The following is a 72,089-nucleotide window of genomic DNA, read 5'->3' as shown; positions in this document are numbered from 1 at the left end:
CTTTGATTCCTCGCGTCCTTCTAAAAGTTCGCTACGACAAGGCCAGGGTCTTGGCCATCCTTCCGTACTGGAGTTGGTTTGTCCTCCTCAAGAAGTTGACCATCACCTATTGGGAGCTGCCAATTTCACCACAGCTACTGGAGAACGTCAACCTTCGCCTGGAACTTCTTCAGGTGTTCCGTCTGACAGCCTGGCTGTTGCAAGGCTGATATTGAGTAACCAAGGTTTGGACGACGACATCTCAGACTTTTTGTTGACATCGGTCAGAAGTTCAACGTCCAGGATTTATTTTCGGGTGTGGACCAAGTTCCTCCTGTGGTGCTCCACCAGGCACCTTACGATTTTTCCACCGTCCATCAACTCCGTCATTCGTTTTTTACAGGAGGGTCTGTCTTTGGGCCTTAGTGTCTCGACCCTTAAAGGGCAAATCTCGGCCCTTAGTCATTTTTTTCTTTCTGATCTGGCCTCTCACATTCTTATTCGGCGCTTCTTTAAGGCCGCCACTATTCGACGTCCTCCTAGGAGGTCTTTGTTTCCATCATGGGATCTTTCCGTTGTGCTTCGGGCTTTATGTTCAGCGCCCTTCGAACCTCTGGAGGAAGTATCCATTTTCTTGTGGCTATTACCTCGGCTAGGAGAGTTGGGGAGATCCAGGCTCTGTCTTCCTCTCCGGAGTTCACAGTTTTTCATGATGATAAAGTTGTTCTGCATGTTAAACCTTCGTTTCTCCCTAAAGTCATTTCCAGGACCAGTATTAGTCAGCACTTGGTTCTTCCTACTTTTTTTCCGTGTCCTTCCTCTCCTGAGGAATTGGTTTGGCACACGTTAGACGTCAAAAGGGCTTTGGAGATTTATATTGCTCGGACCTCCTCCATCCGTTCCTCAGACCATCTTTTTGTCAATTTTTTTGGGCGGTCTGCCGGTAGAGCGGCCTCCAAATCTTCTATTTCCAGATGGCTGGTGGACGCCATCCGTATGGCCTACCACTCCTCTGGTCTCACTCTACAATGGCCCATTAGGGCCCAATCCACAAGGGCCATGGCGGCCTCCTGGGCAGAAAAGGCTGCAGCTTCGCCTGAGGACATTTGTAAGGCTGCTACCTGGTCCTCATTCTCCACCTTCATTCACCATTATCGGCTAGACATCTTCTCCTCCTCTGCGGCGGATTTTGGGCGTAAGGTGCTCCAGGCGGTGGTCTCCTGATATGTGCCCCCCCAGTTCTGGGATCTTGCTACATCCCACTCGTACTGCCACTGTATGCCAGGAAAAACGGAAATTTTTTACTCACCGTAAATTCCTTTTTCCTTAATACAGTGGCAGTACTGGTTTCCCTCCCTTCTTATGATAGAATAAATTATTTTTTGGCAAGCAATATTGTGTCTGTCTTGTTACTTACTGGCTTCCTCCGGTCGGCCCCGGCTTTATGGGTAAGGAGGAGGGGCTCCGGGGCATTTAATTGTTTTTATTTCTTTAGATTCAGCTTGTCCCTAAGGAAAGGACATTACCCACTCGTACTGCCACTGTATTAAGGAAAAAGGAATTTACGGTGAGTAAAAAATTTCCGTTTTTTTTTTAAACGCGGCCTTCAAGGGAAGACGCAGTTTGCCAACGCCGGTCCTGAAGAGGTTAATGTTTGCACTCAAAGCTTCCACTTCACACCAAATTAAGCAGAATATATTAAAAACAATAACATGATATCCAAGAGTCTATAATGCTGGTTATAATGAAATCATGATTACTGCATCATTTCAAAATATAAAAGAACATAAATTACACTAGAATTCCAAAAAAACCCCTAACCTTCCATATATATTTATATACAACTCCTATTTACACATATTGAACATGCATGCTCATATCTACCTGGCTTGAGAATGCCAGGTGTGTGATGTTTTGCTTCTCCTACATTCTCTGAAGATTACTCTTCTTTTTCTAACCCAGCAGCAGAAAGGATACCGGCAAGACTTGTAGCCATGATGATAACCCTTTAATGCTTGTCTAAACCTAACCTTCTTAGTAAGGTCTTCAAAACCATGATATCTAAAGAGGAAGGCCACAGCAGTGATCCTTTAAATGGTTGCACCCAAAAAAACACCCTCAGCATATGACCTAAATACTAACGTATCCGAAGATATCCTCCTCAGTTTCTACCTCCACCGACTTATCAACATCGCTTAAAAATCTCTCCCAATTCCGCCACATATAGTACGCAGGCCAGGTGCCTGGAGCTACAGAGCCTTGAATTAGTTAACCCGCCTGCAATTCGCCAGCTGCCATATCTGTGTCGGAAAGGAGGTCCCCTGACTTTCTGCTGTTGGAGCCAATGTCCAGAAGCGATTCCACTGAAACCAAGAGAGAGAGTCAGCCACCTCACTAGTCACCCCCGGCACATCACGTGAAGCAAAAAAAACAAATGACAGGAGGATAATAGGTTTGATGTCTAGTAACCTGCAACATCACCATATTATTGCAATGAAACAGCATTTAAACTATAGAGGACAACTCCAGAAGGGTAATATTTTGCAGGATCTAAAAACAAAAAGACAATTAGCTCAGAAGCAAGACATAGGAGCACATCACGGTATATTTGAAACATATATATGTTCTGCTAAGATCCAGGTGCTACCCAGCATTTGAATTAATGTGTCAAAACATTCCAAAAGCAAGGCTCCACTGACTCAATTCTATCCCACTTGTTAGCAGTTTGTCAACTTTCTAGGTTATGTTTCAGGAGCATATCCCATATTTGGCACCCATGGTGAATCCTATATTTAGTATCCATCCCCCACCCACTTTAAAATGTAAAATCTCCCCCACTCTCACTCACTATCTCACGCTCTCTCTCAATGTCTCCCTATCTTCTCCACCAACAACTTCCGTGTCCCTGTGTCCTTTCCCGGAGCTCCATTTCTTCTATTGGCTCTTCTTCTGTCTTCTTCCTTTTCACTGGCTGCCTGTGTGCTTCAGGTTCATTTCAAAAGACTCTTACTTTAAAAGCTTTTCATCTCAGTTCCCCTACTTATATCTCCTCACTCACCTCTGAATACACTTCTAACCGGTCTCTCCACTCATCCAATAATCTTCTTCTGTCCTGTCCTCGATTTCTAGTTCTCATGGTTTCACAGCCACACTTGAGATTTCTCTAGTGTTGTGAGCTCTATGGCTTCTACGGTTCTTTGTAACTCCACCTTGCTCTGGTCTATATAATCCTGCAGGATTCCATTCCCATTGTGTTTTTACTCTGGGTACCTGATTTTCCTGTGTATGACCTGGCTTGGTGTGACTACCCTTCCGGCTCTTGAATCCTGGCTATTGCAACCCGACATCGATGGATTCCATATTCCTGACTCTCGCTCGTCTGACTCATTCCTGATCCCGGGTTGTTTATAGGACTACCGTTTTGCATTCCATTTTTGCCAATTTATTGTTTATTGACATCACTCCCTCACATCAATCACATATCACTCTCATCACACATAACACCTCACTCCCTCACACCTATCACACATCATTCCCATCACACAAAACATGTAATTTCCCCACACCTATCACACATCACTTCCTCCCACTTCCCTACCTTGCACGGAGACCTTCTTTACAGATGTTTGCACGGTGTGTGAGCAGCCGTAATATTACAGCAGGGTCAAGTGTGCAGTTCACAAAAACAATGTCTGAACAATGTCAAGAGCACTGGTGTATTAGACACCCTGCACTGTAGGGAGCTGTCCAGGGGGGTCCCCCAACACCAGCTCCTGTAGGTCCTTTAGTGAGTGAGTGTGTGTTGTAGTGCGTATATTGGCTTTTGTTTTATGCCACTGCTCAGATGTTATTGGTAATAAAAATGTCTTGTTACCTTAATACTGTTTAAGAGGTTTGTGGGATGATAATAAAATGTAGCTATATATTTATGTATAGTTATTTTTTCTTTATCTGCAATTGGTTGATAACACTCCAAAAAAGAGTCATGAACAGACTTGATTGCCAAAGGCATCATGGAAATCAATGATCAAACTTTTGTTCCATGTGAGTACAAACAAAATGGGAACTACTAAGCAACCATGCTATAGGAGCATACAGTAGCTGTCCCTTGTGGGATAATTAAGATGGCTTTGATAATATAGGAGGGTGACATTTGGAAGAATCTGTATGAGATGTCTCAGTTCTTCTTTCATGTAAACAAGAGTATTTAACCCCTTAACGACAATTGCCGGTCCTGGCACGACACGGAAAAGCATGTGCTTTACGACAATTGACGTGCCAGGACCGGCACGTCTTTAAACGGGTGCAGAAACCGATCTGTTTTCGCTTTCTGCACCCAAAAAACGTTGCTGAATGCCTCGACCACGAGGCATTCAGCAACGCCGCGATCGGAACGAAGGGGCCATCTCTGGCCCCTCCACGGGGCGTCAACATCCGCCATACTTTGTATGGCGGCGGACGCCCGTTTTAAAAGCGTTTAGGAGGCGATCGACGATCGCCTCTTAAACTTAAATGGTGTCGCTGGAATGCCTCGATCAGGAGGCATCCAGCGACACCAAACACTTACCTTTCGATGGGCTGTGACCTCTCCGGAGAGCGGTCACAGCCGCAGCTGCCGATGATCTTCGCCATCAAGCAAGATGGCCGCTGCCCTGTAACAGGAACCAACAAATTTTAAAAGTTCGCTAGATGGTCCAGACCATCTAGAGAACTTTGGCTCCACTTGCAGGTTGAATACAGGTACTGCATTCACCATGCAAGTCAATGGAACCCAGCTTTCTAATCACAGTGTGATTAGTAAAAATAAATTAAAAAATAAAATAAAATTAATAATAATTAGAAAATAAAATAGTAAAAAACTAGTAAAATGTAAAAATCATTTCCCACTGATGTCACTATCAGGGGAACCTCCAAGTTGAAAAAAAATGTTAAATTTTTTTTTTAAAAAGACAAAAAAAAAAATATATATATATATAAAAAATATATTTTTGTGAGCAAGTCCTAAAATTAGCATATTAGCTTAAAACAATTCTCGCATGGAAAGAGTTAAAATACTGGCATATTAAATGCCCATGGGGTGTCTACTTTTAAAAAAGGTATGATTTGATGGGGTAAATTGAATTGGCCAGGTTCAACAACGTCCCAATTAACACCGGGGGAAGGATGGCCACACACCTAATTTCCAATTAGAAAAATGCACACGTACCAAATGTGGCCTTTTAGTTCCCACAAAAATGACACACCCATGCATGTGGGATATCACTGCACTCAGGAGATGTTGCTGAACACATTATGGGGTGTCGTGTGATAGCGGCATATACCAGGAGCTGTAAATTCATACATAAAGTAGGTGTGTGTGGGAAAAATACACACACAAAAATACTACTGCAAACTTTGAAAACATGCTGGTGGTAAAATGTGTGCATGCAAAGAGTTAAAATACCAGCATTTAAAATACCCTGTGGTGTCTAGTTTTGAAAAATATATGGTTTTGTTGGGCACACTGAAATGGCCCGGCTCAAAGATGTACCAAATAGGGCATGGGCAGTGGATCCCCAAATGCCAAAGTTCAACATTGAAAAATGCGCATGCCCCAAATGTGGCCCTTTTGCCCCCAAACGGCCAGGCAAAATCATTCATGTGAGGTATCGCTGTACTCAGGAGATGTTGCTGAACACATATTGGGGTGTTTTGTGATAGTGACATATACGAGAACTTTTTAATTCATACCTGAAGTAAAATGTGTGTGGAAAACCAAATGCAAAAAAATGACTACCACAAAGTTTGACAAAGACTGGTGGTAGATATGGTGCATGGAAAGAGTTAAAATACTAGCATTTGAAATACCCTGGGGTGTCTAGTTTTCAAAAATATATGGGTTTATTGGGCACACTGAAATGGCCCGACTCAAAGATGTACCAAATAGGGCATGGGCAGTGGATCCCCAAATGCCAAAGTTCAACATTGAAAAATGCGCATGCCCCAAATGTGGCCCTTTTGCCCCCAAACAGCCAGGCAAAATCATTCATGTGAGGTATTGCTGTACTCAGGAGATGTTGCTGAACACATATTGGGGTGTTTTGTGATAGTGACATAAACCAGAACCTGTTTATTCATACCTGAAGTAAAATGTGTGTGACAAAACAAATGCAAAAAAATGACTACCACAAAGTTTGACAAAAACTGGTGGTAGATATGGTGCATGGAAATAGTTAAAATACTAGCATTTGGAATACCCTTAGCTGTCTAGTTTTCAAAAATACATGATTTGATGGGGTAAATTGCATTGGCCGGGTTCAAAGATACCCGAAATGGCACATGGGGGGAAGAATTACCAGATTTGGAAAAAATGGCTTTGAAATAGCAAAACGCTACCTGTACTTATTGCCCCATAATGGGTAGAAAAAAGCAAAAACACATTGGGTATTTCTAAACTCAGGACAAATAGTAGAATCCATTTAGCAGGTTTTTTCATTACCTTTTATAGATGAGTAAAAGATTTTTCAACTAAAAGTTAGAAACAGTCATTTTTTTCTAAATTTTTCACCATATTTTAGTAGTAAATAATATGATACAATCAAAACAATGTCATCTAAAGAAAGCCCTTCTTGTCCTGAAAAAAACAATATCTAATGTGTGTGGGTTCAGTAAACGGGAAAGAAGAAAATTACAGCTAAACACAAGCAGCGCAGAAATGTTAAAAAGGCCATTGTCACAAAGGGTACAAAAAGTAAAATCAGCCTTTGTCACGAAGGGGTTAACTTAATTCTGTCCTTTGCTCATACACACTGCAACACATCGTCCCCTAGATGCTTGCCTGGACATTCATTATTTTGTTTTTATTTATTTCATTTTTTTAAGTGAACATTGTTTACAGTATCGGATAGAAAATATTATATCATTAAAATATATTTGCAGACCATATTGTATGGTCTTTGTCTGGGAATAACATCAGTAATAGCAGATTACAATGCTATTTCCAGACAAAGAGCGTATACTTGGGGTTGTCACATCAGAAACATGCCCAGGGAAATGGGTAGTGCTGTGGGTGGGGTGAGTGGGTCAGGAGAGGAGTGGGGCTAGTCCTTTTCCTCTAGGGCAGACCTGGGCAAAGCACGGCCCGCGGGCCACATCCGGCCCGCTGAATAGCTCGGACCGGCCCGCAAAGAGTGTCCTGGTGACTCACCAATGAGTCCGGTGTCCCCCCCCGCCCCGGTCACTTACCTTAAACTCCTGTGTTGGAAGCGTTTGTCTCGGGTGCCGGCGCTTTACGCTGGGCGCCGGCATATGACGTCAGACGCCGGCGATCAGCAGTGAAGCGCCGGCACCCGAGACAAACGCCTCACGCTTCCAACACAGGAGTTTAAGGTAAGTGACCGGGGCGGGGGGGGGGATCCTGAGAAGGGGGGGTTAGGGAGTTAGAGGGGAGATACTGAGAAGGGGGGGTTAGGGAGTTAGAGGGGAGATACTGAGAAGGGGGGGTTAGGGAGTTAGAGGGGAGATACTGAGAAGGGGGGTTAGGGAGGGAGGTCTTACTGTGTGTGTGTGTCTTACTGTGTGTGTGTGTCTTACTGTGTCTGTGTGTGTCTCACTGTGTCTGTGTGTGTCTTACTGTGTCTGTGTGTGTCTCACTGTGTCTGTGTGTGTCTCACTGTGTCTGTGTGTGTCTCACTGTGTCTGTGTGTGTCTTACTGTGTCTGTGTGTGTCTCACTGTGTCTGTGTGTGTCTTACTGTGTCTGTGTGTGTCTTACTGTGTCTGTGTGTGTCTCACTGTGTCTGTGTGTATCTTACTGTGTCTGTGTGTGTCTCACTGTGTCTGTGTGTGTCTTACTGTGTCTGTGTGTGTCTCACTGTGTCTGTGTGTGTCTCACTGTGTCTGTGTGTGTCTTACTGTGTCTGTGTGTGTCTTACTGTGTCTGTGTGTGTCTTACTGTGTCTGTGTGTGTCTTACTGCGTGTGTCTTACTGTGTTCATAGCTTATTCAGTTATTGTAATAAATATTTTAGCCCATTTTTTAGCTCAAAATATTTTTTCCTTTTTTTTCTCCTCTAAAATCTAGGTGCGTCTTATCAGCAGGTGCGTCTTATAGAGCGAAAAATACGGTATGCACTCCGAAGCCTTGTTCATTTTGTTCACTTCTGTGCTGTGCTAATAGTTATTCAGGCCTTACTTATTCAAGCACCTCTACCAATGACGTAGGCTTGAATAACTTTATTAAACAGCACATAAGTTAACAAAATGGACAAGGCTTCGGAGTTTGTAGTTTGTAGAGGTCTGGCCCTCTAAAACCATTCCAATTTCTCATGTGGCCCCATGGGAAAATTAATTGCCCACCCCTGCTCTAGGGTGTCCATAATCCTTCTCAGAATGAAACCTGCTCCCTCCTCAACACCAGGTGGTTCCTTGCCAAACCATAAAGCATCCTTTACACAGCACATTAGGTACCCATCATCCTCGATGCTGTCCTCCATGTCTGTTCCTGTAAAGAGATTGTAAAGTACAGAGGGGTAAGACAGGTGCTTTATCTCAGCAGAGTCATTGAGCAAAGACATTCCTTTCTCACCAAGTCCACATCTTGAAGAGCCAAGCCCTGGCCATAAGCTCAACTCATACAATGCAACTGACTGGCTTGCCCACCATTACTGGGCAGCCGTAGTAAATTACAGTTACAAAACTGTTGTTTTAATGCTGCTGTAATATAAAGCCCACACTAACCCTCTGTTCACCCGTTCGGTTCGGACCGCATTGCTTGTACTTCAAGAAGCAATGTTATCGCCGGAAGTGGTGAGGTTAACAAAAAGAAGGAAAAAGCCCTGCAATTGAACACATCAGCTGAATCAAGACAATGAAGAAGAATTGCCAAGAAAAGCACTGACTACAATGATGACAGAAATAGGATCTTAAGGATCAAGCCTGTGCTAGAGAAAAGATCCTTCTTTGGGGTCTCATCCAGAACAATATCGTGACTTAATTTTTTTTTTTTCTCTCGATGTAATTGATTAGTTTGATCTTTGCTTGATTTACTTATACAATGGACATTAATGTTACTCTAATATATATTGAAACTATTAATACTATTAACATATTTGCTATATACATATTTTTTCTTACTTACTCACTTTTTATACATTTACTAATTTTCTTTTTTTTATTTTTTATTTTATCTATTTACTTATTTATCTTTGTTAATTTTTTTTCATTTTTTTTCTTCTTCAATTTTTTCTTTCTATTAACACTTAATCCACAGGTAAAAATTTTCAACCAACACCTTAGCACGCATACTCAAAATATTTGTAGTAGGATAATCAATAATTTGCTTGACACGTATAAATTCTCACACACGACACAAAAAAAAAAAAGAAGAAAAATCTGCACATATTAATTCTTTAATAGGGGAACATTCAATATACATCTTACACTTTTTATAACTGACAAGATAAATTGATTTCTTGACATTATTAATCCTTATACACAATACACTTAAGGCACTTTATCTATTTAATTAATTAATTTTTTTTTTCTCTTTCTCTCTCTCCCCCACACTATTATTCTTGATTAGGGGTGCAGCTTTCACATGACCACGAATTCTCTACAAATCCACATTTTATTAATATATTCACCTCACTCATACACTTTTTCTTCACGTTGTTTACTTCACTTTTTTATTTCTAATTTATTTTACTCTACCCTTTTTTTTTTTTTTCTCTCTCCCCTCTCTTTGACTAGGAATTAATTACTTATGATAAGATACAGCAGGAGAAGCACTTGATTATTTACTTTTCGACTCCTCTATTTTATTACTCAGTAAGCTTGGGTTTATATTGTATAACTTTTACTCTCTTTCGTTTTCCTCCTCCCCCACGCAGCTCCTGTGGTGGTTACAGGAATTGTTGGAGTTAGTATTATGAGAGAAAATGATCTAATTCTAACAGTGTGGATGTTATGGTATGCTTGTTGGGTTAGAATGGGTTCAGTGACTGGGAGGTCTAAGGATTTCGGGGCACAACAACGGTTAATTAAGTGGGATGTCCCTTAAACTCTGTACTCTTAATGCCCAGGGTTTAAATTCTCCTCAGAAAAGGGGTAGACTCTATAAAATGTTACAGGATAATAATATAGACATAGCATTTGTCCAAAAAACCCACTGGACCAAACCACACTCATGTTTATGGAAATACAGTAAATACCCATTGGTGCACTCAGCTAATTTAGCTGGTAAGAAGAAGAAGAGGAGTAGCATTCATTTTCTCATATAAATTGAAGATAGAAACAATCTTTGAAGAGGTAGATATTGGAGGACGGTTTTTGATAAGCATAGTTAAAATTAATGATATCATGTATACTTTAGTTTATCTTTATGCCCCTAACCGAAAATCATCTCGATTTATTGAGACACTAATTAACAAAATTGAAAAGGTCCAAACGGGCATTCTTTTGATTGGGGGGGACTTTAATCAAGTCCAGGACTCTAAGATTGACCGTACATATCCAAAATCAGACTCTAAAGTACGAATGAGACCCTATCCTGGAATTCAAGATCTTCTGATAAAAAATCTTCTTTTTGATTGTTGGAGAACTCTTCATCCGACCGAAAAAGACTACACCTTTTATTCAAATAGGCATCATACATACTCACGTATAGATTATTTTCTGATTAAGTCTAGACATCTGGATTTATTGAAGAACTCCAGGACAGGGAACATTAAGTGGTCTGATCATGCTCCAGTATTCTTGGAGATTGTTAACAACCCAGCTTATAACATCAGAAGAAACTGGAGACTCAATGAATCTATATTAAAAAACCCATTATATATACAAGAATTGACCAATGAGGCCCAATACTTTCTGAAGGAAAATTATAATGGAGAAGTCTCAGACACTATTTTATGGTGCACATTCAAGGCTTATATCAGAGGAATTCTCATTAAGATCGGATCTAGAGAGAAAAAACATCGGGGTCTTTCTTTGTCAGAATTATATATTAAATTAGCCAAACTAGAAAGATCTAATAAAAATAATATAGCCTCCTCTACACTTATCAAGATAAAAAATGTTAGGAAAGAAATAGATATTAAGGAATTGGATAAAGTCAATTGGACGCTTTTACAGCTAAAACAAAAATGGTACTATTCTAGTAATAGAATCGGGAAATTACTCTCAAATAGATTGAAATCCAAATGTAAATCGGAAATCATCAAGAAGATCATAGTGGATAACTCTCAGTATCTAACTCCAAAAGATATTTCGAACTCATTTGCTAATTATTACGAATCATTATACAATCTACCAGAGATTACTCATTCTAAGCAGGAAATAGACCTATATTTACAAAATTTAAATCTCCCTGAGATTACGAGTCTTCAAAGGGAATATTTAAACCAACCCTTTGCATTAACAGAATAATAATAATAACGATTAAGGATATAAAACCAGGCAAAGCCCCAGGCCCAGATGATTTTTCTTCTCCTTTCTATGTCCTCCTACAGAAGACCATAGCTCCACTACTTTTGAGATTATTTACTTCATTATCTTTAAAAGAGGAGCTTCCCTCAGAACTCCTGCAAACCGAAATAATACCGATCCTGAAAGAGGGTAAGGACCCCAACCCTAACGCAGAACTACCGGCCTATTTCTTTAATAAATCTTGATATCAAAATCTATTCTAAAATTTTAGCCCAAAGATTGAATAAAGTCATCTCGCATATCATTCATAAGGACCAGACGGGCTTTGTGGAGGGTAGAAGCGCGTCGGACAACACCCGAAAAATCTTAAACCTTATTCATAAGGCCAATCTCCACCAACAAAAAACGCCTTTATGGCACTTGACACCGAAAAGGCGTTTGATCGGGTTAATTAGAGATTCTTAGAGGCTGCATTAAGAAATTTCGGTATTGAGGGATTCTTCTTGGACTGCGTGATGTCATTGTATTCAAACCCTACCACCAAAGTGGTGGGCCATATGTTGGACTCTGTCTGGTTTCATATTAAAAATGGAACCAGACAGGGTTGTCCACTTGCCCCCCTTCTATACACCATAAGCATTGAACCCTTAGCAGAAATAATAAGGCAAACGCCTCATATCTTTGGCATAGAAATTGATTCGGAACCATACAAAATCTCCCTATATGCGGACAATGTCCTTTTGTCTATGACAAATTTGCCTTCCTCTATTCCTTTACTTTTTAATTTAATTGATCAATACAGCTCATATTCTAACTATAAAATCAACCTTGGAAAGACACATACAATTACGATAGGCCTTTCTCAGGATGAACTAAAAGAACTCAGAGCTAGGCACAATCTAGATTGGCAAGGGCAAATAATTGACTACTTAGGAATAAAGATAACAAAAGACCTCCCTTCATTTATAAACTACAATTACACAATCTTAACCCCTTGATGACAATTGCCGGTCCAGGCACGTCACGGAAAAACAAGTCGTTTATGACAAATGACGTGTCAGGACCGTCATTTGTTAAAACGGGTGAAAAAAATCGATCTGTGATCGATTTTTTCACCCAAACGGCGTTGCTGTAATGCCTCGACCTCGAGGCATTCAGAAACGCCACGATCGGACCAGGGGCCATGTCTGGCCCCTCCCCGGGGCATCAACATCCGCCATACATTGTATGGCGGCCGACGCCTGGCGTTTAGGAGGCAATCAACGATCACCTCCTAAACTTAAAAGCTGTCGCTGGAATGCCTCGATCAGGAGGCATCCAGCGACACCAAATACTTACCTCTGGATGGACTGTGACCGCTCCAGAGAAAAAAAAAAAATAAAGATGAAAAAGTTCGCTAGACGGTCTCGAGACCCTCTAGAGAACTCTGGCTCCACTTGCAGGTTGACTACAGGTACTGCATTCAACCATGCAAGTCAATGGAGCCCAGCTTTCTAATCACAGTGTGATTAGTAAAAATAAATAAAAAAATTAAATTAATAATAATTAGAAAAAATAGTAAAAAAAAAACAGTAAAATGTAAAAATAATTTCCCACTGGTGTGACTATCAGGGGAACCTTCAAGTTGAAAAAAATTGTTTAACATTTTTTAAAAAAAGGCAAAAAAAATAAAATATATATATATAAAATATATATTTTTGTGAGCAAGTCCTAAAATTAGCACGTTAGCTTAAAACAATTCTCGCATGGAAAGAGTTAAAATACTGGCATATTAAATGCCCATGGGGTGTCTACTTTTAAAAAATGTATGATTTGATGGGGTAAATTGAATTGGCCGGGTTCAACAATGTCCCAATTAACATGGGGGGAAGGATGGCCACACATCTAATTTCCAATTAGAAAAATGCACACGTACCAAATGTGGCCTTTTAGTTCCCCCAAAAAATGACAAACCCATGCATGTGGGTATCACTGTACTCAGGAGATGTTGCTGAACACATATTGGGGTGTCGTGTGACAGCGGCATATACCAGGAGCTGTAAATTCATACATAACATAGGTGTGTGGGGGAAAAATACACACAAAAGAATACTACTGCAAACTACTGAAAAAATTCTGGTGGTAAAATGTGTGCATGCAAAGAGTTAAAATCCCAGCATTTAAAATACCCTGGGGTGTCTAGTTTTCAAAAATATATGGTTTTGTTGGGCACACTGAAATGGCCCGACTCAAAGATGTACCAAATAGGGCATGGGCAGTGGATCCCCAAATGCCAAAGTTCAAGATTGAAAAATGTGCATGTCCCAAATGTGGCCCTTTTGCCCCCAAACAGCCAGGCAAAATCATTCATGTGAGGTATCGCTGTACTCAGGAGATGTTGCCGAACACATATTGGGGTGTTTTGTGATAGTGACATATACGAGAACCTTTTAATACATACCTGAAGTAAAATGTGTGTGACAAAACAAATGCAAAAAAATGACTACCACAAAGTTTGACAAAGACTGGTGGTAGATATGGTGCATGGAAAGAGTTAAAATACTAGCATTTGAAATACCCTGGGGTGTCTAGTTTTCAAAAATATATGGTTTTGTTGGGCACACTGAAATGGCCCGGCTCAAAGATGTACCAAATAGTTCAACATTGAAAATGTGCATGCCCCAAATGTGGCCCTTTTGCCCCCAAACAGCCAGGCAAAATCATTCATGTGAGATATCGCTGTACTCAGGAGATGTTGCTAAACACATATTGGGGTGTTTTATGATAGTGACATATACCAGAACCTGTTTATTCATACCTGAAGTAAAATGTGTGTGAAAAAACAAATGCAAAAAAAATTACTACCATAAAGTTTGACAAAGGCTGATGGTAGAATTAGTGCTTGGAAAGGGTTAAAATACTAGCATTTGGAATACCCTGGGCTGTCTAGTTTTCAAAAATATATGACTTGATGGGGTAAATTGCATTGGCCGGCTTCAAAGATACCCGAAATGGCACATGGGGGGAAGAATTACCAGATTTGGAAAAAATGGCTTTGAAATAGCAAAACGCTACCTGTACTTATTGCCCCATAATGTGTAGAAAAAAGCAAAAAAAAACATAAAAACATTGGGTATTTCTAAACTCAGGACAAATAGTAGAATCTATTTAGCAGGTTTTTTCATGACCTTTTATAGATGAGTAAAAGATTTTTCAACTAAAAGTTATATTTTTCTAAATTTTTCACCATATTTTTTACTTTTTTTTAAATAGTAAATAATATGATACAATCAAAACAATGTCATCTAAAGAAAGCCCTTCTTGTCCTGAAAAAAACAATATCTAATGTGTGTGGGTTCAGTAAACGGGAAACAAGAAAATTACAGCTAAACACGAGCAGCGCAGAAATGTTAAAACAGCCATTGTCACGAAGGGTACAAAAAGTAAAATCAGCCTGTCACGAAGGGGTTAAAGGAAAAATCTAAGGCAAAATTTTCTGCATGGAAAAATCTTAAAATTTCATGGTACGGATGAGTAAATCTAATTAATGGATATTTTCTTCCCAAATTAATATACCTCTTTAGAACAATTCCTTTGAGAGTATATCCAATTATCTTAAAACAATTTCAACAATCTATCGACCAATTTATCTGGCAAAAAAAAAGACCAAGAATAGCCCATAGTATCTTAATTAAAAAAACAAATTTCCTACCCAAATGTTATTAACCTCCATGAGGTTACCATGCTGACACACTATCTTGCATGGGATAACAGTTCAAACAACCTACCTAGATGGATACAAATTGAGCAAGCTGACATCAGGACATTCTGGGCTGACATTCCCAATTTAAAGGGGGTAATGAAATTGAACCCCATAATTTACGATACACTAAAATCGATTGATAGATTTAAAAAGAAAGTAAAATTAAACTCTTCTCTTTAATTCTCCACCCCTATAGAAATTTTACAACTTTACATTCGGGATATTGACTTAACCAACTGGCTCAATAGCGGTATTCGATGTTTGGAAAATATCTTTAACCAAGAGTCACTTATGTCCTTCCCTCAGATTAGAGACTGCTACTCCTTAACAACCTCTGAATTTTTCTCCTATATCAGAATTAAGAACTTTTTGAAGCGGGTAAAAATAGAAACAAATCTTGATATAGACCACTGGCTGGTTTCACATAAAAAAACAAAAACAAATCTCAAGTACAAATAAATTAATGCAAGGACTCTCCATTGATGAGAAAGACCTACCAATATTCAATATTGAGATCGGGTTGGAACAATGGCAACAAGCATTTAAGCTGGTGAAAAAATATGTTCACTCCATAAGCTTGACAGAGCTCTATATTAAGATAGTATATCACTGGTACTTAGTCCCAAGCATACTTAAGAAAATTAGTAATAGAAATTCAGATAAGTGCTGGCAATGCTCGGTACATATTGGAAGCTTTTTCCATATATGGTGGGAGTGCCCCCAACTATTTCATCTTAAGGAAAAAATAACATCTGTAATTGGCTCCCTTTTTCACTCTCAGATCCAATTGACTCCCCAGATGTTTTTGTTTCATCTAGATCTAGATAAATTCTCATTAAATCAAAAGATCTTAGTTATTCATGTCTTCTTAGCGGCCAAAATCAGTATGGCCAGGCAGTGGAGAAAAGAAGATATAATTTGCTGGAACGCAGTCTCTAATCAAATACATTATCAATACTCAATGGAAAGAGGTTATTCCACTAAAACCAATAATATCAGTAAATTTGATAAAGTATGGGAACCATGGAAAGCAGCTCTGGTAGCAGGACTAGATGAAACTGTAAATTAAAAGGGGTTTAAAACACAAAAATGCGCTAATTCTTCGCCCTCTAGATTTCTTTTTTTTCCCCCGGGCGACATAGACCATCTTACGGCGGACAGATAACTCGCCCTGATAGAAAGTCCTAGGCCCCTCCTTGTGGATGTTTGATGGATGAATGGGTCAGAATGAATGTTTAAATGTTGGTTTTTATACTTGTTTAAAATAGCAGGAATAATTAACAAATATTTAAGATGATAGAATAGCATTAGATATCTACTTTACACTCTTACTTTTTTCTTCTTACTATAACTAAAAATTGGTGTACAATGGTTATTATCTTCTGTATCGCATAAGAAATGGTTTACCTTTTGATACAATAAAATATTAAAAAAAAAAAAAAAAAGAAATAAGAAAAAAGCCAAGAGACGGATGCCAAGGGAGTAAAGAATTTGAGGAGACGTTTTACATGCACTACAGAGCTACAGATAGCACCAAAGCACTGCTTTCCTTTCAAGTCTTTGGCTGGGAGGATTGCTTGGAAATGTATAAAGGGAACATATTTGCAATTATAAAGTAACACTTTATTAAAACAATATATTTTAATTCTGGATGCAGGGCATCGAAAACAAACGCATGCAGAGTGAGATTATCACAAAGTACTAGAATGTTAAGAAAAATGTAATGTTTTTCTACAGTGCTTACATATTACATACATACTGGTGCTTTTAACAAAAATAATCTAGATGACGCTAAACAGGGTAAGAATTACTTTATGACCAAGGGGTTCGGATGCAGTCCAAGGTCATGACTTTTATTGAGCCAACGGTACAGAGTCTCCCATTACAATGACTCCTCCGTGGAACGCAGTATTCCAGCTGATTCCCGGTGTTCTTATTTTGCCTCTTCCTTCTACACCAGGAATAACGTTCCTTCAAACCAGAAGATCTTCCATTCTCAGAGTGGAAATTTAGTCTATTTTTCTGATTTCTACTAAACAGGTAGCTAGGAATTGACTATCTACAATAATTTTCTAATAATTCAATAGAGTTACGGAAGGCAACAGGATTATGGAACAAACGGCCCATAAGCATAATAGGTGTGTATGACAAAGTATAGTCCCTTTGGTTGATCCATCATACTAGACATGGACGTTAAGCCTATGAGTCAGGCTCATAGGGTGACTTCCCATATACTCGATTGTGGGTTTAACCAGGTTTAGGTGATCTGTTAAATAAAGTACGGCAAATATTCTGGATATCAGGTGCACATTGACCATTTCAACCTGTTCCTATTTTTTATTTACCATACTTTTATTAATTTCATGTTAATATTACCTATTAATGCGTTTGTCTATTTATTATGTTCATCTTATATCGGGGCATATGCGATAGTGGGGCTACCAACATTAATACTGATTTATTTCCATGATGTACCCCCTATTTTTTCCTACTCCCTGTATGCTGTGTCATGATTTCCACTTAGGATGTATTCACTAAAGGGAGAGTTTCGTCTCCTATACATTATAAATGTCCTACCCCGGTACAGAGCTTGGCTGGCTCTGTGTAAGGCATAGTTAAATCAGTAAAACTTCCTCAAATTCTCTTCAGCCATTAAATTATGCATTATGCAGGGCCAGCTCAGGCATTGTCGCTGGAGATCCTCACTAATGAATTCCGAGCAAACAAACCGCCGTGCTGTAAAAAAAATATTTGCCCCCTTCCCAATTTCTTCTATTTTTGCTTATTTGTCACATTTAAAAGTTTCAGATCATCCAGCTAATTTTAATATAAGAAAAAGACAACATGAGTAAACGCAAAATGCAGTCTTTAAACGATTGTTTCACTTATTGAAGGTATAGAGATATAAAAACCCATGTGAGGAAGCAGTGGCGTCGCTACAGGGGGGCAATTGCCCCCCCTAGGTTATTCCTTGCCCCCCCTGTTGCCCCCCCGCCGAATTTGTAACCACCCAGGACAGTCCCAGTCAGGTGCTAACGACGGCACCTTGCCGTCAGTAGCACTACCTTACCTTGATGGAGGTCTGTGGAACTACACCACCTACCCCGGTGATCTGCCCCTCAAGCTTAAGGGCATCACCGGGGCCACCCGATCCGCCCGGTGCCGTCTCGCGCAATGACGCGATGATGTCACCGCGCAACTTTATTAATAACTGACAATTGTCAGTTAAAGAGGTATGGGGGCATGCTGCTTAGATGAACACAAAAAAAACAACAAAGGGATCGATCCAGCATTTGAAAAAAAAACCTGTATCTCAGGCATCTAAGCAGCTACATACCCCCAACATATACCGTTGGAAATGTAATCGCCTCACCTTTCCAACGGTATATAGATTGTAAAGAAAAGAATAACAAATATTAAGTTAAAAAAATAAAAATGTAAAAAAAATGGATTTGGGGGTCTCTAAAGGCAGATAAAAAAAGATCAAAATTGCCTAGAGACCCCCAAATTAAATTATTTAAATATAAAGTAGTTTAACTTTAAAAAAAAAAGTTTAAGTATTCTAGCTAAATGATCACTGTGGTAGCCAATGTTACCACAGTGATCATATAGCTATAAAAAGTTACATTCCCTTTTTAAAAATGGCTGATACTAATTTTAAATCCTATTATGCCTTTGATCATGGGGTTAAATTTAGCCAACGGTAGAGGGAGGCAATTTTTGAAATCCTGATGAATGGCAAATATTATTAAAATCAGCCATTTAGCCCGTGCGATACGTGAGTAACCATCTCATCCCTGGAGCGCCTTGCATTTTTACTGCAAAACTTATTTTTGCTGTAAAAGTGATTTTTTTTTCTCCCTTTACCATCATTTCTTTGGGATTGTAACGGGAAAGAATGGTGTGTGCTTCTGCGAGTGAATGGAGATATGAAAGGCGTGTGAATGGTCAGTAATTAGGGTTGAAGCCTTGACGTGGCATTACTGCTCACGTAGGAAGTTAAATTATGGCACAAAAAGTACACATTTGCAAAAACGACATCCCTTGGCGCATCAAATGAGGGGCTGCATGTGTTTCTAGTACAAACCTGGAGTGCGCAAGACACAAATGAACATGTCGTTATGGTTAGAAAAAACATATTTTCTAGCCAAAGCGACATATTCCATCATTATTTGTGCACTCAACTTTTGTCCTAGAAATACGTGTAACCCCTCATTTGAAGCTCCAAGGGGTGTAGTTTCTTAAAATGGATGAATTGCCTGAATGAGGGAGAACATGAGTTAATATGTGGATGAATTGTCTGAATGAGGGAGAGCATGAGTTAATATGTGGATGATTTGTCTGAATGAGGGAGAGCATGAGTTAATATGTGGATGAATTGTCTGAATGAGGGAGAGCATGAGTTAATATGTGGATGAGTTGTCTGAATGAGGGAGAGCATGAGTTAATGTGTTTGTGTGTATCATAGATGTATAATTGTGGAAGGGCAAAGATGGCACTAGCAGGATGTTTGAGCCTTGGGGACCAAGATGGCACAGGAAGGGTGTATATGGGACAAAGATCGCAAATCTTATGTGTGTTATCTGGGTGCTGACCAGGTTCTATGTGGGCCGCGTGGTTGGGGTGTGCAACCTGTGATCTATCCCTGTAATTTAGGGGTTTTAAATATACCTTTAATGCTGTGTTTTTATGTGAATTCCAATTGATCTGTACCTGCAAAGCTTGGTTTGTGTGTTCTTCTGTAGATCCATATCTGCTATGCTATGTTTCCATACATTATTTATGTATACCTGCAAATACAGGGTTTGTATGTCTTGTTCAGTTGATTAATACCTGCAATGCTGTTTCCATGTATTGATTTGATCTATACCTGCAATGCTACATTTCATATATTATTATTGTATACCTGCAAATACAGGATTTGTATGTCGGATTCAGTTTATTTGATATATACCTTCAGTGCTGAGATCACAAGTGAATTTCAATTGATCTATACATGCAAAGCTGGGTTTGTGTGTTAATGTGTTGATCTATACCTGCTATCGGCAGCAGGGTCTAATATTTATATATATATTTATATATATATCGGCAGCAGGGACTAATATTAATATATATATTGGCAACTGGGGCTAATATTAATATATATGGGCAGCAGGGGCTAATATATATATATATCAGCAGCAGGATCTAATATTAGGCCCTGAAATAATTTAGTGCAAAAGTTAAGGTATTGTGTTGTTTAAAGGATTTCAAGGATTAGTCGTACTAAATTGTGGCTTCAGGCTTCCCATGTTGAATGTACAAGTATTGTATTGGCCAATAACAAAAGTATCATTCCATAGCACATTACTTTTGGCAATATATATATATATATATATATATATATATATATATATATATATATATATATATATATATATATATATATATATATATATATATATATGTGTTTTTTCAGTGGTATGATTTAATGGTGGACATTATTAATGCCCCCCCCAGTTTGACTGTGGTATCTTGTGTACCCCCCCCCTATATATTGTTTCTAGAGTCGCCACTGGATACTGTTTGTATATAGATGTGTATATATACATATACACATCTATATATATATATATATATATATATATATATATATATATACTATAGGTATATATACTATGTATATAGATATATGTAACAACACTTAAACAGAACAGCCACACATGGAAAACCATTGTGACATCATCATATACTTATGCAAACAATATATATATATATATATATATGTACTGTACATATATATATTGTATATATATATATATATGCTATATATCTATATATATGTATATATATATATATTGTGTGTGTGTATATATATATATATTGTATATATATATGCTATATATATATATGTATATATATATTGTGTGTGTATATATATATATATATATATACTGTACATATATATTGTGTATATATATATATATATGCTATATATCTATATATGTATATATATTGTGTGCATATATATATATATACTGTATATATATATACACACTGTGTATATAGATATATGTAAATGCTGTTACAACACTTATACAGTACAGCCATGCAGGGAAAACCATTGTGACATCATCAGTGAAATTTTCAGTGTGCAGCTGTCTATTGTGACATCATAGAACCTTCAGCATCACACTCCAAGAACAATCAGTGTCCACGCTCAGTTACTCTGCTGTAGCACCGGAGTGCACATCACCTGTGTTTCCCCGCTGCTGTTAGGAGTTTTTGTTGGATTGAGAATTCTATCGCGTTGCTTATATAGCAAACAAAAAGACACAGACATTGTGTGGACTTTAACTGGAAGCTACTGCTGCGTCCCAGTACTTTCCTAGGATAATGGCGCATGCCTCGCTGTGGACTTCTTCACCTTTATGGGTGGTGGCCATTTTCTGCATCTTGTCTCCAGCGCAGAACTTTGAAATTACAGAAAAGGAGGACATCTACAGTGTTGTTCCCTGCCCTGCTTTTCTACTTTTTGATTCTGTTGCGTACCTGGCTGACATGACCTTTGAACTACCCTGCAATTGCAAACCGGATAACGTACACTCCGTGGTGTGGTACTACCAAAGGAACTTAGGTGCAAAGGACACGCGCATTCTCACGAGAATTACGGCTACCGCCGTGGACAGCAAACGAGGACAGATTCAGTCCGTTGCCCATCTCTCGTACGATATAAAGATGTTCAACCTCATCGTCTTCCAGGCTCAGCCGGAAGAATCTGGACATTATATCTGCGGCACTCTAGACGGGCAGTTCTTCTACGGATACAACGTGGACATCCAGCCATCCAGGGACGCTCACATCACGTTTGCAGACAAGCATGCAAATCCACAGCCGGAGCTGAAGATGAACGACTTCACGGCATTCACTGCTTTGTGGGATTGGTCCAAGTGCGACCGCTGTGACGTGAGAGGAGAGCAGAGGAGATTGGGAATGTGCTACCTTCAAAGCCCGTACATTTTCCCAAGGTACCGGGTGAGTAAGGCTGATGTGGCCCCCTGTGGCTCTGGAGCTGTCCCAGCAAGATTCAAGCCCTACCTGGCCGACAGGAAAACTGAAATATTGATTAGGAGCTGTGAGACTCCTTGCTACAAAGCAAAAAAGGGTTTCTTCGGGAAGCTGCTAAGCCTGATGCACAGCCTCTACAAACTAAAGAAGCACATTCCCTTTATCCCTAAGGCACCCACGCAGGTACATACGCACGCTCTAGGGGAAAACCTAGTCCTTGCTTGTCCAGATGCCAAACCACATCATTCGGTAGCCTGGGACAAGGATAAAGAGCGACTGTACCTTGCAGATTACCTGATTGGGCAAAAAGGGTCCATGCGGGTCTTTATTGACCATGGGAACCACCTGAACATTCATTCCGTCCAACGCGGTGACAAAGGCATCTACTACTGCTGGCTGGACGGTAAACTGAAGGCTGGATTCCGCCTTAATGTGGTGAGAGACCCGCTGAAGCAGCGCAAATTCACCGACCCGGACTCAATTTACGCCATGAAGACGATTGGCCTCGCTGCCCTCGGCTGTCTTGGGCTCTTTGTGATCATTCACTGCCTGAAGTGCATTTCATACAACTTCAGATGCATCCCTTTCATGAACGATTAATTGTCTGGGGATGGAGAAGAAGACGCCGCCTTTCAGGGACCTTCTACAAAATTGGGCCCTAGCTACATTTCTACTAATCATAATGTACATAGTTTAGACGGTCGATAAGTTTAGTAGATAAGTTAGCCTACAATAAAATATTTCGTTCTGTAATATTCAGCATCTGGTGCATTATATTCACATCATTGGGTGAGGCCAGGAGGATTGGAAATAGAGCTGAAGAGGTGATGAATTGAAAAATATGGGGAAGAGGAATAAATGCTCAAACTTCAAATGGGACTTTATTGTTTAATATTTTACAAGATTACAAAAATGCCCTTCCTTGAACTTATTTTATATTTGAAAATATTTTCCTTGCCTCCATCAAGACCTCAGAACCACGTATCCTATAGAAGATACATCGATGATACATTGTTGAGTATCTCACTCTTTTTCTTTACAGTAACAGCTGGGGCATCCAGGTGACCTCAGAGTTCGGTAATAAGGTTTTACTTGGATACGGTCATCTATGTAGAAGACTTAAGTATTAGAACAAAACCCGTTTTTAAAAAGGTAGATGTGAATAATTTTATTCTATATAATAGCGGCCGTTATAATTCATGGTTTAATTATAATCCTGAGCAACAACTTATGGAAATAAAAAGAAATTGTACGGATAATATTATTTTTGAAGAACAGGCGAAGAAAATGAGCAGTGAATTCCTTTTTTTAAGGTTATCGTCAGGCACCGGTTCCCAGAGCTTTCGAGGAGACAGCTAAACTTAAAAAAGGAGATCTCTTAAACCCAACTGCAGAGATAATTAATTTAAGGAGATAGCGTCATTAATGCTCCAATATGATAAATGGCGCAGTGATCTAAAAAAACAATAATGAGGCCACATTGGCCAAAATTATCGAAACATAATGATTTCAAAACTAATTTCCGCACAAACCCCCCGGGGATAACTTTTGGAGGGTCGCCTAGTTTGGGTATCAATCTAAATTTGAGAAAAATAAACTATAATAGAAAGACATTCCTAAATTCTAACAAACGCTTCCATCAATGTGGCAAATGTACATCTTGCCAAATAAGAGGAAGAAACGTTACTGACACCAGTTTGTTTACATCAAATATCGCTAAGAAAGAGAGTAAGATGAAGACATTTGATACATTGTGTCAGATATTTTATGATAGAAAACATGTATTCCATATATTCTGTACTTTACATGAACACAAAATGGAGTCAGAGCCATTTTATTTTACTTAATCATGTAGTGATGATTTTTTATTTTTTTTTGTCCTTGCTCTTTCTATAATTGAGAACAAAGAAGTATTCATGTATAGAGATGTTTCAGTATGTATGATACAATTAATGTTATCTTCCATGAGAAAGTTAAGGAGTAGACGCTGCATATCTTTAGAAATGTAACTTGGAATGGGGGATACATGGTAAGACTACCAAGGCCTGAGTTACTATCTAGGAGGTAACACCTGGCGATTAGGGTAACCAAGGATAAATTCCAAACACATATTTAATGGTTTTAAGTTAATTCTTAGACCAGAGCGTCTCTCACAGGTAAATTAAGAAATTACAACAGTGTAAATATGAGTAGAAATCCTAATTTTAATGGGTAAAACCCACCGTTATGATTGGAGAATTCCAATCAAGAGGTGGAGGCTATGATAATAAGCTCTGTTTTTAAGCTTATGTCTTGGATAATTAAAAAAGAAAGAAGGGGACCTTAAAAAGATCGCACCCTGAAACAGACAGACCCGGACGGACTTATTCACCAAATTTACCCCAGAGAATTGGAATCTTAAGATTCTGGCACCATATTTCACTCTTGGAGTTACTTTGAGTTCTAACCTATATAACTGGTAGAAAGTTATTTTCTTTTCCACTTAATTTCTTGCCAATGAACCTGGATTAACTTCTACAAGTACCAGTTGGACAACAGCAACAAGTGGTGGTAATTATAATTGTTTTATTATTCTGAATAGAGATGAATTTTGTCTTCTTCATATAGAATTCCCTGTTTCTGGGAAGTACTATATTGCATTATTGTATATGGCGGCTTGTGAGACTGCAGCTTATAACCCGTGATAATAACAATAATGAAAAGGTATTTTTACCTATAGATGAAGTTTGACATTATTTGCATCTATTAGGAATTTCACTAATACTCAGACACAATTAAATTATTTTTAATTTGTTATATTAGTTGAACTAATATTAGAGAGATAGTGATATTTTTATTACTGCCCAGATTATTATAAATTTTTGGTTGCTGAGTGGACTGGAAATTAATTGTGTGTTAGACTCATATAGTACTAATTCATATTGATAACTATCGATAATATATTGTATTTGAATTGATTCAATTTTGACATGTTTTAAGAACTTTGTGTTTTATATTATGCACTGTGTGACCCATATATAGATTTTATAAATTGTATTCACAATAAATAAATATTTTTGATTGACTATCTTGGTGATATATATCTGATTTGAATTATAATTTTCGGCGATCTGAAAGAATTTAGGATCGGAGATAAAATATAGGGTATCTCCTTAAATTCATATTGTGGATGTGGTACTACAATATTTGATAGCGTCGTTATTTTGCGTATGTGATAAAATATTGGCTTTTGCCTATTTTGTCTCATTAATATCCCTAACAATTGTCATATAAAATAATGGGGGAATACAGGGAAGGAGAGACAGAGCCTAAAAGCTTAATCCCTGTGTTTCCTAAAGTGTAAATTAGTATAAAATACCTGCATCCTTAAAGGGTTAAACCTACACAAGTATAAATATATCACACACACACATATATATATATATATATTGTGTGTGTGTATATATATATATATAAATATAAATAGATACTGTCAGTGGCGTCGCTACAGGGGGGCAAGGGGGAGGCAATTGCCCCCCCCTAGGTTATTCTGTTGCCCCCCGCCGAATTTGTAACCACCCAGGACAGTCCCAGTCAGGTGCTAACGACGGCACCTTGCAGTCAGTAGCACTACCTTACCTTGATGGAGGTCTGTGGAACTACACCACCTACCCCGGCGATCTGCCCCTCAAACTGAAGGGCATCACCGGGGCCACCGCGCAACTTTATTAACAACTGACAATTGTCAGTTAAAGAGGTATGGGGGCATGCTGCTTAGATGCCTGTATCTCAGCAGCTACATACCCCCCAACATATACCGTTGGAAAGGTAATCGCCTCACCTTTCCAACGGTATATAGATTGTAAAAAAAAGAATAACAAATATTAAGTTAAAAAAATAAAAATAAAAAAAAAATGGATTAAATTATTTAAACATAAAGTAGTTTAACTTTAAAAAAAAAAAGTTTAAGTATTCTAGCTAAATGATCACTGTGGTAGCCAATGTTACCACAGTGATCATATAGCTATAAAAAGTTACATTCCCTTTTTAAAAATGGCCGATACTAATTTTAAATCCTATTATGCCTTTGATCATGGGGTTAAATTTAGCCAACGGTAGAGGGAGGCAATTTTTGAAATCCTGATGAATGGCAAATATTATTAAAATCAGCCATTTAGCCCGTGCGGTACGTGAGTAACCATCTCATCCCTGGAGCGCCTTGCATTTTTACTGCAAAACTTATTTTTGCTGTAAACGTGATTTTTTTTTCTCCCTTTACCATCATTTCTTTGGGATTGTAACGGGAAAGAATGGTGTGTTCTTCTGCGAGTGAATGGAGATATGAAAGGCGTGTGAATGGTCAGTAATTAGGGTTGAAGCCTTGACGTGGCATTACTGCTCACGTAGGAAGTTAAATTATGGCACAAAAAGTACACATTTGCAAAAACGACATCCCTTGGCGCATCAAATGAGGGGCTGCATGTGTTTCTAGTACAAACCTGGAGTGCGCAAGACACAAATGAACATGTCGTTATGGTTAGAAAAAACATATTTTCTAGCCAAAGCGACATATTCCATCATTATTTGTGCACTCAACTTTTGTCCTAGAAATACATGTAGCCCCTCATTTGAAGCTCCAAGGGGTGTAGTTTCTTAAAATTGATGAATTGCCTGAATGAGGGAGAACATGAGTTAATATGTGGATGAATTGTCTGAATGAGGGAGAGCATGAGTTAATATGTGGATGATTTGTCTGAATGAGGGAGAGCATGAGTTAATATGTGGATGAATTGTCTGAATGAGGGAGAGCATGAGTTAATGTGTTTGTGTGTATCATAGATGTATAATTGTGGAAGGGCAAAGATGGCACTAGCAGGATGTTTGAGCCTTGGGGACCAAGATGGCACAGGCAGGGTGTATATGGGACAAAGATGGCAAATCTTATGTGTGTTATCTGGGTGCTGGCCAGGTTCTATGTGGGCCGCGTGGTTGGGGTGTGCAACCTGTGATCTATCCCTGTAACTTAGGGGTTTTAAATATACCTTTAATGCTGTGTTTTTATGTGAATTCCAATTGATCTGTACCTGCAAAGCTGGGTTTGTGTGTTCTTCTGTAGATCCATATCTGCTATGCTATGTTTCCATACATTATTTATGTATACCTGCAAATACCTGCAAAATCGGCAGCAGGGACTAATATTAATATATATATTGGCAACTGGGGCTAATATTAATATATATGGGCAGCAGGGGCTTATATATATATATATATATATATATATATATATCAGCAGCAGGATCTAACATTAGGCCCTGAAATCATTTAGTGCAAAAGTTAAGGTATTGTGTTGTTTAAAGGATTTCAAGGATTAGTCTTACTAAATTGTGGCTTCAGGCTTCCCATGTTGAATGATCAAGTATTGTATTGGCCAATAACAAAAGTATCATTCCATAGCACATTACTTTTGGCAATATATATATATATATATATATATATATATATATATATGTGTTTTTTCAGTGGTATGATTTAATGGTGGACATTATTAATGCCCCCCCAGTTTGACTGTGGTATCTTGTGTGCCCCCCCTATATATTGTTTCTAGAGTCGCCACTGTGAGGAAGTAATCGGTACCCGGCAACGAGTGTTTCCCGTGGCCCAGAGGGCATTTTGTAAATAGGGGTTAACCAATGACAGTGTGTTTTATGTGCGTGTCCCCACGGTTACCGTAACCACATATTAAGAATTAATGACAAGAATATACATATATATATATTTATAAAAATATTAATGATAAAATATATACTTTACCACTATTAAACAACGATGGAAATAATAAAAAATAATGTTTGACAGGTAAAAGCCAGACAGTTTATAATAACTTCTATTATTTTGGCAGTGCTGGCTTTCTGTTACACTCCAAGTTATTAAAACTGAGGGAAGTTTATTCTGAACCCAAACAAAATTTTAGGCGCGCACAAGTCTGTTAAAGCGGCCCAGAGTGTCTCCATTTTCTTCGTGCCCCCTGCACGCTGCCTTCCCTCCCCTTCCCCGGGCTGAGGGCATGAGGAGCGGGGCGGCCATATTGTTTGAAGCTGTTGTCAGGCGCCCTGTCATCCCCTCCCTTCCTCTCTCCATCCATCCTACTGTAGCGGGCGCACAGCCAAATCCCCTCCCTCCTCCCCAGGGAGACTGCGCGGCCCCAGCCCTCGCTGCCGACACATCCTACAGAGCTGCCCGAGTAACGGAGCCCGCTGCCGGGAGGAGGACAGGGCGAGTGAGCAGAACTCCCAGGCCTCTGGCAGGTAATTACGGCCCCGGGGGAAGGTGGGGTGCTTGCCGGGCCTCGGGAGTGTGGAAGTTTAGCTTTCCCCTTATAACATTATTAATGAGCGCGGGGCAGGGAGACCGGCTTTAACCCTTCAACTTGGCCTAGTTGTTGCTAATACCTAATGGGATATATATAATGTGTGTCAGATATATATATATATATACATACAATCTTCCTGTCCTTGTCAGTGCATCACGCTGTGTTTTGGGGGTTTCTGAGTTTAGAGCCCTGGCCTACCCACTGCACTGGGGGCAGTGTAAACTTTTAAGTGCAGTCTCACGGTGGGTTGGGGGGTTAGGTGCAGTCTCACGGTGGGTTGGGGGGGTTAGGTGCAGTCTCACGGTGGTTTGGGGGGGTTAGGTGCAGTTTCACGGTGGGTTGGGGGGGTTAGGTGCAGTCTCACGGTGGGTTGGGGGGGTTAGGTGCAGTCTCACGGTGGGTTGGGGGGGTTAGGTGCAGTCTCACGGTGGGTTGGGGGGTTAGGTGCTTTATCGGTGGAGTAGAAGGCAGGGCAGAGTTAGCAGTTTGCGCTCCCGGTCTGTTTGTATAAAGACCCCAGGGGGTGATATGAAGTCTAAAACGCCAGACACCCCGTTGTATTCCCGTACGTATAGGCCTGTTATTTTTGTTTAAGCTGATGAATAAGTCACTGAGGTCAAACCGTCAGCATATGTTATCACCTGGATAATTTTATCCATTGTAACCTCTCAGACAGAGGACCTCCTTCTCTACCAGAAAGTCTCAACACATTGATTTTATAAAATGTAATGCTATTGGTTATTATAATTATTGTTTTATGTAGCACCATCGTATTCCACGGCGCTGTACAGTAGCTATTATGTTCTTTCCACTATTGTGATAACACCATGCAATCTGCTTCTAATCTAATATCTAAGACAACTTGGTAAGGGTTAATGTACCATAATAGCACAGCACCTCTTTACAACGTTCTAATTTTTTAAAATAATTTATTAATTTCATGTATAACAGTAATTTTGAATATTAATGTCATAGATTAGATTACATATATGTACTACAGGTAGAAACCTACGCTTTATGCTTTGGATGCTACTAGTGTGCCCTGAAATGGTTAATTTCCACCGGTTTAAAAAGTGTTGTAAGCCTGGGCTTGAGTCAATATTTATATTGATGGCGATATATCAGGCATGTAATAGGAGTTATGTTTTGCTGTTTATTTCAATATGTGATACTCGGATAGTTTCTGGCAATTTATGTCCAAGAAGATCTCAAACGTATTATCCTCTATATAGCACAAACAATTTCTGCAGCCTTTCTTACAGTCCATGCACCCAAAGGGTACAATAGACAAGCTGATACATGACTATTTTTGTATTGTTTTATATAGCACCATCATATTCTGTAGCCCTGTCTACCCACTGTACAGCGACTGTATCATATGACTACTTGTGATGCTGGAGGTGTAAACATGTTTGCTTTCTTCAGATTTGAATAGAAATCTCTCTTTACAATGTGCTCTTGGTCTTCCTGATGGGAATATACGTCTGTTTTATGACAAGCGTGAAGTGCTAAAGAAAAAGGTTTAAACGTGGTATCGGGAAGTATTGCTTTACTGAGATAATATTGGATGCACGGAATAGACTTCCAGCAGAAGTGGTAGAAGTTAATTCAGTCAAGCTTTTTAAGCCTACATGGGATAGGCATAGGTCTGATGCTGACACTTGTTCCTGTGAAATCTGGGTAGCTATGGCCTCTACATCTTTATGTCTGGCTTATAAGTATTTGAACTCATGAGTTTGTACAAAAACAAACTCCCTTATTCACTCTGACTTCGTAAACCAGCAAATTACTGAAAGGGGAAGCACTTGAGATCATTGTGTGGTGGGTTTCGTTGGACCTCCTGGAACTCCTACGCTAGAGATAGCTGGCGGTGAGTAATCTCCCCAAATGCAAGGAAATGGCAACATCAACAAAAAAGAGGTTAGCGTTTATATTCTGTAAAGTGTCAAAACGTAACCGCTGTATTTTACTGAACTAGTCAATGTCTCGACTGCCAACAACACCCGCACCTGTTTTTGAACTACAATTCTCACAATCCCCTACCAGTTCCAGAGACTGCTTGAGGTTGTGTAAGGAGGAGTCTGGTAACAAGGCGAGGCCCGCGGTTGGCATAGGCCCGCTGTTGGCATAGGCAGCTTGGTGAATACAATGGAATGTATTCACCAACTCTATACGTTGTGTATGAGGCAACCTATTTTTTATGCCCTGTAGCAGGTGATTGGATATGACACATTGCATCATAGGAAAGTGTTATTTTGTTATTCTGTGGAATTAATGGTATCATGGCAGCAAGGTAACAGTACATCCTTGACTGGAAGGCGCATTTATTATGCGAATGTACTGTGTGAATTGTGAAATGGTGAGCTTGATGTTCCAATAATATGCAACCATGGTTGTTAAATTCACAATGTAGCGTATGTTTTCTACAGTGTGTATAAAAAATAATGTTCTTACCCCAAATGTTCTGGTCTTCCAATGTAAACTGTGTTCCCGCAGCAACAGAAGCGCTAGGAGTGCCATCCTCGAGTGTTTTGCGTGCAACGCGTTCGTGGAGCCGTAACCCGTCATTGTTCATGCGCATGTGTTCAGGATTTCTCACAGCCTGGCCTAAGGATACTTAGGAATTATATGCCGATGGCATGCAGGCATACGCAGTCAGTTACCCCTGAAGATAAATATAGACAGACTTTCAGTGGTGTAAAAAGCCCCAATGTGTTGTAGACCATTTCTTGTGAGCCACTGGTTAATATTATACAAATACTTATAGGGGCAATACCAGCCACGCTCTGATGACCTGTTCATCAAATGGACTTTATAAAGAACAAGCAGCAAAAAGGCTTCTTTATACTGAAGATTCGGCAACAGAAAAGTTTGAACAGACCCCTGCGCGGCATTTAGCTGGGGAGCAAATGCCTATGGGGTGATATGGGCAGAATCCTCCCATTCATCTGCAACATGAAAATTTAAAGGAACCACACAGCTATACTATAGACTTTAACTCAGTTGGTTATGTTATGCCTTGGTTAGCCATTGTACAATTCTGCAGAATGTGATAGTGCTATATAAAACAATGTTATTATTAACCCCTTAAGGACTGGACTGTTTTCCATTTTTGTACGCTTCATGGCTATTCATGGGTGTGATTTTTGTATTAAAATGCCAATGGGGTGTGTCATTTTAAAAAATATATGGTTTGATAGGTGGGTAAATTGAGTTGGCCTTCGTTAAAGATGTCACAAATAGGACATGTATCCGAGAGGACAAGCTGTTGAAAAACTGGAATGCGCGCCCCAAAAATTAATTTTTTTATTTATGTAATAAAAAATGCAATGACCAAATGGATTAATTAAAAATGCATTTCGTGAACACTACAAGTGATTGCTTCCGAAGCACTTGTCTGGAGAAGGGCAGTGCCATATTTAAAAGGTGCACTGCCTTTCAATATGGCACTTTTGATCACTCTGGTGACAATCACATGGTGCCCTGTTTTTTTTTTTTTTGCTCTCTTTTTCGGTGTTGCTCATTGCCTTGATATCGCTGGTGGTAGAACGGGTCACACTGAAGGGCTCAGTGACCTTATATGTGGTCATGGGATGTCACAAGTCGGTTTATACAGTTTCCGCCCTGCTAGATCTGCCCTGGTTTAATGTGAATGTTATTATTGTGAAGATGAATAGGTAGCAGGGCAGCTGAGTGGTAAAGCACACAGCACAGTCTCCAGTCCTCTGGAACTATATGGTGAGTGATGCTACAAACTGCCTCTGGAAGCAACATCCACACAAACAGTATGGTTCAGGAGCTTCATGACCACTAGACTATGGAGCAGTGGAAATGTGTTCTCTGGAGTGATGAATCCTGATTCACTATCTGGTCTGATGAATTATTCCGCTGTTTGGTAGATGTCTAGGGCTGTTTTTGTTTGTTTGTTTTTGTGAAGGGTTTGGGCATGTGGCCACTTAGTTCCACTGCCTCTTCTAGCATGGCTGTGCCCCTGTGTACAATTCAAGATACATAAAGACATGGTGTGAGTTTGGTGTGGGGGAACACATAGCATACATAGAGCCCTCACCTTAATACTTATTGAACACCCTTTTGACACCCACATCTCCTTGAAGTCTTCAGAGCTCTCCCTTTGCTGGCAGTGCAATTAAATCACATCTACTTGCGCTTTTAATCCTACATAAAACCTAAAAATATTTCAGAAAAAAGTGGCCTGTTAATTTTTTTTTATTTTTTTTTAATCCTTATTTACAAATGTGAGTTTTGAAACTAGAAACCATTGGTATAACTGTACTATAGGCTATATGTGCTAGCAGTTCACATTGCTGTGTGTTTCTTGCATATGAGTAATTTGCTTAGTGCATTATACATCTCTTATATTCAAGGTGTGTGACAAAGCTAGAACTGATGGACTAAGACCAACAGATACATTAGGTAAAGAAACAAGAGGAAACAATCCTCTTTCCCATACAGTGAAGAATGCATATTTGTACTTTTTAAGTTTAATATACATTGTTTAACCTATATGGGAGAAGGGGGTGGGGAAAGAGGCAAATGCAGACAATGATAATTTGCGACTGGGTCAGAGCATCTCCAAAACGACAGCTCTTGTGGGGAGTTCCCGGTCTGCAGTGGCCAGTACCTATCAAAAGTGGTCCAAGGAAGGAAAAGTGGTGAACCTGCAACAGGGTCCTGGGTGGCCGAGGCTTACTGATGCACATGGGGGCGAAGGCCGGCCAGTGTGGTCAAACCCAACAGACGAGGTACTGCAGCTCAAATTGCTGAAAAAGTTAATGCTGGTTCCGATAGAAAGGTGTCAGAACACGGAGCAATGGAAGAAGGTGGCCTGGTCTTATGAATTGAGCTTTCCCTTACATCACGTGGATGGCCAGGTGCGCCGCTTACCTGGAGAACACATCGCACCAGGATGCACTATGGGAAGAGGGCAAGCCGGCGGAGGCAGTGTGATGCTTTGGGCAATGTTCTGCTGGGAAACAGTGGCTCCTGCCATCCCTGTGGATGTTAATTTGACACGAATCACCTACCAAGGCATTGTTGCAGGCCATGTACACCCTATCATAGACATGGTATTCTCTAATGGCATGGGTCACTTTCAGCAGGGTAATGTGCCCTGCCACACAGCCAAAATGATTTAGGAATAGTTTGAGAAACAGAACGAGTTCGAGATGTTGACTTGGCCTCCAAATTTCCCAGATCTCAATCCGATTGAGCATCTGTGGGATGTGCTAGACAAACAAGTCCCATCCATGGAGGTCCCACCTAGCAGCAGATCCTTTAAGTTGCGAACGTCTTGGTGCGGATACCACAGCACAACTTAAGAGGTCTAGTGGAGTCCATGCCTCGACGGGTCAAGGCTGTTTTGCTGGCAAAAGGGGGACCTACACAATATTAGGCAGGTGGTCATAATGTTATGACTGATCGGTGTATGTGCACTGTATATCCAGGTGTGTTGTGTATGCTCCTTTCATTGTACCCATTGTAGAAACATAAAAAGCGATGGGCGATAAGAACCATTCGGCCAAACCTCTGAATACTTTCCTTAGTCCCTGGCCTTTTCTCATGGTATGAAGGTTTAAATGTAAGGATGTTTTATTTTTACTGAGAGAGTGATCAGTCCTTGTCTTAAGACTTATCACGTTTTTGAATAGCCTTCGTCAGCCTGTTTTCATACTAGAAAGTAGCCGGGTGCCCAGACACAGTTATTTGCTCCTGTCCTAACATGCTTCGCATTGGACGTCCTCTGACTTCCTAGCGGTCGACGTTTTTAGTTCTCTTCCAACTTCTACATTGTTTCTTTGACTCAAATGGTTATGCACTAATTGCTTCGTTTACCCATTGTACAGCGTTGCAGAATGAAATCGTGCTATATAAAACAATAAATAACAATAAGTTGTCATTAGGCTGCTTGTGTACCCATACAACCCAATCATAACAGCTCCTCCATATCCTGTCCTCAGCATCTCTACACATCTGTTTCTTGCTCCAGGAAGCACATTCGTTGGCTGAAGTCCAGCGTGTCTTGATGCAGACCAGCTGAGGGGGCAGACACAATACATTTATTTGCATACTCCCTCGTATAGATATCGGCTGGACAGTCATTCTCCGGGACCACCATTTGATGGTTTCTGATACAAGCCCAGAGCAAATGTTAACCAAGTTAGTTGCAAAGTATTCTGGTATAGCATTTCTTACATTTCAACAAGCAATAACATTCTTTTTGAGATGTGTCCCTACAATGAACCGGTTGAAAAGTCACTTTGTGACAAATGTGTTTAGGAGTCGTGGATGATACATACCGTTCATTTTTCTAAAACAGTAAATGCACGCATCTCTAGTGATACTACTGTTTGTTTGTTTGTTTTTAGGATATCTTAAAGCTTTAGCACAGATTGTCCATTATTGGATGCATTTCTAAAATGTTTACAAAGTGGACTTATATACTTCTTGTAATTCTCTTTAACATTAAACTAAACGTACTGATTAAGAATTCTCAACATTATTTCAAGAAAAAGCACTTTATTATAATATCCAGTTGATGATATTGTCCTGACCAAATGGAATCTCCTTTTGATATTGTAATCTAATCTCTTATATTTAAACTTAGCATACAGGCACGGGGTTATCGAAACACAAACAGGACTGCAAAGTGGGCAATAGCGGTGGTGCTTATAACATAGGTGATGGGAACAGGGATTTATTGACTCAATCAGAAATGTGCAGGAGAGTTGCCGTTTCAATTGACTGGCTCCATTATGCGTTGTGAAGGGTCACCTCCGCTTTCTTCAGCAAGAATAGCTGAGCTGGCTAGCGTAATTGCAGATAGTTCACTGGAGTCAGGTTTTATAACTTGCCATTTATTATTTGATTTATATTGCACCATCTTATTCTGCAGCGCTGTACGATGGTTAAAGAGGCATAACAAGTGGGGCATCGTATAAACATTTGGGCTGTTGGAAGGTTGTGAGGGCCACACTCAGAACATCCAACCTTCCCACTTTAACTATACGACCAAGTTCGTCTAACTTTTTTGAAGTCTTACGTTCTCCTGGAATAATCCTTCCCTGTTAAATTAATGATATTTTTTTTTGCATATTCACTTAAGCACAGGTTGCTGGTGACTTTGCTGTGCATTAAGGGCCAATCTCTCTGGGCCATGGAGAAGAGCTGGAGTAGCCCTGCATAATACATTGATAAACCAGTGAGCTTGCGTGGGGTAAAAGCTGTCAGATAAGCTGCTTGCGACACCACAACCCGCTCACCGTTTTGGAGGAAACTGGTGGTTCTGTGCTTGTCGTTGCTTCGGTGTGTTTTCACCTGCCTAAAAATCTTGCTTTTAGCGATAACTGTTGCATAGGCGATTTTTAATCCTTCCCCCAGTTCAAAACACCAGCTCCCTGCTTTGTCCCGATGCTATGAGGTCTGGCGGAAAGTTGGGAAGCATCCATTATTCTGAGAAAGCATGATGAGGGTTGCAGTACTTGGTAGCTAGTACTCAGAGAGACTGCCCATCTCTGAATAACACGCATGTGCCTCAATCTTATAGCAGTTCTCACGTGTATACTGTGGAGCACGCTCTTGCTAACAACTTATAACATTGCATTTTACCTAAGCTATGTTAGAAGGAAATTTCTGTGTAAGAGCTACCAGTTAGACTGGAAGGGGAAGAATGTGTGCTGATGGAATAGTATCGAGTATATAACTTCCCTTTCATCTCTGTGGCTGTGATGACGGATACAGATTCTTGTCTTTGTAGGTTTAAGGGGAGAAAGTGAATTTGTTGTAACAGAAAACATGGGTTACAAACGTGGGTCTGTTAAAAGATTGAAGCACCTGGTTTCTGGGTGCATTATGGATTGGAGACTTGTGATAAAGACTCCTTTTATACATCATGAAGGTCCAACTCCAGTGAACTTTTGCTGCAGTGAGAGCTCAGATGGGCCTGTAGTTAACCCCTTAAGCACAGAGCTTTTTATTTTTTGTACTTTTACTGACAATGGCTGTTTTCCCATTTCTGCTGTGCTCAGGTTTATCTGTAACTTTCTTCTCTCTCATTTAGCGGACCCACACAAATTTATATATATTTTTTTTAACTTTTTTTTTTTTATTTAAAAAATCTTTTACTCGTTTACAAAAACTAATGAAAAAAACCTAATATTTGTCCTGATTTTCTTCAAAACTGGTCATTCTGCCCCCATCCTATTTGGAATGTCTTTGACGCTGGCCAGTACAATTTAACCCAATTGAACTATGTATGTTTAAAACATTTCAGGTGTTGGTCTTTAACGCTTTCCATGCACTAATTGTACCACCACCCTTTGTTAGTGTTTGTGGTAATATTTTTTGTGTTTTTTTTTTTTTGTTTTTTTATTTATTTTTAATGCGGGCCACCATCTTGCTAGAGGCAAAATCTCTCGCTATGGTGCTTGTGACCGTTCTCCAGAATGGGTGTTCAGTGCCGCTGAATGCCTCAGTAATCCAGCCAGCGAGACATTTACAGCACCGTTATTTGGTCTCTTTCTAAACCTGTTTAACCTGATGATGTGCCAGGCACATTAGTCGTCGCAAACAGGATGTATTTCCGTGACGTATTTTCAAGGGGTGAAATTAGTGAGGTTTCTTTACACATTCAATTATACGTTGTTGAGGCTCCTTTTTGCTGGAGAAATGTACTAGTGTTGACCTTTAACGATATTGAAATAAACTCTCCTGGCAACGCTCCCTTTAGTGAATAAACCCCTATATGTGGGTGTGAACAGACCTTGGGGGACCTGCAAATCTTCTTTAATCTTGTGGCAGAGAAAGTCATGAAATTTCAGTTGCACTTATTTAGGAACACAATATCAAAACAGGGTTATTAAGTCATTTTTGAAAAATATTAATAAAACTTTAAAAAAGATTAAAGAGATTAAACTAAAAAGCATAGCATACCTCCCTGTGCTTATTTCCCGCAGCGTGCCTTCTGTGCCGGACCTACTAGTTTTCTCCCAAACATTGGCTATGGAACTGAGGATATTTAGTTACTAATTTACTGTATATTTTTAATATAAATCATAGATATTCATTATACTGGGGAATAAGTCCTTGCTCCACACATTGTGTACGTTTTATTTTTACAAATAAAATTATCAGGTCATTTATTTTACTAACCTTTGCCAATCAATACACCCCCCCCCATGAGACTGCTGGGGTATTTTTTATTTTTAATACATTAAATGACCTTATCAGCCATTATTTACCCATGTAGAGTGTTATAGGCATACAGCACATCAGAACATGAATATATTTAGGATGTAGTGTTTATTTGCATGTCTCTTTGTAAATGTCGGTAAAGACCTTAGGAGAGCTCATGTCACCGCGCGGTATAATGCCTGATGGGTAGCGTCAGAGAAGAGAAGTAAACTATGTGGAAACCTTTGACCCTTGCCTAGGTCAGTAAACTTTGTTTCGTTACAGTTCCGTTCTGGGCCTAAACATTGTCACAACTAATCCTACCAAGGTTTTCCACTGCTGGGAAAGTGCGTCTGTTTACCCAATGCGGTGTGTAAATGTTACAGGGACTCTCCAGCTGTTGCACGCGCTTTACTGCATAAGATTGGGATGAGGCCTCTTTACATTTCTGTGCTGTCCAACTTACAAATTGGAGTTGGGATTCTGTAGAATCCCCAATGAAGATTTGCCCCATCCCCAGGTATTTACCGTGCAGGAGATGTTTGGCTGAACGCACATCCGTACGCGTGACCTAGCGCTGGCTTCTTTTGGGGCTCCCATAGGTCTCAGTAGGAGGCCTTTACTGCTGCAGCCAACCAGTTGTGAGGATCATTAGGTCACAGGGGTGGTGCAGTTCTGTAGCTGCAGCTTCAACGCAGGTAATTACATATAATAGTATTTGATTAGCCAGCAAGTGACTATATTGTTCGTTAATCCTAGCGGTTCTCCAGTCAAAGGCCAAGCAGGCGTCATGGAAGCTGTAAACAGCTAGAAAGCGACCAATGTCTGGCCTCTTGCTATATTTAATTTTGCACTGATTTTGTTGTGAAGATGTGTGTTATATGTGGCGTTGTCAGCATTGCATGTCATACATAAGGCTTTTCAGTATCCGTTTATTTTGAGTGATTATAATACCCCCTTTTTTTCTCCCTCTAAGGAGAGGACAGTCTATCCCAGAGGCAGGACACGAGCAACCAACAAGATGCCGAAACCGGTGAGTTAAATGAGTAGCAACATCTTGTAAACACATGTAGGATATTTCTTAAAAACACCTCGATATTTTATGCTCCACGGTTCTGGAAACTTTTTTTTTTTTTTTTTTTTTTTTAATCTGCTTTTACTTACGTGTTTTGAAATGTGTTGAAAGTTGCAAATGATTTTCTGGCATGTACATTACAGGAAGATATACAAACTTACTTGTACTTGAAAGAAACAAAATTTTGTTCGTTAGAATAACATGAACTTGATCAGAAATCCAGCGCAGACGGTGTTAATGTCGCAAATGACTATTGTAGCAATATCTTCATAGATGTACAGAGGCCCTTTATCAGTAATCAGCACTCCTGTGTTCCAATGGCGCGTTGTGTTCCCTAATTCAAGTTTAAGTTTAAAAGGCTAATGGATCGTTAGGAAAACCTTTTGTAATTATGTTACCGCTAGATATTTCCTTGTTTTCCATGAAGAACTAGTATTGATAAAGCGCTTTTCTGCCAGTGGGACTCGAAGCACTTTCTTAGTGTGCGCTCTCGGAATTAACCAAATGGGTATAATAGATGTTATTACCCAATTGATTCTTTTATCGACTTCGGAAGGATGTTGACTTTACCGGATTTAACCCTGTGACTGCCAGAAAAGACTACAGCCAGGGCGTTTACCAACTGAGCCATCTCCGCTAGCTGACCCCAAACCTTTCAACGGTAGTGTAACCCTAGTTATTCACAACTACTATACATTTAAAATAAATCTGATCGGCTCAGTCCATCTCGCAGTGGAAACTCGTTGAGGTCAGACCTTCAATTGTTTTGGAGACTTCTGGATTAGTGAATATACAGTATATCCCCTGTTTATGTTGGGACATAGTATCTGTCACATACCTGATTCACCTTATCTTAATGTGATCTGCTCTTAACCCCTTGACTGCTAACGACGGCATGGTGCCGTCACTAGCAGTCCCAGTCAGGTGCTAACGACGGCACCATGCCGTCGCTAGCACTACCCTACCTTGATGGAGGTCTGTGGACCTCCATCACCACCTATCCCGGCGATCTGCCCCTCATATTGAAGGGCATCACTGGGACCACCCGATCCGGCCGGTGATGTCGCGCGTAATGACGCGATGACGTCACCGCGCAACTTTATTAATAACTGACAATTGTCAGTTAAAGCGGTATGGGGGCATGCTGCTTAGATGCCTGTATCTCAGGCATCTAAGCAGCTACAGACCCCCAACATATACCGTTGGAAAGGTAATCGCCTCACCTTTCCAACGGTATAATGCTTGTGAAAAAAGAATAAAAAATATTAAGTTAAAAAAATAAAAATGTAAAAAAAAATTATTTGGGGGTCTCCAAAGGCAGATAAATAAAGATCAAAATTGCCTAGAGACCCCCAAATTAAATTATCTAAGGATAAACTAGTTTAACTTTAAAAAAAATAAAGTAAGTATTCTAGCTAAATGATCACTGTGGTAGCCAATGTTACCACAGCGATCATATAGCTATGAAAAAGTCTCATTCCCTTTTTAAAAATGGCCAATACTAAATTTTAAATTTAGCCAATGGTAGAGGAAGGCAATTTTTGAAATCCTGTTGAACTGTAAATATTATTAAAATCAGCCATTTAGCCTGTGCGGTATGTGAGTAACAATCTTATCCCTGGAGCTCCTTGCATTTTTACTGCAAAACTTATTTTTGCTGTAAAAGTGATTTTTTTTTTTCTCCCTTTACCATCATTTCTTTGGGATTGTAAGGGGAAAGAATGGTGTGTGCTTCTGTGAGTGAATGTATGGAACGTATGGTGTGTGCTTCTGCGAGTGAATGGAGATATGAAAGGTGTGTGAATGATCAGTAATTAGGGTTGAAGCCTTGACGTGGCATTACTGCTCACGTAAGAAGTTAAATTATGGCACAAAAAGTACACATTTGCAAAAACTACACCCCTTGTGGCATCAAATGAGGGGCTGCATGTGTTTCTAGTACAAACCTGGAGTGCGCAAGACACAAATGAACATGTCGCTATGGTTAGAAAAAACATATTTTCAAGCCAAAGCGACATATTCCATCATTATTTCTGCACTCAACTTTTGCCCTAGAAATACATGTAACCCCTCATTTGAAGCTCCAAGGGGTGTAGTTTCTTGAAATGTGTAGTTTATGTACCCTAATTTAACTTCCCAGATGTCTAGACCACTTTAACTTCAGATATGGCAGATTGGAGAATCTTAAAAATCTTAAAAAATTGTCTTAAAACATTTAGGGGTGATGCCTGCATTTAGACAGCTCTAGACAGCTGGAAAGTTAAATTATGGTACATAAAGTATATATTTTCAGAAACTACACCCCTTGGCGCATCAAATGAGGGGCTGCATGTATTCGTAGCACAAGACTGGAGTGCGCAAGACATTAACTTTTCGCTTTTAATTTAAATTTTATTTTTTTATTTTTAGAAGTGTGATATTCACTTATTTGTTGGGCACGTCAGATTTGTGATACAAATACAACTAAGACCTCATTTGCTGAAGCTGGGGGTGTAGTTTCTAAAAATATATAGTTTTGTTGGCATATTTTAACATCCCGGGCAGCTAGAGCTGTTTAATTGACGCCATTCCCAAGAAATGTACTTCTAAACGCGTTTAAACGTGAGATGCACCAGGGTGGGAAATGGTTTAGCAGCCAAGGGGTTAAATTACTCTGTGACATGGTGACCGAAAAACATCACACCTGTACTTTTCATCCTGACCTTTGTAATCTGGCTGTAAATGATGTGCTGAATGTAAAATTCCATACCTGACTTGCCGTTCCTGTAGTTTGCCATCCACTGAATGCGACGGGCCAGCTGTCACTTTAGTAATCCAATCACTTTAATGTAATACAGCTATTCGTTCTTCTGGTCCCGCCCTGCGGCACATCTGTCGTACGCCTTATCTCGGTAATCCTGTTAAAATAACGTAACAAATCTGCCGCGATAATACTGATCTTTTCAGCGAGAGAGAGTTTGTAGATGTACTAAACCCCAAAGGAGCATATCTTTTTTAAGGTCTGAGAGTTTGTACCCATTTGCACTCCGTGTCCAGTATGACTGTATTGTTTACTTTGAAAGTGGTGCTGCCCTTGATGGTGGTATAGATTGGGAATTTATTAGACCCCTTGGACTAAATGTGATCAATAAATCCCAATGTGTGTATGATGACTGTATGGGGCATCTTTACTGTCCACGGATGCCCTTAACCTAGTTACTAAAGAGTGCATGTGTTTTTCTCAAATCTTTTTTTAGTAGTTTTATACATATACACACGTATGTACACATACATACATACATACATACATACATACATACATACATACATACATACATACATACATACATACATACATACAAATCTTGGGTTCTCCATAATGCAAAATACCGGCCCTGGTAACTTCTGCTGCTGTTACATTTTAGGTGTTCTGAGCTAAGCTTCCAATTCATGAACTTTGTTCTTTTGCTTTATGTGCACCCTATTGCGCCTCATTTGTCATGATGATCACTCATTATGTTAAAGTATAGCACAGCGCTACTATCGTTGGCTTTTGTGGCAGGGTGTTCTGTGTTAAACGCACACAGAAACGTTTTTCTATGTGCATCCTATTCCCCGTGTCCCTGAAAGGCAGCCATGACCTGTGCATACGGTATGTTTTCATTCCTTCTTTGGCTAGACACATTTTATAGATTACTGCTTCCATCATTCAGAGCAGCATCATTATAACCGCGGGTACTTTTATTTTTAGTCATCCCTAAACGTGTCTATGCAGAGCCGGCTTACACCGATACGGTGCAGTGATCAGTAATCGTAAATCGTCTGCTATTTATAGTACGTTATTCCCAGAATCCCTTTACTCTTCACAATTCTCATTATGCCGTTACTCATGTTAAGCCACGTAAATCAAACTCATTAATTATTTGATATAGTAAAGTTCTGATCAATTAAAAAAAACAAAAACCAAAACTCTTATTTTAAACTTTTATCAAATTGACACAAACCCATAGAACAAGCATTGACCCGTTTTGTGGAAGTTATGGTAACTGCATGCTTTGTCAGGTTGGATCCCTGCTGATGGAGGGTTTGCTGTTTTGGTACCGGTGTTTCTTCGTGAAAGCAGCTGTCCCTTTTATACCTTTACGGTTCCATCTGCTTCGTTTTAGCATCCAGACAACAGTGCGATCGAGCATTATCCGTATTCTTGGTTTTCAGAGAAATGTATTCCCTTTTTGTTTTTTTGGAAGCTTTGTTACAAGTTCCTATTTAGTATTCTAATATGCTCATGTAATATGTTTACACAAATGCTTTCCACTTGGTTTCGGTTCCAGCGATGACAAATCGGTCAGGGTAACACCGCCAGATGTATTGTCACAGGGCACCTGCTACGCTCCCTGCATATCCTGATATGAAGGGCGGCTGACATTGGTGGAATAGACAAAAATAGAGCTTTTCATTAGCCCAGTTTAATGGGCCAGTATTTAGCATTATGGAGAGCCCAAGATTTGTATGTATGTATACGTACGTACGTATGTGTGTGTGTGTGTAACGAACAAATCAATATAGAAAATAAGTAAATGGATGAAAAATGAAAGAGTATTCCTGTCTGCGCTTTGATCTTAAAAAGAAACACATCAGTAATTCAGTGAATATGTTGCTTTCGGATGTCGTTGGCAAAACAGATACTTGCACACGTCGATAGTAACAGTAAGCAAATGGCTACTACACTTCGGGATGAAGTTACTTCGGCCACATTTGCAAATCTGCATTACCTGTTCAAAACACCACAGAGTTAATGGAGACTGAGACACGCTGTCGGCTGGTATATTGATATTTAAGTAAAGAAAGTTAGTGAAGCTTTATGAATCCTGTAAGTCAAGGAGCCGCCATTCCAAAAAATCTCTCATTGGTCGTTTATTCTTATTAAAGTATCTTACCTGGAAACCTCCTTTCCCCTGTATCCCAAAATTGATTGTTTGGCTCCAAAGTCATTTTTATCTGGTAATGAAGGAACACAGATGCTGGCTTTTTGTGTGCGTCATCAAGGCAATGCTTTTATGATTTTCGGTGGTGTCAAAGTGCCAGAGCTGGAGGTGTTTGTGGGGCTGATGAGAATGGTTTATTTTTTTTCTTAGCAGCTTTCATGAATCGCACCTATTTTGCTGCAGCATTATGCTGTAAATTGCTGCTCGGTAAACAGGTTTTCTTGCTAACTTTACGGATGAATCACAAGGAGTTCGTGCTCCAACCGCTAAAACAAGAGCAAAGCCGACGTGTTACAATTACTTGGCTTGATAATAGGATTCTACAGAGGAGACGCGGCAAATAGAAATTAATACTGATCGCAGAATTAGAATAATTTAGAAATGGAGATAAGATGTGTCTGAGTTTTCTCTTTTAATGGGCGGTTAATCGAAGGGGAGATTTCTTGAGTCATTTTACTGATTTATTAATGCATTCTGGAAGCTGAGCTCAGCCCTCCAAACTAGAGAACATGTGGAGCGCTTCTGTTCCCACTCCCAGGGCCGGACTGGGAATGAAAAGCAGCCCTGGAAACATTTGGAGAGCAGCCCCATATCGTTTATCTCGAGTCACACTATTTGCCATACAAATAACTATAAAACATTCTTTTTATCACATTATTTGTATTAAAATCCCAGGAAGCAAAAGTGGTAAAAGACCCTAATAAATGAAATACATTACACATAATGGAATCAAAACATTTGCTACTGTGAAGCTTTTTAGATGAAAAAGTTCAGTTTTATTCAGTGGAAGAAAACAGTGATCCCATCAATCTTCACGATATTCTTGTAAAACTTTTATTTCTCTTAATTCGTGTAAACATTTACATATTTCAATATTTAATTTTTCATATTTAATAAAAGCTATGATTGAGAAAAATATATATATTTTTTTTATTTCCTTTTATTTGCCAACCTGGCCCCCCCAGTTATGCACATCTGCCCCCAGGCTTGCCACTCTGCCCCCAGAAATGCCTTATACCCCTATATACTACTCTGGCATATAGGGGGTTAAAAGGCATATCATGGGACAGAGTGGCATATAGGGGGTATAAGGCATTTCTGGAGGCAGAGTGGCATATAGGGGGTTAAAAGGCATTTCTAGAGTCAGGGTGGCATAAAGAGGGTTAAAAGGCATATCATGGGGCACTCTGCCTCCAGAAAAGCCTTATGCCCCCCATATAACATTATCGTTTTCTCAGCTTTGTGTTGCTTCCTATGAAGCATGCACTGCTTTTTATCCGAAAGCTAATAAAGATAAGAGCTGGATCTAAATCACACTGAAACCAAACCGAGTGGCTGGCAAGACCTTTCCTCTTATTTGCCAACACGCATGCACAAAACAATGACTGAAAACGCCAGTGCTTTTATCTGCTCTGTAGATGACTGCTTCATCCATTATAGATTGGGTTATGTACCTGTAATATCATACGCTCATATACACTCGTGCTAACACTATATGCTGACATATACACTCATGCTAATGCTATATTGTATCATACACAACAGCATACACCCCAACATCACACTCTCATACACATGCACACGCTGGTTAACACTATAAATTTATAAAATACACACATACATGCTATAAATCTGGCACTACAATACAGTAGACATACTGACTCTGGCACTACAAACACTATACATATGCACATACATACACACTGATTCCACACTACAGTACACTCACAGACTGACCCCGGCACTATACTTATACACACACTGACACCGCAGTATGCTCAGACTCCTAGACTGACTCCAACACTATACATATACACGCAAACTCACAGGGCCCTCACGTTACTGTATACATACCGACTCTAGCACTATACATATGCACACGTACACAATGAAACTACTCCCCTTTCACTTCGCGGAGACCCGCAGTGCCGCTGCTTATCTTCTGCCATCGGGAATCTGGCACCCTGTGCTTTCCTGCAGGGCCGCGGTGAAGCAGGTGCCGTGAGGCGTCCAGCGGGGTCACGTAAAGCATTTTCAGTATTGCAATATAGGAGAATACCATTTATTAATGGACTAACATTTTAAGGACAAGCTTTCAGAAGCATCAACCTCCTTTTGTCAAGTCAAAAGCAATACGAATCTCACAGCATCTAAGTAAGTTATGGGCAGAAGTACAAGATATATGTAATATAATATATATTATTCAAAACATAAGCGCCACTCGGCTCTATAATTTTCGAAGCACATGGGTTAATATGTGTTCTGTCCACTGTGCGGCTAACCTTAAGCAGCACTTCATACAATATTAACGAGACAATCCTGCCAGGGACTTAAGACAATTAGTTTGACTACATTTGGTTACTTGAAACACGCTCTTTAAACATGCAAACTATGAATCTCCCTCGTGCGCACTTCATCTCGCTTCCGTAAATGACTTCACTGTGAAAGGAACTAATGAAGAATCCAAACGTATTCCTATTTTATATTCCTCTGCCGTATTCTAACCGAATGGGAGCGATTTAACACATTTCTAAGCTTCACACGGAGACATTATGAGAACATTGATCCGGTTCTTTTGAGAATGGCTAAGACACTATGTTTTGGACGATAAATAATGCATTTTTTCCTCGTCGTGATTATAGTTATTCAGAATATTTAATTGCATTTATTTTTTATTTTTTTAGGATGATAAAGTTAAAGATACTAGTGTTTTTTTACACTAAAGAAAGCGTGACTCTTGTTAGCAGTATGTTTATTGTGTCTTTAACCCCTTAATGACAAAGCCTGTACATGTACGGGCTCAAAATGCATTGTTTTCAATGGGTTTAGGGACCGCCCATTGTCCTTAAGGGGTTAATATCTAAATCGTCGGACAGAACGCAATCGTTAAAAACCTTTACGGTTTGTGTTTGACCGCCGGTAATGCACAGGGTTATGGGAATGTGAAATAATAAAGGCCTTCCGCTTGTTTGTTATCTGTGTATCTTGGGAAATTATGGACAAGTTCTGCTTCCAGATAAATAGATTTTTGTTTCCTCCTTTTTTTAATATGTATTTCTGTATTTGGAATTTAATAGGTTTTAGTATTCATTCTCGCTCGCATTCCTGGCCAGACCGCTCAGATGATGAATGAACTGGGGATGGGGACAGCTGTGTCTGGTTTTATCTCGTACTTTCATTTGTTTTATCGTTTTCTTACTTTCCTTTGCATCTTCTCACCATTGTTTTTTCCACCTGGAGCATCGGACGTCTGAGGGACTATAGCCAGGCCGAGTGGATGACGGCTGACAGATGGCCTTTAGTCATTGACTGTTAAACGATTCCGTCGTGTGTAGCTGTTGACATTAATCCCACAGTTGAAAGCAATTCTAACAATGTTGAGGCTTCCTAGTAGTTAAAGGGTTATCCCTCTTAGGACGGCGCTGCAGCTAATAATAGTACTGTGATTAATGCCTTTTTTTATTTATTATATTTTGGAACTGTAGTTTCCAAGCTAACTAAATTCATTCAAATTAGTTTTAGACCCAGTTTGCAGGGTACAGCCCATGGCAGCAACATGCTTTACAAAGCTTCCTCGGCCAAAGTAAAAATAATACATATATAATATATATTTATGAGAGATTATACCTTCTTCATCAAGCACTTGGAACGGGTGTTTGCCATTCATTACGTGTCATAGCACTGTCGATGATTATATATTATATAATAGTACACACATCATGCATATATGTGTGAGTGCGAGGGGAATGGGGATGTAGACCGCCAGCGTTTGTTTCAAACGCAAGCATTTTTATTAAGTTCACAGTTTCTAGTTATAACGCCTTAATATCTGATGCCGTGGGTTGAGTATCTGCAATCAGGTGTAATAATGTAGACTTACTGATTATATTTTTATTTTATTACCTAAAAAATAGATATAACAACCCCCCAAATCACGATTGCCAAGTGCCAAAGTGGTTTTTGTACTTGTGTGACTTCTTGGTGTTAGAAAGGTGATGGTAATGACCAAGGAATTTAATCACCGTTTTTGTGCTAATTTCTGGTGGTGTGAATGGACAGGTTGCCGCTCGGTATAGAATGTGTGTTTGGGTGCTTCTCAAAAGAAGAGTACACGTTAAAGTACTATGTACGTAAATATGGATCCTTCAATAAAACTGAAGAAAAAAGGAGTCTGAGTTTCTCCACTGAACGGCTGTGGTGTTAAATGTGACTGATATATATGTAGAAGAGAGAGCCTGAAGCCGAAAGGAGATGTTTTTTAGGCCCATCTGCTGTCCACTGTCCCTTTATATATTTCCGGCTGGTCGTTTGTTTTCTGTTATAATAACTGTGCTTAAGGCAAATCCTGAGACGTCAAAAGTCTGCTTTCTTTTTTTTCCCTGCAGTTCCATTTGCATAAAGTTTGAGCGTTGTGTGCCGCTTTTCAATTTCCTTTTGGCGACGGACTGTCTCGCAACATGACCGTCTTCAGCAGGCCTCTCAGATTTGATATGACAGCCAGTTTTTCCAAACGCTGATTATCCATGTTCAAAAGCGGCAAACCTTAGGTGGAAACACGGAAATAACTATTTTAAACTTAACCTTAGAGCCTCGCTGACCGTTTTCTTTTTCCCCATAATCCGGTGGCTTCAAATGATAAGCTGTACACCGCCCCGTGTTTTGTGGCTACAAACAAGGATCTGTTATATGTAAAAAAAGGTGTTGAGTGGATGGAGTTTCTCTTTTGAAGGGTCAGAATGATGTCCCATACAGCCCCACCACCGAAGAATACGTATTAAAGTACCTAGTTGGTATTTTTAATATGCGTTCTGTGCAAGTCACCAGCGTTTTCTAGGTATGTGCGCAGGGAGTCTTGTTAGAACCCCTGGAGATCTTGCGCAAGCCGGTTGCTGGAGCCGACGGGCAGAGAGTATACGGTATAAATGGGCTGGAACAGATCTACTCGGCTGAGTGCATCTCCTGCAATGCAAGTAGCCCGGGGGCAGAAAAAGCCAACAAATGCATAAACAGGTGAATTTCTACACGGGTTGAACTTTTATTTAAATGTAAGTCTCGGCTCTTCTATGCATATGATGGCTGGAGCGTATGTGTAGTTGATGGGTTTTGCATTTTTGTTCAGTCACAATGATTTCCATTAAACAAATGGAATAGAATTAAAAAAATAATAATAATCCATCCTTTCTGCATGTTTTCTTCTCTGTGTAGATCAATGTACGGGTGACCACCATGGATGCAGAGTTGGAATTTGCCATCCAGCCAAATACTACTGGCAAGCAACTCTTCGATCAGGTAACTGACTGGATTTACCAGCCTTATTAGATAAAATTAGCCTTAATTAAATAAAAAAAAAATCAATGAAACTATAGAAACTGACTCCTGGCGTCTGTATATTGTTTCTATGAATGTAAGTGTTTCTCATGGACACTGGAATAAGAGTTAATTGTGTGTTCTGCATAGTGTATAACAACAACAACTTCCCGATGATGTACAATGAAAGGTTTGCGCAGTCAGAGCCAGTGCTGTGCACGCTGTACTTCTGTGTACTACTTTTATTCTCTCAATCCTCAGGTGGTGAAAACAGTCGGCCTTCGTGAAGTGTGGTTCTTTGGCCTTCAGTATGTGGACAGTAAGGGTTACTCCACGTGGCTGAAGCTGAATAAGAAGGTACTATGTCGTTCTGTGTGTTTCCCTTTGTTTTGTTAATATGTTTGATTTTAACTGTTGAGTCTTTGTCGTTAGTCTCCATTTCAGGTGTATTGGCTATGATTTTGGATCAGCAGCTTGTGGGTACGTTTTAATTAAAAAAAAAAAAATAAAATATTCTGGAGTCTGAAAGGAATACATTTATCTTATTGATCAAATAATCATCTAAACATTTGAAAAAACTGTGTAACCTATCCTCCTCCAACGGTAGAATTCCAGAATGCTTAAGTGCAACACAGCTTTTCTACGAGAAGCACTATTTCCAGTCCCCTTCTTTCATCGCTGGTGAAGTAGAACCTGGCCGTTCTTTTAATGGAGCTCTTACAGTCTCCAGTGTGCTTCATTAGGAAACATTCTGCAAAGCAACTACATAACGCCTCGATCTTAAACTCTGCTTGCCTCGCTTGTGTATGTGAATCACTTATTGTATAAATGAATGAACCCTGTCAGTTCCAAATAATGATTGACAGCTATCCATGAATGATACTTCAGTCAAGCTTGCCATGTTGACTTGTAAGGTAGGCTTGTCTAGTTAAAGAAAAATAACAAGCTCCATGTAGTCACCGTAATGTCCTTTTGGAGCTCTGGAATCAAGACAATGACCCAAGCCTATGATTAAGAGCTTTCTATTACTTGTAAAGGCGTCTGTGTTATTGGTTTCCTGCCTCTGCTTTCACTGCCTCACGTGATGCAGGATTACTTTTTTTGTACACTTGTTGTATAGTCCTTATGATACACAGACTTACACACCCTTTACACGCTGAAGCTGTTTTTATCTCATTGGACTTTTTGTTTTGGTAATCCAGAAAATAAAGCAGATACAGATAGACCAAGTGGGTACACCCCTCAATAACCTCTAGTTTGGGAGTGTGATGCCCCAGGCGGTAAAGCACTTGATGTGGAGGCCTTACCTCAGCCTCCAGTAAGGAGAATGAAAGGAACATTCTATTGTGTAGGAGAACATTGATGCTACCGGATATGGTTCACTTCACTGGGCTGCTTCTGGATCACCTGGTGGATGCAACTGTCTGTAATCACAGGCTCCCTCCAGATCAGGAGACCCTTCAGTATGAGCCCCATACCCAGCCTTGGCAGAGACCAATCTCGGAGATTGTTCTGCATGCCTTGTCACTGTATGCTTATATCTGTACATCTATTTGTACAGTAGATATTCTTTTATATAGCACCATCAAATTCTGTAGCGCTGTACAGTGGGTGGACAGGACACAACAAGTAGTATTTAACATAACAATTTGACTTACAGAGGCAACAGGTGAGGAGGGCCCTGCTCAAACGAGCTTACAGTCTAGATATAACTACAGAGCCAAGCCTAGAGGGCAGGAAATTTGCAAAGATATTCAGAATTCTGAGTGTTTGTGGCCCTCTACATCTGGAGTTTGAGACCATTAGGTGCGCACAATATTTATTTCAGTCTAGCCAAAGATTGACAATAATTAGGCCAACTTCATGTTTCCATGAGGCAAAAAAAGTTCACAAAATCCTGCCCCCCCCCCCCCCAACTCTATAGATTTCCAATATAGCAGAGTGTGCAATTTTCTGTTCCTGAGCTATTTGGTACCTTGGCATTGATAGAACTAATTAACCTAACAGCCTTGTAAGGCTTTAGTCGGTGTTCTCTTATTGACACAGACACAAAATCGAGATCTACGCTTTGGGACAACAGATTTATTTATAAATTACAACTCTGCCTCCAGTAGCTCTCCCAGCACATATTTGGATTAATGTTTTTAAACTAAAACATCCGTCCCTTTTTTTTTTTTTTTTTAGGTAACCCAGCAAGATGTCAGGAAAGAAAACCCCCTTCAGTTTAAATTCCGAGCCAAGTTTTTTCCTGAGGATGTATCAGAAGAGTTAATTCAGGAGATCACCCAAAGACTTTTCTTTCTGCAAGTGAAAGAAGCGATATTAAACGATGAAATCTATTGCCCCCCGGAGACAGCCGTCCTGCTGGCTTCCTATGCCGTTCAAGCCAAGTACGGAGACTACAGCAAGGATGCCCACAAACCCGGCTACCTTGCTAACGACAGGCTGCTTCCTCAGCGGTAAGCGAATAGGGAGGTACAGCAAGAATGGGACCAAGTCCTATCCGTGTTAGAGAATACGTGGTTTGTTTCTTTACTTTTTCTAATGGTTTGCACTGTAGCTTGCAGTAACTAGCACAGATTTGAATACAGTTTGTGAGATGTTTATCTGCTCGTCGATGTCAACAAAACACGTGAAGTAGGCAGGTCTCTCTGGAGGCATTTATTGCAATACAGCAGGGAGGCTTAATCCTAAAATAGGGGGATGGAAATACAACGCCGGGCTCGTTCCTCGCCATACCTATTGCTTAATTTTTGCGAGGAACACATCAGGAGTTGTATTTCTGTCCCTCTATCTTTGGGGTGAGCCACCCTGCTATATTGCTATTTGAATAAATGCTGATGTATGATAAATGAAGCAATTCTAATCGGGACATCAGATTTTGAATTCTATGGCTCCGCGGAGATGAGCCTGCTCCCGGTGGTTTGTTCTTTGCTGATGACAGTGGGACTCTGGGGCATCATGGTGAGAGAGGTGAAGACTTGTCTGTCAGGGTCCTGGTTCTTTTTATACTTTTGTGTATCCGGTGCCTATAGTATTATATATATTAAGTAGATTCTCCATCAAGTACAGTGCTTAAAACTCCCTGCAAAGTCAACAAATGCAAGTAATGCTTGAAATACTGGGGGCTGATATTGATTATTAATCTTATCTCCTTAGTAACCAAGCAACTTCGTAAGTTCATAAAGCACCAAGTGGTGGTTACCGTTTTTTTATTTAGTGCCATGATATGGCCGGGATATCATGAAAATACTTGGAGAAGAATGGTTCTTAATTTTTCTTCACCTAAAACAGCAATATACTGATCACTTGTTCAAAGCACCCTTCTGTCAAAGGGCCAGTTAAATACTAATATGGAAGTTTATCTGCCACTTGCACTGCAAAGAAGTCAAATATACATTGTAAACCTGGAAGTAAAGTTCCCTAACCTGTAGCCTTTCATTTTTCACAGTCCTGTACAATCAATCAATTTATTTGTGTCCTTCTCTCTAGTGTTCTAGAACAACACAAACTGACAAAGGAGCAGTGGGAAGAAAGGATACAGACTTGGCATGAAGAACACAGAAGCATGCTAAGGTACTCTTTAAATAAATCAGAAATAGAAGAGACCATTCAAAGGTCACTTGGAAAATTTGCTTGTTTTTTTTTTAAGAAAAGCTAATTTTGTCCATCAGGTGGGTCAGTTAATTGATCATTAGAAAACCCTTATACCCCTTATGGTTACACAGATAGAAATGTCCTTGTTTTCCATAAAAAAGTGAGTCTAAACTTTTGAACGGTTGTGTGTATGTGTGTATATATATATATATATATGTATCCCTAAGGTACTTTTTACTCTGCACTTCACAGAACGACACAAAGACCTAGTATGTATATGCACTCTGTTGTGTGGGCATTCATAGAAACCTGATAACTTGTACATGAAAAGAAAAGTCCTATAACATCAGTTAATCGAAATGCTTTAAGCAATGTGTGCAAATAGATATATAATCGCTTATAATTCTAGAAAAAAAAAAAATGTAAGTACCTCGGGGTCAGATTCAAACTTAACTTACAATGTTACGGCTAAAACAGTGTGGAGATTTTAACATGCATGAGAGAGGCATAAAGCAGCCCCCCATCTAAGACAAGACAGTGGCATATAGGGGGTATAAGGCATATCGATATTAGGCATATCAGGGGGGCATAAAACAAATCTGGGGGTAAAAGGTATATCAGAGGGCTCAGTTGCATATCACTGGCATATAAGGAGTATAAGACATATCGGGGGCACAGCGGAATCTGGCATATAAGAGGTATAAGGCATATATGGGGGCAGAGTGGCAAGCTGGGGGTCAGATGTGCATAACTGGGGGCAGTTTGGTAAATAAAAAAAAATGTAAAGAAGGCTTTTTTTCTCAGTTTTTATTAAATATGAAAAATAGTTAACATATGAATTAATATTTACTAATAACTTTGTATTAAAACCTAGTTTGAGAAACACTGTGTTTGGGTTCTTGTAGCTTTTATTATGTCAATAAAATAAGAAGGTGAATAGAGAGAGGCCATTGCAATAAAGAGATGAAAGTGTAAATTGTATGTTTTTTATTGCAATTTTTCTTCAATTTAAAATAATGTATTTTTTTATCCGAATAATCGTTAGTTGCAGCCCTACACGTAAAGCATTTTTTAAGGTATTATTCACTAAATAATGGATTACAATAAAATAAATTTCCCACACCATTGACGGCTAACTTTCCAATCTCAGTCTGTACTGCTGACTTGGAGACAAAGAAATCAAAAGTAGCTGGAGAGTTTGTCCCAGCTGGAGATCCTTATAGAAAAAATACACAAACTTAATAAACAAAATATCCAGTGACCCCCCCCCAGTAACCGCGTGAGCAAAAATCACTGACCAGTATACAGGACAGGACAGTCCATGTCCGTGGAACCACTTGGAGTGCCACCAGTCAGGCATCAGCGGTGTTACTAATCCGTGCTCTTTATCTTATTATCCTCAGGGAGGATTCTATGATGGAATATTTGAAAATTGCCCAGGATCTGGAGATGTACGGTGTCAACTATTTTGAAATAAAAAATAAGAAAGGAACAGAGCTCTGGCTAGGCGTTGATGCGTTAGGTCTCAATATTTATGAGCATGATGACAAGTAAGTAATGCACATTTTTATATGAACGCATATAAAATTATATATTTTTCTTTCCCAATTTTTGGTGGTTGATTTATATATAATGTGCAGATGTAATTCTTGAATGCCAATGAAATATATCTAGACGGTTAAAAATGAAATATATTATTGGATAAATGCATAAACCTCTTTGTTGTGTGTTGAAAGATCAGTAAAGCCCGCTCATAAAGTGACGGGTAAATGCTTTGTTTTATATATTCTGCATACATTATGAAGCTGTATGATCATATTGATCACGTGTTTTGTGACTATTTATTCTGCTGTAAAATAGCTATTTAAAAATATACAGTATTAAAGTGTTCTAGGGAATTTCTACTAGCTAAAGACTTGCTCGATGTAATTTGTAAATAAATACAGTAGGCATGTGAATGAATTACTACACCCGACCTTACGTATGTAGAGAAAATAAAAATATTCCCTCTACAGACAAGCGGAAGTTGTTTCCGGACTTGAGCTTGTTGTTATCCTTGATGCAGTGGATCATTTTTCTAAGGGTTTTCTGCTAGAATAAAATGACTCAAATTATTAGTTTTGCTGAGTTAGGTCTGTCATTTTGTCCAGCTGGGGCTTTCTAAATGAAATTGCTGTTTGCTAGCATGTGTTTAGAATTTTGTGTAGCTGTTGTTATGGAATTTTCTGCATTTGCTTTTTTTTTCTCTTGCAGTAGCACATTCAATAATGTTTTTTTTTTGTTTTTTGTTTTTTCTCCTTTAACCCTCTTTAGGTTAACGCCTAAAATCGGTTTCCCCTGGAGTGAAATCAGAAACATTTCATTTAACGACAAGAAGTTTGTCATCAAACCCATTGATAAAAAGGCTCCGGTAAGTGAAATTACATTGCGAATGCTTAGGTACTTCTCTCTGTTTCTGTGGTTATACTTTCTGTATATACAATCTATTTTTTATACCGTGTTTTCCGGTGTATAAGACGACTGGGCGAATAAGACGACCCCCATCTTTTCCAGTTAAAATACAGAGTTTGGGCTATACTCGCCGTGTAAGACTACCCCTCTACCCAGTATACCACAACCAGCCAATCACGGCAAGCGATGTACCTTACCGGTGATTGGCTGGTTGTTGTATACAAAGCCTGCTTGGATTGGATGGGTCAGCTCTCCCTAACATATGCCTGTCCCCACACACATGTATAGACATACACTGCCCTCACACACCCCTGCCTTTACACACACATATATATATATATATATATATATATATATATATATATATATATATATATATATATATATATATATATATATATATTTATTACATATACACACACCAGATTACAAACACACAAATACCTACACTGCTCTTACACACATCTGACCATACACATACACTGCACTTACACCCCTTTCTCCCCATCTCTTAACTTTCTCATCTTCTATCTTCCATCCAGTTGTGGGAGCGTGAGGTCTGTCATTTCAGACCTCTGCTTTACTTCTCCCTCATCACTACGCGCTGGCAATTGATGCTGAGCGTCGGGACATGACGGCATCACCTCGCTCGGCATCAATAGCCGGCGCGTACTGATTAGGGAGCACGGAAGCCGAAGTCTGAAGTGCCAGACCTCGAGCTCCCTTATGCTGGGCTAGTTAGAGGAAGGTCGTGATCTCCCCAACCAGCCCTGCTCATCGGGCGCCCGCTGATCAGGACTAGTTGGGGAGATCACGATCTTGCATCTACCTCGGCGTGGCCCTGAAGACCGGCCCAGGGGAGGCGGCTTCTCTGGCTCGGTAAGTTTCAGTACCCAGCGTATAAGACGACCCCCGACTTTTGAGAAGATTTTCACGGGTTAAAAAGTTGTCTTATACGCCGGAAAATACGGTATATCCTACAATATAATTATTCCTTTTATGTTGGTTAGACATAAATATCAGATTTTCTCTCCACTTACAGCTATACCTTCTTGGTATATTTCCCAAGGGATAGGGTGGCGTTTCATGTTGGGCTTGACTTTAAAGCCTATTAAGTTTCACAGGTTTCTCATTACTTTGCCAGTTATCACTTTGAGCAACTACAGTGCATAGATATATTAGTGATAAGGCTATATTCTCCCCCCCCCCCCCCGTGTATGGTTGATAATTGTGGTACTTTTTAATTCATCCTTAGGACTTTGTATTTTACGCTCCACGTTTGCGGATTAATAAACGTATTCTGGCCCTGTGCATGGGCAACCATGAACTGTATATGCGGCGGAGGAAGCCGGATACAATCGAAGTTCAGCAAATGAAAGCTCAAGCCCGGGAAGAGAAGCATCAGAAGCAGTTGGAGAGGTACATAGTATATATGTGTATCTTTATAAGTGTGTATATGTTCCTTATTATCCCCATAAATCACCTTAAATAGTATTTTTCAAACATGCACATGGACCAAAAATGTTGTAGATGAATATTTAGTTTCGTTTTTGGACAACAAATTTCCTTTCCTGCCCTTTTTCAGTTCAGGCGAAATTCAAAGGGCTTTTTTGAATTAGAAACAATTTGTTCCAATTTCGCTCTTGTTCACTCAATGTCTCCCTTCCTTTTCCAACAAACAGTTTCCGTGTCTTACCTTCTCTGTCCCGTTCTCTGCAGCTCCTCTTCTTTTTCTCCTTCTCCCAGCTCTTTCCTGCATGGAGCCTCCGTGCACCCCCTCTCCCCAGAGATCTGCATTATTCTGGCCTCTCGGAGTACTTCCGCAACGGGGCACAATCTCAACAGGGACAACCTCTCCCCCGTTCCTCCGACTGGAGAGAAGGTGTACACGGAAGAGGCAAGGATAATGCAGAGGAGAGCCGGGAGCAGCACAGAGCCTGCAGAAGAACAAGAGAGACACTAAATCGGTTGTCAGAGAAGGTAGGGAGACACTCGGAGAGCGTGGAAAAGAGAGAGAAGGGGAGAGTTGGTTAAAAGAAGAAAAAAAATCAGTTGAAATTTTTGACTTTCTCCTTCATTTTCGTTTCCTCCTCATTTTTTTACATTCATACGAAATACCGTAATTGGCAAATATATTATTAGTTTGTTTAAATTCGAATATACAAGTTCTAGTACTTCAATAGAGCTTAAATTTAGGAAATATTTGTATTTGTCATTTTTCATATCCCTTTCTTAACCTTCATTGTTTAAAACTATTAAAAAAACAACTATTGGATTTGACCAAGTTCCCGGTGTAGGTCTCTTCTTCCTGATGTGGCCCCGTCTGGCCTGGGCTTGTCCGTTGGTAGTACAACCCTGTTTGGACATATAAATCAGAGCGGAATCTCCGTTTGCTCCGTTAATTCCAGGAATAAAAAAAGTTATGTTTAATAAAATGTGTGTTTTGATACTAGGGTGTACTCGGGAGAGAAATTGGCTACTCTATTGGTCGCCTGTAGGGGCCTCCTCTTCAGACGTTTAAAATCCTGGTCAACTTGGCCGGGAGAGACCACTGGTATCCCCGCTCCAAGAGTATTGGGCGTTCATACGGACCTTTAAAAGTCGCTTGTACGGACCTTTAACTCTTGGAGCGGGGAGACCATGGTCTCCCCAGGCCAAGTTGCACCATCAGGAGGTAAAGGGCCGTGCGAGTGAGTCTATTGGTCGCCTGCAGGGGCCTCCTCTGGCATCAACCAATTTCATGTTCTGCCCGAAATACGAATGCACAAGAATAGTACAGACTATACCCACTGACGCTTTCATATGTTTTTTCTGTTCTTGTCTACATCACTGCGGTAATAGATCACTTTTATTGGACGAGTTATTACTTGCGTCTCAGCCCCGAGAACAAATGTCTTACGCACGTAGCATTCATTTTCCCCGTGTTCTTTACCATAGCAAGTCTCAAGGACTGATATCTTCAAGAGTGTCGCTAAAAGTAATATTCGAGAAAACCTTGGCTAGAAAAAAATAAAAACCAAACCAAAATTCCTTTCAGGATTAATGTTTGGACCTCGCAAGAATCATTATTTGTAATTGCCTTTGAGCTGCTGCCCCATTTTCTGTTTGAAATGTCCCTTTCCTTATTTAGAGCGCAGCTGGAGAATGAAAAGAAAAAAAGGGAAATCGCCGAGAAGGAGAAAGAGCGAATAGAACGTGAAAAGGACGAACTAATTGAACGTCTGCGACAAATCGAAGAACAGACTTTAAAGGCGCAGAAAGGTAACACCTATAGTGTAGCGTTTGGGCCGATGCTTTAATATCTTTACAGGGGAAGCTGCGTTTTTACACCGGACGCATTCTAACGGTTTCTGCAGGACTTTAGTTGACACAAATCCGGTCACCTTCATCGCTTTTAGGGATCATTTTAACCTTAGAGAAATTCTAAGGCAAAATTGAACCCCTTAATGACAGCCCGTACATGTACGGGCTCAAAATGCATTGTTTTCAATGGGTTTAGGTACCGCCCATTGTCCTTAACCCCTTCGTGACAAAGGCTGATTTTACTTTTTGTACCCTTCGTGACAATGGCCGTTTTAAAATTTCTGCGCTGCTCGTGTTTAGCTGTAATTTTCTTCTTTCCCGTTTACTGAACCCACACACATTAGATATTGTTTTTTTCAGGACAAGAAGGGCTTTCTTTAGATGACATTGTTTTGATTGTATCATATTATTTACTATTAAAAAAAGTATAAAATATGGTGAAAAATTTAGAAAAAAATGACTGTTTCTAACTTTTAGTTGAAAAATCTTTTACTCATCTATAAAAGGTAATGAAAAAACCTGCTAAATAGATTCTACTATTTGTCCTGAGTTTAGAAATACCCAATGTTTTTGTTTTTTTGCTTTTTTTCTACACATTATATTTTTTCCAAATCTGGTAATTCTTCCCCCCATGTGCCATTTCGGGTATCTTTGAAGCCGGCCAATGCAATTTACCCCATCAAGTCATATATTTTTGAAAACTAGACAGCCCAGGGTATTCCAAGTGATAGTATTTTAACCCTTTCCAAGCACTTATTCTACCATCAGCCTTTGTCAAACTTTATGGTAGTAATTTTTTTTGCATTTGTTTTTTCACACACATTTTATTTTAGGTATGAATAAACAGGTTCTGGTATATGTCACTATCATAAAACACCCCAATATGTGTTTAGCAACATCTCCTGAGTACAGCGATACCTCACATGAATGATTTTGCCTGGCTGTTTGGGGGCAAAAGGGCCACATTTGGGGCATGCGCATTTTCAATGTTGAACTTTGGCATTTGGGGATCCACTGCCCATGCCCTATTTGGTACATCTTTGAGCCGGGCCATTTCAGTATGCCCAATAAAGCCATATATTTTTGAAAACTAGACACCCCAGGGTATTTCAAATGCTAGTATTTTAACTCTTTCCATGCACCATATCTACCACCAGTCTTTGTCAAACTTTGTGGTAGTCATTTTTTTGCATTTGTTTTTTCACACACATTTTACTTCAGGTATGAATTAAAAAGTTCTTGTATATGTCACTATCACAAAACACCCCAATATGTGTTCAGCAACATCTCATGAGCATAGTGATACCCCACATGAATGATTTTGCCTGGCTGTTTGGGGGCAAAAGGGCCACATTTGGGGCATGCACATTTTTCAATGTTGAACTTTGGCATTTGGGGATCCACTGCCCATCCCCTATTTGGTACATCTTTGAGCCGGGCCATTTCAGTGTGCCCAACAAAACCATATATTTTTGAAAACTAGACACCCCAGGGTATTTTAAATGCTGGTATTTTAACTCTTTGCATGCACACATTTTACCACCAGCATTTTTTCAAAGTTTGCAGTAGTATTCTTTTGTGTGTATTTTTCCCACACACACCTACTTTATGTATGAATTTACAGCTCCTGGTATATGCCGCTGTCACACGACACCCCAATGTGTTCAGCAACATCTCCTGAGTACAGTGATACCCCACATGCATGGGTTTGTCATTTTTGGGGGGAACTAAAAGGCCACATGTGGTACGTGTGCATTTTTCTAATTGGAAATTAGATGTGTGGCCATCCTTTCCCCCGTGTTAATTGGGACCTTGTTGAATCCGGCCAATTCAATTTACCCCATCAAATCATACATTTTTTAAAAGTAGACACCCCATGGGCATTTAATATGCCAGTATTTTAACACTTTCCATGCGAGAATTGTTTTAAGCTAATGTGCTAATTTTAGGACTTGCTCACAAAAAATTTTTATATATATATTTTAATTTTTTTTTGCCTTTTTTTAAAACATTTTTAACATTTTTTTTCAACTTGAAGGTTCCCCTGATAGTGACATCAGAGGGAAATTATTTTTACATTTTACTGGTTTTTTACTATTTTTTTTTCTAATGATTATTAATTTTATTTTATTTTTAATTTATTTTTTTCTAATCACACTGTGATTAGAAAGCTGGGCTCCATTGACTTGCATGGTTGAATGCAGTACCTGTATTCAACCTGCAAGTGGAGCCAGAGTTCTCTAGAGGGTCAGGAGACCGTCTAGCGAACTTTTTCGTCTTTATTATTTTTCGCTGATGGCAAAGATCACCTGCAGCTGCGGCTGTGACCGCTCTCCGGAGCGGTCACAGTCCATCAAGAGGTAAGTGTTTGGTGTCGCTGGATGCCTCCTGATCGAGGCATTCCAGCGACACCACTTAAGTTTAAACGCTTTTAAAACAGGCGTCCGCCGCCATACATTGTATGGCGGATGTTGACGCCCCGGGGAGGGGCCAGACATGGCCCCTGATTCCGATCATGGAGTTGCTGAATGCCTCGAGGTCGAGGCATTACAGCAACGCCGTTTGAGTAAAAAAATCGATCATGGATCTTTTTTTTCTAGTTTTTTTTTTCCCGTTTTAACAAATGACGGTCCTGGCACGTCATTTGTTGTTAACGACATGTTTTTCCGTTATGTGCCTGGACCGGCAATTGTCATCAAGGGGTTAAGGGGATATGCTTCCTTGTCTTAAGAGTGTTTTCCATCTCCATATATACTCTCATCTAAGCATGCTAGAACCAAATCGATATCAGCGGAGGGATAACCTAATGGGAAAGAATAATCCATGCCACTTCCACGCTCTACATAAAACATAATTAATGGTAATCTGTGTAAATTAAAGCTTTTAGTAAGTATATTAAACTGTAAACGGAAACATCTACTGTATCGCCTACATTCCATTTTACTTTTTCACTGCTACTAATGTAATCGTTCACTAGAAGAGCTGGGACCGAGGGACACCCTGGTCCGGTTTTTTTTTTAGGACCGATGCATGATCTGAGCTTACAACCCTCTTGAAACATAAGTATCTGGGCCCATCTGAGAAGACCCAGTAATAAAGGAGGAAGCACTTAATTCTGAGCCTGCGCTCCTCCCCCTGCTGCCAGGCATCAGCTCATCGACCCTTAGCTAAGCACCAAAATAAACCGTGTTGGATGTGTGCTTTTGCAATGGGCAGAATTAATGAGTCGGGTGATCTGCCCACTTCCTTTTCTTACATATAAAAAATATTTTTGAAGAAATCAAGAGAGACAAAACCATGATTTGTTATAACTGCACACGCTTGGAATTGACACACTTTTCATTACTGTAAAGGAGGGAGCACACTAATATTTTCATCTGGCTCACATGTTGTCTGGTCAGATTTAGTTTGACAAGCTGATTATGTCCCAGGGCTCTGAAATAGCCTTGACATGACTGCTCATAAATACTCATTATACAAACCACAGGCGTAATATCGCTTCGGATTGTTCTATGCCACCGGACTTTGGAAATGGTAATTTTCTGCATTTTCTTCTGTCTTTTATTACTTTCTTTTATTGTTTATGTATGTATTTTCTTTATTGAATTATAGTTACTCATTTTGGTGGCAAGAAAAATATTTAAATATATACCGTATTAAATCTGTTAGAAAATGCACTCATTCGATGTGCAGAAAATGTTGCATACATTGTGTGATTGGCTGATGCTGCTCCCTTTGATCTCTATAGTTGCTGAGCCCACACTGACCACTTAGGGCCACTTAGCACCCAAGGGAAGGGGTTAAATGGGACAGAAGGCTCATTTTCCAACTTCAATACATATAACAATGCTTGCTTTAACATGCCGTAAAATCCGTGACTCATACACTTTACAGGGAAATGGTCACCTGCAATGGTCCCTTTTTAAAAAGTGTGTGTGTGTATGTATATATATATATATATGTGTATATATGTATGTGTGTGTGTATATATATATATATATATATATATATATATATATATATATATATATATATATATAAATAAAAAACTTGTGGGCTCATTTATTAAATGCAGTGTTTTGGAAATATTGCCTGTGTCATGCTGCAATAATCGCTTTTGTAAAGGAGATTTTCTTTTTCTATGAAATATATTATTTGTGCTGCATTAAGGGTGGGCATGAATATTCCTCCCCGTTTTAGGTTTGCTCTGATTCAGGCGGCCTTTGTAAGGCTGATGTGGGGAAAGGGGAGATCAGATAATGCTAGTTGTGCTTCGTTAGGAGACCGACTGCTGCTTCCCTGAAGTGGACCTTTAAAGGTGGATTCTCACTAGGTTTTATTAGTAGTAGTATCCGGTTATAAATACATTTTCTCTTTAATCAGTTCTAGTCTTTGCATATTATGTGTTCAGTTGAAACAAAAATAATGCTGACCCTGCATTACTGCATACAGCACTATATTGTACGCTCAAGCAGAAACTCCCCCTTTAGGTAAGCGGAACACATACACATCGCAAATGTAGTAGTCAGAAATTTACGTTACCTGAAAGCAGAACGGTGGTTTTTTTTTAAAACTACTATTAAAGCGGTGTGATAGATTTTCTCATTTAACCAAACAGATCATCTGCTAATTGAAGTCCGTGATTCCCTTTCACTTCTCTTATGAATTACAGAACTGGAAGAACAAACTAGAAAAGCTTTAGAGTTGGAGCAAGAGAGGAAAAAAGCCAAAGAGGAGGCCGAGCGTCTGGAGAAAGAAAGGCGGTCGGCAGAGGAAGCTAAAGCAGCCCTGGCACAGCAAGCTGCCGATCAGATGAAAAACCAAGAGCAGTTGGTGAGGGACTGCATGTCAAAGCGATTATCCAAATCTTATCTTGGAAAAACAAATTACTTACGATAAGTGCCAATGGAACATTGACAGTCCTGTACCGTTTTTAATTTCTTTTTACTTTTAAGTACTTGTGTGAAATGTCATAGTACAGTGCAGAATTCTATGCCGAGTCGTCTGGTAAGGAACATGTATTTATTCCATCGGTTACGTGGCACGTGGGGTACCTTGTTAATTAAAATGCCCTTAAATTTAAATTGCTTGTTCAAAGGAAGTTATGATTGTTATAGATTAATTTTAGGCTCAGCCAATCCATAGGACAGACTTGGCATTTGTCTGCGCTTGATGTTTTGGCTATACTATGGAATCAGGCAGCGCAGCGGTGATTCTTACACACATTTATGTATAAACATTTCCCAGTTGAAGATTGTAATATCCAAAATCTGGCTTCAGGAGAAAGATTTATGTATCTTCTGATTAGTTTGACATCATGTTTTGGCTCATGTATTTTGTATTGTATGACTGCATTATAGGCGGCTGAACTTGCAGAATTTACTGCCAAGATTGCTTTATTGGAAGAAGCAAAGAAGAAGAAAGAAGAGGAAGCCACCGAGTGGCAGCAAAAAGTAATTCCCGCTTGTGTAACTTTTTAGATGGGATAAATGTGGCTTCCGTGGGGGCCGGATTGGCCAGTCTCTGCTGGTGTGATCATGGGCACTCTGGACCAGTCATCTTACTTAAACATTTACATATTTAAGCGTATCAGTTACTGAATACAGTAAAAATCTTTATTTCAGAATGAGAACACAGCCATCATACTGCGTATGTCGCCTCCAGCAGGCGCTAATTTACAAGAATGGATTTAAAAAAAAAAAAATTGTTACTTTGAAGACTTACAGCCCCTAGTCGCTGAAACAGTCACGACTTTCTTTTTTCCCCAAATATAATTTAATGCACTGTGGTTGGAGTTGATAAATTTCACCAGCTGTGCTATTCAAATTTATTTTCCCAGAAGCACAAATCGCACAGCTTCATTTATCAAAAAGAAAACTTACAGTACAGCGGCAAGCAAAGTATGAAGCAATTCAGAAAAAATAATTGCTTTGGAAGCCAAAAGCTTTTGTGTTTTGGTGTTGGGGCAGAGCACAGTACATTAAGTGTTAATTTCAGGCACCCTGTAGACAGAGTTAATGCATGTCACTTGCATGCAGGAATTTTTATGGAAGGTGCAATAAACTGTGCAAGAAATTAGATACCAAACACTTGTTTAAGTGTAACCCTGAAAGATAACCTGTGAGAACTTGTGGCTCTTCAGGGCATCAACACAAATGTATAAAATAGTAAGCAGCTAAAAAAGATTTCCTAAAAATATACTTAACACTTCTGGTCACTCTGTGATCAGCTACCAAAAAGTATAACCCCTGCACTCTCGTGGCTATTGCAAATTGTACACACAAAATAGTTTTCCAGACTTGCCTTTAGCTTGGCTGCTAAATCACGCAACAAAAAAGTGTTTTAAGTACAATTTGCGTAAGTACCCAGAATTGCATCAAAATCATTTAAATTGTCTTGGCAAGATAAAATAACACAAATATAATTTAGCATATAAATTATATCTTTATCTACAATAGGTGCTAAATTCAATGTTCTCGTATAATGCGGCAAGTTCTTTCCTTTTTTTCAGGCCTTTGCTGCCCAGGATGATCTGGAAAAGACTAAGGAAGAACTGAAAACGGTAATGTCTGCTCCACCGCTACCGCCTCTTCCGCCGCCACCACCTCCGGCGGCTCCTGCCGAGAATGACCACGAGCACGACGAGCAGGATGAGAACAGTGCTGAAGCCAGCGCCGAGCTGTCATCCGAGGGGGTGATGAACCACAGGAGCGAGGAAGAGAGACTAACGGAGACTCAGAAGAACGAGCGTGTGAAGAAACAGCTCCAGGTAAACAGTGTGGTCCAGGAGAATTCCCACCGAGCCAGAGTCCCTTTCCGTTTACCACTTTTTTATTAGTTTGTGAAAATGTACAGTTCGTACTTTAAATGGAAATTACCCCCCTTACTGGGGAATATTGCAAATGGTTCTTGGTACAGCAATGTGATGATTTATATTAAAAATAAACCTTTAAACGTTGGCACTGGCTGTTATACAGAAGTGATTCCGGTGCATTGTTTATTAATCACAAATGTGCTTGACTATCATATTGGTTTAATTGTTGTATGTGTGACGACCTATAAAATGGTCTCTTCCTCTAAATCGTAGCCTAAATGATTTGCTCTGGTTGCTGCTGCCTTTATTATTGTCATGCTAACTGCTGTTTGTTCTTCAGGCTCTGAGTTCCGAGCTTGCTCAGGCTAGAGATGAAACCAAGAAGACCCAGAACGATGTCCTCCACGCGGAGAATGTAAAAGCGGGCAGAGACAAGTACAAGACGCTGCGCCAGATAAGACAAGGCAATACAAAGCAGCGTATCGATGAATTCGAAGCTATGTGAGGATGTCGCGTTTGTTTTACGTAATGCTGAACAACCAACATAGAAAGTAGGCCTTTGCGGGACTGATGGAACGTGCCCTACCTTGCCAAAGCACTTGTACCCATCTTACTGTGGAGGTTAAGCGTTAACCAAGACGTTAAAAGAATTTCAGCTTTAGCGTTCTATATGTCCCGATTTATGTTTGTAACAGCGATGTGTCGCTCATTTTTCTGCATCGTTGTTGATATTTTTGTGGGGGAAAAGTAGGCATTTGCTATTGCAGGCTTTCACGCTTTTTGTAAGAACGTGTCTGAGGTAAAAGCCTAGAGCTGGGATACCTTCGACCTGTTTGGAATTTGGAATGTTTAGTAGACTGTTAGGAAGTGGAAATGTACATTATTTTGTTTAATATAGGATTTGTTTATAATTTCGTGTTTATCACAGATGTTTCCATTGTCGACCTCCCTGTATTAGTCTAGCCCTCATTCATAAGGAAAACTGACCTAGGATACGCGGATCATCTTGATCACGTGAACCAGTTTCTCTACGAATAGCATCAGAGACAGGAAGTCCAATTGTTAGGTTCAATGTCGTAGCAATAACAAAAAAGACCTAGATAATTCTAGCTAAATGTAGAAAGCAAACCCAAGTCCCAAAGTATGTGCAGCCTCCTACTACCTCACATAGATGACTGGTTGTTTGTCATAGCACCAACATTTTGTTTTTTGCTTCATTAAAAGCTTAGTCTACAGAGTTCGTATTTTTGTTAAATTGACATCTTAGTCTTTTTACTACTGCTTTATACCAGTTAGTAGACAGCCGTTGCTATATTCTATGGCGGTAATTTAAAAATTCTGATGTATGAGGGGCTCCATGATCTGATCATTATGGATATCCTGAAGAAGGGATTTGGTCTGTTCATCTAATTACTCGTTCTGTATTGTCTAATCACCTATATAAAGATGTATTATCTTACACGTGAAAGCATACCGCCCCGTTGACGATGGTATATAGCAAAAAGATTGGAAAACGTACTATAGATATTATTAAACCAAGACCTTTTCGTGTGCTTCACACACTTGGATTATGTGGTGTATCGGCCATAAATAGAGATGTGAGTTTTCTAATATATATTTATACACATATATATATATATTCTCCAATTGAGACTATACTGTTACATAGAATCATTGTTTCAAAGGGCGTTATTAAGCAAACACAATTTACAGGACAAAACCCTGAGCGTCCTCTCACTAAAAGGAGAGTTTGCAGAAGAGTTGTGTTTCCGCTCCTTTGCTTATTCTGTGTTATGAACGTCTCACCCCAATGAGCTTCTGCTGCGGAAGCTTGGCTGGCCCTGAGTAATGTGTAGTTATATCTCTCCGATTTCTTCAAGGCCTGCTCGCTCATTGAGAAACTCGCCTGTGTTGTCCATTTTTCTAATGAATAGTGAAATAAGCGAGCTGAAATCACATCATCGTCTGCCTCCTCTTTCTTTAGTGAATAAACCCCAAAGCCAGCTGAGCTTCTTAAGTTGCATTTATACCGCTAGGATAAGAGCTCTTTGCTGCCATGCTTCACACTTCATACTTTGAAGCTTGGCCCTAACATTGTCTTGATCTAGCTTGGTGTGCGCAGACGCCTGTTAATAACTCGCTCCCAATACATATCACACCGCCGCTGCCTGCTCTATTCCACCGGTCCAACACTGGCAGCGGGACGACGGCTGTTTATTCTGTTCGATGGTATTAAGTAAAGCTATTGATAAGTCATAAAGGTTTGAGATTTTTTTGCCAATGCGAGTTATAGCGCTTCAAATGACTCCAATAACATTTTCATCTATCCAGGTGAAGAATGTTTGTATTCAAGCGAATGGCTTACGCTGTGGGCCGTAGCTAAAAAGGGAAGTTACCGGGATCATGATACGTATAACAATGTTGCAGTGTTTAGGATCGTAGTCTAATTTAATTTTGGGATGGTGATTTTGCTAGCCCCAGGCCTTGCACGGCAGGATAATGGATAATGCTAGACCATCTATACCCCAACAATGGCTGGGATTTTACCTTTTTGTTCACCCGTCTCCTAAATCACTATTTTTGCCGTTTAAAAAGTCAAGTGGAAACTTTTTATTTCTACAAGATAAACTGTTTATGAAACTGTATATAATTACTACTGGACAGAATGCTTTGATTTTGCTAGCAGGGGAAAGCTGACAACTATTTTCGTTTAGGCGCTGTTCGGTTTACAATTATTTGCTCTGTTTTTTTTTGTTGTACGTTAAAGCTCCAATTACTATTTCCAAAAAAAAGTTGTTTAACAATAAAGATATATTGGACAGTTCTTTCGGCTTCTGCATTCTCATTATTGAAGTATTATTCAAAAAGCTGAAAAAACGGTGTGCTTAAGAAACATGACATAGTAATTTGAGATGTGAGCAATCTATATCAATCGAGGGAATTAAATTGATTATTGGAGGGATTATGGATTATTTTTTTGATCACTAAAAAGTTTGCATGTGTTACTTGCAATTCTACATAAATCATTAGGGTGCCTAGGGTAACATGATTGTTTCCTTTTTATGCCTTTTTTTACATTTATTTGCATCATTCTCAGAAGAAAATTATTTGGATCATTCTCACAACAAATTGAGGGGCAGATTTTCTTACGGGGCTCTGTTCTGTCTTTAACATACAAATAAATATATATATACACACATACATACTTTTTTTTTTTATTATTTTTTTTTTTAAAGCCCTTCTCCAAGTCCACATGGCTTGTCCCCAGGTGGTGGTGGTATTATTATTGTTTTGCATAGCGCCATCATATTCCATAGCGCTGTACAGGACATAAGTAGTATGTGACATAACAATATGATAGGAATAGGTGAGGACGGCCCTCACCTATTTCTCTTTGCTGCAATTAAAGAGCGTGGCTAACCACACACAGCCCAGGATAGACCTCAATGGGGTCCGGAGTGGTTATGGCCACACACACTGTGACCTGGACGCCGGGTAATAAATGATGAAATCAATAGCGCTTGCATGAAATCCATGCGTAGATTGCATCAGTGAGTGGATATCTAAACCCTGGTATCTAGTCAACAGCTGCAGGAGACTTGAGCTATCTTTGGAGGACAGAATAAGAATTATGAATACAGGGGGCAATCATTTGTGTTTGATATGAGGGCCAGCAATCATACTTCTTTCTACCACCTTCCTGATTCCACATACAGGACTTCCTAGAAATTAAGTATTTTAACTCTTATTATTATTTATTGTTTTACATAACAAGTAGTATATAACATTACAATATGACTTACAGAAACTCTGTTTAAATCTTATGGAGTTTGTTTAAATATTCCGGTTTACCTCTTAGTACCATTAAAGGTACAAATGCAGCTCAAGTGAATTGGTCATTGAATCCAATTTTGGTTTTCTTAGTGATCATTTAGTTTCTGATTCCACCGTGAAATGTTTAATCTGAAGCCAGGTTACGATCAGTGGTAAGTTTTGGGTTTTTTTTTGTTTTTGTTTTTTATATCGTTCACGCAGTATGCAGCAATATGAAATAACAATGTAATATAGCAGCCAGCATACACCTAGTCAGATAATGTTTATGATAACTACTCTAAAGAGGCTCGTTATCTTCAAATATTATTGAGTTCAGTCCTGTACTCGCACGTTCGCTTCTTCCGCTGAACCCTTGCCAGGCTGCCAAGTGATCCTAGTGAGTATTAGAGGCGGGTGGATGAGTAATTTACAGCAAGGGTTACAAAGCCAGCAGCAAACTCTGCACAGCCTTACGATAATGCAGTGAATAAAATCTGAAAACGCAAACTTATAAAATCAGCTGATAAAAACGATATAACAAGCTGCGGTTATCTATCTGTTACAGTGCAATGGGTCACTGGCTTCCTTTATATATATATATATATATATATATATATATATATATATATATATATATATATATATATATATATATATAGTTAATAGTCCATTGCATTTAAATCTATGCAGCCCTCCTTTCGTGCTCACCACCCCCCTTACTATCGATAAATGAACATTGCGGATCTCACCCTAACGGGGGAAAAAAAAAAAACAATTGAATGTCCTCGATGGTGTGGAAAGCGGTTACAGTCGTTCCGTGAAGCAATAAATAGAGACCTCTAAGCATATTACGTGCAAATATTACTGAACACAAGGAAAGAACTGTAAAACAAAACTAGCACGGATAGGATGGGCACCAAATTACGGCCCCCTACTTGGACTTAATCTCAAGATATAGGGGGAACTTATGTATATGTATGTATGTATATTTATATATGTATGGTGTCTACAGAAGGTACAGACATAAATAGCATCACAAGATTGACGACTGATCCCAAAGTACATGACTGATCATAGTCACAGCTTAGAGTGCTGGTCAGTGCCTCTGATCTCGCTAACTGTCCCATGAGGCTGTGACAGGGCCAGGCTAGCTGGCTCATAGGTCATATGAAGTTTAGCCGGGTCACGGAGCACTTTTGTGTCCGGTTCTGTATACCGTGACCCGGTAATGTTTTATGTTGTGTTTATTGTGTAACCGGCCCAGAGACTGATGTGGATTCAGCCCCAGCCTTCAAAGAGACGATCCTATAATCTGGCTGGGGCTCTTAATCAGCCAGCACAGCCCTGTCTGCCCAGACGGCACCCGCACTACAGGGGGGATAACACAGGTGGGGGAACCCATTGTATTCTGTAATCCCCTCACCTGATACATCCCTGTATACTGATGGGATTTGTGATGGGATGTGGCTGATGGGATTGGGGGTTGGGTTCGGTACACATTGCATTGAGATTGTATAAAGTTCTGTGTGTTTGTAATAAAGAGAGTTCTTCTTGGTTTACTACGAATGGTGGTCTGGATGATCCGTGGATAGCTGAGTGCTATCCGTATGAGGGACTGACTGGTGATTCCTCAGCCCTCAAACAGGGGTACCCAGCCTTGGGTACGGTGACCCTGTAACAGGGTACGGTGACCCTGTAACAGAGGCCCACTGCAAGCAAAAGCAAAATAGGGGGAAAGTGTGCAAAAATCAGGCCTGTTCCACATAAAAATTCCTAACAACTGGTGGAGCTTTCTGTGGAATTTGCACGGGGTACTTTAGAGCTAGCACTGGATATCCCATAGCTCACCTGTGTCCCATTTTCTATGTGACAGTCCTAATTTTTGTGTAGTATCTAGGTGAGCTGTTCCACTTTCTTACTTTTGTGGGCAGTGTTGTTTATAGGGCAGTTAGGACCCCTCAAGACCTATTGACGAAGTAGCATTACCCCAAGTGACAAATTCTGGGGCAAATGTTACTCTATGTTCCTTCTTGTAGAAACCATGATTACATCATAAGCGTATATCACAATTAAAGGGTTAATAATTCCTAGCTCGTCTAATTTGAGATTTGGGAGCCAATACTTCCGTTTTCTGCCACCGTGCACATTTTTAATTGCGGACTACGGGTTTATTTCCTCTAGAAATGCAGATGCTCGTGCGCGTTCCGCCCGCATCCACAGCATATTGTTCCGAGACATTAAGTAGAATAATTAGCAATCAGATTTGGATTTTTGTTGCTTTATTTTGTTGTCGTAGGGAAACCATCCAAGAAAGGCCGCGAGCGGTAACGCTGCACCACACAGACACCTCATTGTCTTCATACCGAGGAAGCAGAAACTCGCACAGAAAGAGCCTCTCAATCCATTTGCCAAAAGGCACCATATGTTGCGGCATGTCTGCCTTTCAGTAGTTGAATGTAAAATCAGTTCCACTTCCCCGAAGGCAAATCGACTTTGTCTTACCCAAAAATTTCTTTGGGACTACAAAGTCAAAATCAGTTTTTAGCAAGTCCATTAAAGCCATTAACGTGTTTACACAACTAACGATACCAAAGTATCCCCAGCTCCCTATTTGTTTGACGGATTAAGACAAAATAATCATTAAAAAAAAATGAAAAATAAAACAGCCAAATACATGTTTTGGTTTTATTAGATTTTTACCAGCTTCTCAAAATATCAGATATCTAAGCTTACTGAGGGAATGCACCTTTCATTTTTATTGTAAATTCTAGGAAAAATATATATAATAGGTGGAAGGTGTAAAAATCTATGCGGCATTTTTTTCATGTTTTAGTGTTGAACATAAACTGTGAACTATTGCATTTCAGTCCAGAGCAAAAAAAAAAAAGTCACACTTGTCAGCAGCAGTAAAAGTGATATACCGTAAGTCAAGATTTCTGTTAGAAAGTGGCTCATTTTGTTGTGTTAAGATATTGACGACCTCGTCATTCTTTCGTAATTTGTCTGGGCTCGTGTGGGCTTTTAATTAAAACACACTACACTGTGTTCAAGTGCT

At 39.6% G+C, this 72,089-nt stretch overlaps 2 protein-coding genes across 3 annotated transcripts; both read left to right on the top strand.

Moving 5' to 3' along the window:
* Positions 1–21,500: 21,500 nt before the first annotated feature.
* LOC149288929 (Ig-like V-type domain-containing protein FAM187A) lies at positions 21,501–22,772 on the top strand. The gene has a single exon (XM_089491188.1). The coding sequence runs from the start codon at positions 21,501–21,503 to the stop codon at positions 22,770–22,772; it is 1,272 nt and encodes a 423-aa protein (XP_089347314.1).
* A 20,573-nt stretch (positions 22,773–43,345) lies between these two features.
* On the top strand, positions 43,346–65,726 carry LOC149288928 (radixin-like). Of its 2 annotated transcripts, XM_089491278.1 has the most exons (13): positions 43,346–43,360; positions 48,955–49,038; positions 49,318–49,413; positions 51,241–51,515; positions 52,549–52,632; positions 54,057–54,203; positions 54,967–55,063; positions 56,360–56,523; positions 58,235–58,365; positions 63,080–63,240; positions 63,768–63,860; positions 64,919–65,176; positions 65,562–65,726. In XM_089491278.1, the coding sequence occupies exons 1-13, from the start codon at positions 43,346–43,348 to the stop codon at positions 65,724–65,726; spliced, it is 1,770 nt and encodes a 589-aa protein (XP_089347404.1). The 2 variants fall into 2 exon arrangements, with proteins under 2 accessions (XP_089347404.1, XP_089347405.1); XM_089491279.1 differs by lacking the exons at positions 43,346–43,360; positions 49,318–49,413; positions 51,241–51,515 and having other exon boundaries at positions 48,980–49,038.
* Positions 65,727–72,089: the final 6,363 nt, after the last annotated feature.

The sequence above is a fragment of the Sceloporus occidentalis genome, unplaced genomic scaffold (genome assembly GCF_023333645.1).
Source record: "Sceloporus occidentalis isolate IW3139 unplaced genomic scaffold, rSceOcc1.0.p SCAF_49, whole genome shotgun sequence".
In the NCBI taxonomy this organism is placed as follows: domain Eukaryota; kingdom Metazoa; phylum Chordata; class Lepidosauria; order Squamata; family Phrynosomatidae; genus Sceloporus; species Sceloporus occidentalis.
This window is presented reverse-complemented; position numbering and strand designations above follow the sequence as displayed.

Bases quoted from the DNA above. Each gene is read 5' to 3' on its own strand.
- LOC149288929 (XM_089491188.1), top strand. From the start codon at position 21,501: ATGGCGCATGCCTCGCTGTGGACTTCTTCACCTTTATGGGTGGTGGCC.
- LOC149288928 (XM_089491278.1), top strand. The intron at 54,204-54,966 runs GTAAGTAATGCA...AACCCTCTTTAG, and splicing joins ATTTATGAGCATGATGACAA to GTTAACGCCTAAAATCGGTT. The intron at 58,366-63,079 runs GTAACACCTATA...TATGAATTACAG, and splicing joins GACTTTAAAGGCGCAGAAAG to AACTGGAAGAACAAACTAGA.